General features: G+C 45.4%; 3 protein-coding genes and 2 pseudogenes across 3 annotated transcripts; 3 read left to right on the top strand and 2 right to left on the bottom strand.

Annotated features, from left to right (window-relative positions):
* Positions 1 to 5,753: 5,753 nt before the first annotated feature.
* Positions 5,754 to 6,772, top strand: LOC132583299 (olfactory receptor 5V1-like). The gene has a single exon (XM_060254962.1). The coding sequence runs from the start codon at positions 5,762 to 5,764 to the stop codon at positions 6,770 to 6,772; it is 1,011 nt and encodes a 336-aa protein (XP_060110945.1). The 5' UTR covers positions 5,754 to 5,761.
* Positions 6,773 to 11,050: 4,278 nt separating this feature from the next.
* On the top strand, positions 11,051 to 11,984 carry LOC132583298 (olfactory receptor 5V1-like; annotated as a pseudogene).
* An 18,177-nt stretch (positions 11,985 to 30,161) lies between these two features.
* Positions 30,162 to 31,180, top strand: LOC132583297 (olfactory receptor 5V1-like). Its single transcript, XM_060254960.1, has one exon. The coding sequence runs from the start codon at positions 30,170 to 30,172 to the stop codon at positions 31,178 to 31,180; it is 1,011 nt and encodes a 336-aa protein (XP_060110943.1). The 5' UTR covers positions 30,162 to 30,169.
* A 13,345-nt stretch (positions 31,181 to 44,525) lies between these two features.
* On the bottom strand, positions 44,526 to 45,467 carry LOC132583296 (olfactory receptor 10P1-like). Its single transcript, XM_060254959.1, has one exon. The coding sequence runs from the start codon at positions 45,465 to 45,467 to the stop codon at positions 44,526 to 44,528; it is 942 nt and encodes a 313-aa protein (XP_060110942.1).
* A 4,090-nt stretch (positions 45,468 to 49,557) lies between these two features.
* Positions 49,558 to 50,478, bottom strand: LOC132583295 (olfactory receptor 10A3-like; annotated as a pseudogene).
* Positions 50,479 to 60,948: the final 10,470 nt, after the last annotated feature.

The following is a 60,948-nucleotide window of genomic DNA, read 5'->3' as shown; positions in this document are numbered from 1 at the left end:
AAACTGCCCCCAGTTTAGGGTTACTACAGCCTCCCTATGATGAGCCAGAAGCATGAGATAGAGGTGTGTCACCCACATGCTGGTGACAACTCAGCCCAGATGCTTGATTAACCTCAACCATAAGTTTCAAGTAGATGTTGAAGAGTGGAGGGAGCAAGATGGAACCTTGTGGGACCTCACAGGTCAATGGCCAAGGAGCTGAGCAGCAGCATACTTTGAAACCTGTATTGTCTATGCAGACCAGCAGTGGCTCTCTGGGGTCTCAGGCAGAGGTCTTTCACATCACCTTTTCACCTGATCTTCTTAACTGGGGGTACTCTGCCCCTCCCCTTCACTCATATGACCCTGCACTTTCTATCTAACATGGTATGGTTCACATACAAATTGTCAACTAACTCGGCTAAGGACATGATAATCACATAATATAAATGAATTGGATTTATAATATAATATAAATGAATCAGATAATAATATAAATGAACCCGCTTTGATCATGCCCCCCTCCTCCCCCTGCTGTCCTTACCATTTGAAGCTCCAAGGCTCTTTGAAGCTCCCAGGCTGAGAGTCTTTCAGTTTCAGCCTGAAGCTTCAAAGGTTCTTCCAAGCACCCTTTGAAGCTTGCAGACTGAGTCCCAGGCTCTTCCTGCCTTTCTTTGCTGGCTGCTGCAAGGAAAACGTGGGGTGGATTTTAAGATCCATTCCACATTTTCCTTGCAGCTTTATCTGTACTCTGCAATAGTTTCAAATGGAGTGGAGATGGTTACATTTTCAGCTTTCCTATAGCTAGCTGAAACTCATGCTTCCTGGAGTTGTGTCATTGCAAACAAGGGTTGATGCTTTCAGCCAGCTTCTCTCTCCTGAATGGACCTAACCTAATGAGTACTCTAATGTGGGAACCCAAAGCCAAAGGGGGATATTATACTGGAAAGGCTTTGTCAATCTGAGTAGACTGGTGGGGAGAAGTTTAAAATGTCATTTCATTGTTTCCACAGAGTGAGAGCCTTGTGCTTTTTCTTGATTTTTTATTTTAAAAATTGCATTGCCAAATTCCACTAGTCCCCAAGCTTTCCAACTTAAGCCATTGGAAGAGTTTTAAGCATGTTTGTATTTTAAGTTAAAAACAATATCTTTAATTGCGTTTGTCTGTGTCCATTATAATGTTTATATCACCACTACCTGGCATATTTTATGACACTCATAGCCCAGCCCCACAAAGTCCCATTTGTGTCAGATCCGGCCCTCCTAACAAATGAGTTTGACAGCCCTGCAGAGGGTTTGGGGATTTTAGATCCATTGGCTTAAAGATGGCATCATAATTACTTGTTATTGTCCCGAGGACCTTCTCAGAGGTAGCTTCTTGGCACAAGAGGACCTGGAATTGGCACCATCATCTTCATTCTCTTTGGGATTCATTTAGGAGGAAAACAAATGTGTGTGGTCTTCCTTACTATTCTTTTTTGTATCAGCAATTGCTGAGGACTTATTTCATACTGATTCTATAGTCTCTGTGATTTGCATTCTGGTGTTCATGACCTCCATCAGGTATAGACAATTTCATGGAAGGTGTCCCAAGAAGTAGGCAAGGCTTCATTCCAGCCTGGGTGCATCTTGAATTTGTTCTTCATGCAGGGTTGAGCCAATGGTGTGATGCAGTGGAGAAGGAGTGCATATATGTGAGTAAAGGGCTGTCAAGTCACAGCAGAGTTATGATTTTCAAGAGCTTTCAAGGAAAATGATTAGGCAGAGGTGGTTTACCATTGCCTTCCTCTGCAAAGTCTTCCTTAGAGGTCTTCCATCCAAGTACCATCCCTATCAACTCTGCAGAGGAAGGCAATGGCAAACTACCTGGTCTTGAGCATTTGCCTTGCAAGCCCCTTACTGTTTCCTTGGTGGCCAGCTTGTGGGTTTCCTAGAAGCATTTGACTGAGAATTGTTCAGATTATGATGCTCTTCTTATATTCCTTGCAACTATGAAAGGTACAAGAGCCTTCAGTATCCGGACTTTGTAACTTTAGACATTAAGTGGAAGGGATTTTGGGAGGGTATTTTTGTGTGTATGTACATGCATGTGTGAGTGTATGTGTACACCTGGAAGGTATGGCAACCTCTGATGACCAGCCCCTACTGGGGGCCTGGGGATGGGCTGAATAAGCTTGCCCCTGCCCTCCTGCCTCCTGGTATTCCAAAGAGGTCTGCCATCCAGTTGACTGCCAGAGTCAACCCTGCTTATCCTCTGAGATCTGAGGAGATTGGACTTTGCCTAGGCTATCCAGGTTAGGGCAACTGGAAGGGAATTTTTGTCACAGGGAATAACATTGTTTGGGCAAACTGTGTGTATGTTTGTGTTTCACACACAATGGGAAAAGGTGGTTCCAAAATTCTGTGAACATTCTGAAGCTTATGAGATAACTCGTGGTGAAAGTGGGGAAGGGGCAGAAGCATGGTGGTAGGGTGGGTGCCTTGTTATGTAGAAAGTCTCTGGTTCAGTCCTTGAGTGGGTCATCCATGCCTGTATCTTCTTTTCTTTTTAAGTTCCTTTTTTATTTTATTGTTCTGTTTAGTCTGTTACATCAAATATTCTTTTCTTCCTTCTTTCAATATCCAATCTAGGTAGGTCTTCCATCTGGTCTTGATTTCATTAGATTTCCCTTTCCATTTTGCCTCTTTGTTGATTGACGCCACAATGTCTGACTGTATAAATTCAAACAGATAGTTATGCCAGATTTCTACTGTCCATTTACTTTTGTCTTTCCAGCCCAGAGCTATAACCACCTTTCCTGCCAATATCATAGCCTTAGCTAAATTTTGAATACCCCTATCCATTATCGGGCCTCCTATTGTGCTTAACAACATTAGATTAAAATCTATAGTTAATGTTATATTGCATACTTTTCTAATTATTTCGATAATTTCCTTCCAAAAGGTCTTTACTTCTGAACATGCCCACCACATGCGTGCATACCAACCTTTAGAATGTTTACAGTGCCAGCATAATGGGCTTAATCCTGGAATCATGTTAGCTAGCTGTGCTTGTGTCTTATACCATTTTGTAAGGAATTTATATTCAAGTTCTTTAAATTTAGTTACTTTTATTTCTTCTATTCCTTTCATAATTTTATCCGCCATCCTCTCTGTTATCTGACCTTCATGGCTCAACCTCTTTTGTAAGTATTCTGTTATTTTATCCTTATTTGTTATCATCTTTCTATATATTTTCCCTACCAGTCTCTTTTTCTGCTTTGCCATTTCTTTGTATATTACTTCCATTGGTGCATCTATCCAGAGTTCTTCATTTTCGCTAATCATTTTTACTGCCTTATATAGCCCTGCTATTTTTAACCAATATTGTTTGCCTATCTCTTCTGTTACTTCCTGTAAGGATTTAAGAATTCCACTTCTAAACATATCCCCCACTCTGTAATAACCTTTAAGATTTAGCATTTCCCACCATTTAATTTCCTGCACTTCCACATTAACAGTTTCGAGGGGTGCCCATCTCGAAACTTTTCCTAACCAATAGGGTTGCCATTTCTTCCAAACGTCTAATGATGCTCTTCTAGGGCCTATTGTTATTTTTAAGTCTTTATTTGTGACTTTAGAAAAAATGCCTAATCTACCTATATTATTATTAGTTTCATTCTCAAAGTTAACCCACTTCTGTGTCTTTTCCTCGCCTATTTCTAATAATGGTTTTAGTTGAAAAGCTTCATAATAATTGTTTAGGTCTGGGATTCCCCATCCAAATTCTGATTTATAACTATATATTATTCTCTTATGGAACCTGCATTTTTTACTGTCAAATATGCACTCTTTTAATGCTGTGTTCCATTGTTCAATTTTATTTTTCATTGCTCCCAGTGGCAATGTTTGAAATAGGTACGTTAACTTTGGTACTCAAAACATTTTAGCACTCCTTATTCTAGAAGATATCCCCAACGTTTTATTTTTCCATCTTTTTATGCCTCTCTCTATTTTTTCCATATTTTATCATAATTACCCTTTATCATTTTATCATTTTTTTTGCAAAACTATACCTAAATATTTAAATTTCTTAACTCCCAATCCTATGTTTGTACTCCTATTTATCTCCTGCCTTTCTTCTTTATTTGCATTAAGATATAAGTTTTCTGATTTTGCCATGTTAACCCCTAGCCCTGAACACTTTTCAAAGTCTTCTAGAATAATCTTAACCTCTTTAACACCCTCTTTAGGGTTTGTCATGATTACTATAATGTCGTCTGCAAATAGATTGAGCTTAATTTCTTTGATACCTATCCTGTAGCCCTCTATTCTTCCCGAATTTCTAATCCGTTCCGCTAACTGTTCTATTGCTATTATAAATAAGAGCGGAGATAGAGGGCAGCCTTGTCTGACTCCTCCTTGTATGGGAAATGCTTGTGAATGTTCATTATTTACTCTTTTGCATTTCCTCCTATATAAATCTCTTGAGTTGCCTGTAAGAACCCTTTCCCTATCCCTATTTTCTTCAGTATTTGCCATAAATACTCATGAGAAAGAGTGTCAAAGGCTTTATAAACATCCAATTTTAGTAGCCCTATTTTCTTCTGTTGCCCATGGTATAAGACATTAAGAATATTTCTAATGGGGTGTGCTATATTTCTACCTTTAATAAACCCATATTGATCCCCTTTTATAATAGTCGGAATGACTTTCTGGAGTCTATTTGCCAGTATTTTTGCAAAGATCTTATAATCTTGGTTTAAGAGGCTTATAGGTCTATATGAGCCTACTTCTTCCGGCTCTTTCTGAGGTTTTAGGATTAATATTATTTCTGTTTCCCTCCACGTATCCAGGGCATTCTTCCCTCTCAAAACTTTGTTAAAGACTACCTGCATTTCGGGTGCAACAATCTCCATCATTTCCTTATAAAATTCGCCTGTGAAACCGTCTAGCCCTGGCGATTTGCCTTTTTAAAATTCTTTTTATTACTTCCCTTATTTCCTGAACTGTAATGTCACCCTCTAGTATTTCTTTCCCTTCCTTCTCCAAAACTAGACTGGTTGTCTCCTGAAACTCTATTGTGGTCTTTTTCTTATATAGATTTTTATAAAAGTTCTCAAAAGCCTTAATGATCTCTTTGGAGCTTTGTGTTGTGTTGTTATTGATTCCTTCTGTTTTGCTTTTTTAATCTTCAAGTAGTTCACCAATATTTTTGATGTGTTAATGCTATTCCTCTGAAAGTCGTTCCTTACCATAATTTCCTTTTTCCATATTGTAGCTATATCTAGTGCCTCCAACTGTTTTTGAATCTCTTTAATTTTGCTCTGTAATGTAGGGCAATATTTTACCATTTGTTCCCTTTGTAACTTCTCTAGTTCTTGGAATTTGTTTTGTCTTTTTTTGTACCATTCTCTTTTTATACTCTTTTCTTTCTTTATACAATGACCCCTTATTACCGCTTTGGCAGCATCCCATAATATATTAGTGGGTACCGTTCCTCTATTTTCCTTAAAATATAAGTTTATCTGTGTTTTCATAAAATTTCTGTTTTCTTCTTTCGCCATTATTGAATTCTTATATCTCCAGGGTCTAATTGTTGTGGGTAGTTTTAACTCCAATTCAATACTTATGGGAGCATGGTCAGATATCCAAATTGGAAAGATTGTAATCTCTTTTATAAACATTTTTTTTCCAGGATTATGTAATCTATGCATGACGCCATCCATGCCTGTATCTTACCTTTGAAAGTAAATCTATGACTGTACACTTCTTGCAGGAAAGTTCTGATCTGAACCAGAAAATGGGGAACAGCACAACAGTGACAGAATTCATCTTGATGGGACTCTCCGATCTCCCAGCTGTCCGCTTCTCCCTGTTTGCTGCCTTTTTGCTCATTTACTTGATCACCCTTGTGGGAAATGGTACCATCCTCCTTGCCATAGAAGTTGAGTCTCACTTGCACAACCCCATGTATTTCTTCCTAACCAACCTCTCCTTGGTGGACATCTTCTGTCCCACAGCCACGGTGCCTAAGATGCTGGAGAACCTCCTGTCGGAGAACAATGTTATTTCCTTTGTCGGCTGCATTCTGCAACTCTTCTTCCTAGTAGCCTTGGCAGGGACTGAAGGCATACTCTTGGCTGTCATGGGATATGATCGCTATGTGGCGATCTGTAACCCATTGCGATATACAGTCATCATGAGCAAGAAGCTCTGTCTTCAGATGGTTGCAGGCACCTGGATCACTGGGTTCCTCAACTCCTTGCTCCATACCGTGATGACCTTCAGCCTACCTTATTGCAAATCCAATAGAGTTAATCAGTATTATTGTGACATCCCACCCGTCCTTGCTCTCTCCTGTGCTTCGACCTACTTGGCTGAGATGGTTGTTTTTGTGGTTGGGGGAATTTTTGGAGTGGGGTCTTTCCTGGTCACATTGGTCTCCTATGCCTACATCATCCCTACCATCCTTAGGATTCGTTCTGCTGAGGGGAAGCGCAAAGCCTTCTCAACCTGCGCCTCTCACCTCATGGTGGTGAGCCTCTTCTATGGGACCACCATCTTCACTTACATACGTCCTTCTTCCAGCCACCATCCTGACCAGGATAGGCTGGTGAGCATGTTGTATGGGGTAATTACTCCCATGTTGAACCCCTTGATCTACAGCCTTAGGAACAAAGAAGTGAAGGGGGCCTTGAAAAGGGTCACAGGGGTTTTGAATCCTTTGCATTGTGGGACCAGTTTCTTTCAGAGCCCATTTTTAAGCTTTAAAGCCATACATAACCTGGGCTTGTTGAAGAGAAGGCCTTGACTTGCATGAGCCTCTCCCAGAACTTAAATATTTGCACACTAAGGGGTGGGGCATCCGGGCATGAGAGAGGTTTAAAAAATTATGTATTAGGTGGAGACAGTTAACAAAGAGGATGTTCTCTCCCTTTCTCTCAGTTTACATAGCCAGTTTAGTGTAGTGGTTAAGAGTGGCGGACTCTATTGTGGAGAATCTGGTTTGATTCCCCACTCCGCCACATACATCTGCTGATGTTACCTTGGGTCAGCCACAAGTTCTCTCTGAGCCGTTCTGCTCAAGAGTAATTCTGGGAGAACTCTCTGAGTGCTGCCTATTTCATGGGGTTTCTGTTGTGAGGAGGGGAAGGGAAAGGAGATTGTAAGCCACTCTGAGACTCCTCCAGGTAGTGAGAAATACAAAGGAGAAATACAAAGAAAGCACCTTCAAGACGAATGAGTGCTAATGTTTTAAGTATGTTTTATTTTAAGGGTTTTTTTTGTCTGTGCCCTTATAAAATTTACATCTCAAATAGGTACACACATGGCCCGGCCCAACATGGCCTGGCCCTACAAGGTCTCATTTATGTCAGATCTGGCCCTCAAAACAAATGAGTTTGACACCTCTGATCTAAATCAACTAGGCTAATGTTATGATCCTGGGCCTAGTTAGGCCTATAGGTTCCAGAGAAGCCTGCCTAGGAGTAGCTACAGAGGACCTACATTTCTCAGGATCCTTTCTGTCCCTCTGATTGGGTGGCAAGGTTTGGAGAGAAACTAGACCAGAGAGGGGTGGGACCTGGGAGAAAAGCATAAAAGAGCCAAGCACAGACAGGGTGTGTTCTCTCTCTGGAAGGCTGAGCTGGAGAAGGCAGCAGGAGAGATCCTTTACCCTAGGGGTGAGTTTGGTTTTAGAGGAAGGAAATATCTAACTTAAACGCATCAGGGCTTCTGTTTTATTTGCACCAATCTTTACTGTTTTTTACTATTACACTGAATGTTTATCACCTACTTATTGATTTGGAGCACTAATAATAAACTTATTTTTGTTGTTACACTGCCTGGGTCCTCGCATCTCCTTGGTCACAGTCAAGAACTATTTACCAATAAGGAAGACAGGGTGGTTGGGTGCTCTGGGCCCTCCCATGCAGACCCTTACCAGAGACCCTTACCAGCAGACCCAGCAGTGTGACAGATAAGGACATGATCTTGGAATAATATAAATGAATTCTAGAGAGTGGGGACTTTTAGATCCATTGACTTGAATATAAGGTTGCCAAGTCCAATTCAAGAAATATCTGGGGACTTTGGGGGTGCAGCCAGGAGACTTTGGGGGTGGAGCCAGAAGACATTAGGGGTGGAGCCAAGATCAAGGCTGTGACAAGCATAATTGAACTCCAAAGGGAGTTCTGGTAGGCTTCCCAACCCTCCCGCCCTGGCGGGGGACCCCAGGAATTCCAGCCTCTTCCCCCGCTCCCCAACAAAACGGAAGCGGGGGGAGGGGGGAAACGATGACAAGGAGTGTGGCCCGGCGTGAAGTGGCAGGGGCGGCGGGACCGCGGCGATTGTCCCGGGCTGGCCGCCCTTTGGCCGCTTTTGGCCTTGCTCCCCGCCTTTGGCGGCTCCCGTGGGGAGGAGGGGGCATCTGGGCCAGGCTGGCTCCTCAGCCTCGTCCTGCCCGCCTTCCTCCCTCAGGCCCAGCAGGCTGCCTGCCTGCCTCCCGGCCCCTCTTCCCTCCAGCGCCGCCTCTCGCGGGCAGGCCCGCACCGCCGCCTCATCCTGCCCACCTTCCTCCCTCAGCCCCGCAGGCCCAGCAGGCTGCCTGCCTGCCTCCCGGCCCCTCTTCCCTCCAGCGCCGCCTCTCGCGGGCAGGCCCGCACCGCCGCCTCGTCCTGCCCGCCTTCCTCCCTCAGCCTCGCAGGCCCAGCAGGCCGCCTGCCTGCCTCCCGGCCCCTCCTCCCTCCAGCGCCGCCTCTCGCGGGCAGGCCCGCACCGCCACCTCGTCCTGCCCGCCTTCCTCCCTCAGCCCTGCAGGCCCAGCAGGCTGCCTGCCTGCCTCCCGGCCCCTCTTGCCTCCAGCGCCGCTTCGCAGCTCTCCTCGCCACGGCCCCTTCGCTTTTTGACGGGGAGCCTCCGCACCGGAGAGGGAGGACTCGGCGCCCTCAGGCATGACAAGGAGGCCCCGCCACCGGCTGCCACCAGCCACCGCCAGGCCCAGAGAGGGCCCCGCTCTGCCTTCCGTCCATGGGGCGCTGGTGGTCGGAGCCGGCGCTGACGCTGGCCTTGGCTTGGGCCCTGGCCAGCGCTGAGGGTGAGCCGGGCGCCGCGGGGAAGGTGGTCGGGTGGGCCGCTTGGGAAGCGGGGAGAGGAGGGGAATGCCTGTTGCTGAGCACGCCGTCGGGGAGAGAGAACAGCTCCTGTAGGGAATAATGGAGGGTGGATCTGGGACTGTGGCCTTGGCGTTTGAGACAGAGGGACCAGATTTTCACAACCTTGCTCCTGGCTCCACCCCCAAAGTCTCCTGGCTCCACCCCCAAAGTCCCCAGATATTTCTTGCATTGGACTTGGCAACCCTAAGTTCTGGCCATCACGTTTAAAGGGACGGCACACCTTTTCAATGCCTTCCTTAGGAATTAATGAAGGATAGGGGCACCTTCTTTTGGGGCTTATAGAATTGGACCCCCTGGTCCAATCTTTTTGAAACTTGGGGGGTATTTTGGGGAGAGGCACTAGATGCTATACTGACAATTTGGTGTTTCTACCTCAAAAAACAGCTCCCCCAGATACCCACGGATCAATTCTCCATGATTTTCTATGGGAATAAATCTCCATAGGGAATAATAGAGTTCTCAGCAGACATTTCCCTCCCCTCCCCCCGCTTTCTGATGACCCTGAAGCGGGGGGAGGGTCTCCAAACTGGGGGATCCCCTGCCCCCACCTGGGGATTGGCAACCCTACTTGAATAATTACTCATCATTGTGCTGAGGACCTTCTCAGAGGTAGCTTCCTGGCACAAGAGGACCTGGAATTGGCACCATCATCTTTATTCTTTTTAAGAAGGCCCTTTGGGACTCATTTAGGAGGACAACAAATATGTGTGGTCTTTCTCACTAGTCTTTTTATATCAGCAATTGCCCAGGACTGATCTCATACTGCTTTATAGTCTGTATGGTTTTCATTCTGGGATTTAAGAGCTCCATCAGGTACAGACAATTTTATGGAAGGTGTCCAAAGAAGTAGACCAAGCTTCATTCCAGCCTAGCTATACCCTCAAGTTTGTTCTTAACACAGGGTTGAACCAATAATGTGATTGCCTTCCTCTGCAAAGTCTTCCTTGGCGGTTTCGCATCCAAGTACCGACCTTGCTTAGAATCATAGAATAGAATCATAGAATTTGAAGGGACTTCCAGGATAATCTAGTCCAATTTGATTTCAACTGTCTGGTTTTGGTCTGATCTTCTGGTGCCATAGAAAACAATTCCGCATCATCCTCTATATAACAGCCCTTCAAGTATTTGAAGATGGTTATCATATCATCTCTCAGTCATCTCCTCTCCAGGCTAAACATTCCCAAATCCTTCAGCCTTTCCTCGTAAGACTTGGTCTCCAGACCCCTAACCATCTTCATTGCCGTCCTCTGGACGCATTCCAGCTTGGCCATGTCCTTCTTAAATTGTGGTGCCCAAAGCCGAACACAATACTCTAGGCGAGGTCTAACCAGAGCACAGTAAAATGATACCATCACTTCATGTCCATCCAAGTATCAGCCCTACCAACTCTGCAGAGGAAGATAATGGCAGACCATCTCTGCTGAATCACTTGCCTTAAAAGCCCCTTGCTATTGCCTTGGTGGTCAGCTGGTGGGTTTCCTAAAAATGTCTGGTTGGATATTGTTCAAATCATGATGGTCTTATGTTCCTTGCAGCTACGAAAGGTACAGGAACCTTCCATATCTGTAGCTGTAGACATTAACTGGAGGGTTTTTTTTTTGTATTTTGGTATTTTATGTCTCTCTGTTTATGTCTGTACATTTAGAAGGCTTGGTGACCTCTGGTGATGGACTCCTTCTGGGGACCTGGAGGATATTCAGGGAGGGGGCTGAATAAAGCCTGCCCCTGTCCTCCCAGTTTATGAGATAATCTGTGGTAAAAGCGGCAAAAGGGCAGAAGTATGGTGGTAGAGTGGGTGCCCTGTTATGTGGAAAGTCTCTGGACTTATCTTTGAGCTGGTCTTCCATGCCTGTGGGGCATCCATTTGATAGCAGACCGTATGCTTCTTGCAGAAAAGTTCTGATCTGAACCAGGAAATGGAGAACAGCACAATGGTGACAGAGTTCATTTTGATAGGGCTCTCTGATCTCCCAGCTGTCCACTTCTCCCTGTTTGCTGCCGTTTTGCTCATTTACTTGATCACCCTTGTGGGAAATGGTACCATCCTCCTTGCCATAGGAGTTGACCCACACTTGCACAATCCCATGTATTTCTTCCTCACCAACCTTTCCTTGCTGGACATTTTCTATCCCACAGCCACAGTGCCTAAGATGCTGGAGAACATCTTGTCTGAGAATAATGTCATTTCCTTTGTCGACTGCATTCTGCAACTCTACATCTTAATTGCACTGGTAGTAACTGAGGTCCTTCTCTTGGCTGTCATGGGATACAATTGCTACATGGCCATTTGCAACCCCTTGTGATACACAATCATTATTAGCAAGACACTCTGTCTACAGATGGTTACTGGCACTTGGATCGCTGGGTTCCTCAACTCCTTGATCCATACTAAGCTGACCTTCATCCTACCTTATTGCAATTCCAACAGAGTCAATCAATATTATTGTGACATCCCGCCTGTTGTTGCTCTCTCTTGTACTTTGACCTACACGACTGAGATGGTTGTTCTTGTGGTTGGGGGCATTTTTGGAGTGGGGGCTTTCCTGGTCACGTTGGTCTCCTACGTCTACATCATCTCCACCATCTTTAGGATTCGCTCTGCTGAGGGGAAGCACAAAGCCTTCTCAACCTGCGCCTCTCACCTCATGGTGGTGAATCTCTTCTATGGGACTGCCATCTTTACTTACATACGTCCTTCTTCCAGCCACCATCCGGCCAGGATAGGTTGGTGAGCATGCTGTATGGGGTAATTATCCCATGTTGAACCCCTTGATCTACAGCCTTAGGAACAAAGAAGTGAAGGAGGCCTTGAAAAGGAAACCAGTTCATCTGTGGCACTCATGTTGTTAGAGGGAAAGACTGGCTTTGGCAGAGTTAAACGTCCTTTGCCATGGACAAGTACTTACTAATATATTGTATCAAGGGCAGCACAACACAGAAGGCATAGCAGTAATCCAATCTAGATGTCCAGAGCTTTTTTGGTAGCTTCATATTCAGATGCAATCAGCCTGTAAATCCCATTACCACGAGACCTCATCCTGTACGCCCTGTTGCTGGACCTCCAGAGGGACTAGTTGGGCAGTATGTGAAACAGGATGCTGCACTAGATGGAGCACTGGTCTGATCCAGCAGAACTCTTTTGTTGCCATCACCTGAAGCTTTAAATGTAAAATGTCCTTATGTGTGGAGCAGTCTCTCATTGGTTGTGGGTCATAGCTGGGGGGATATGATTCCCTGGAAGGCACTTCTGTACTTTAATTTCCTTTTGTCGCAGGGGCAAGTGAATGCATTTTGATTCCTCCTATCATTTGGGTTGAACCAAACACATGCTTTTGTGCTTCCTTTGCATTTCTGTTATTTTATGAAAGCCTTCTATTGTTGTGTGTTATATTTTAAAATCGTTTTATTGCCTGTCTTGGAGAATAAGTCAATGCAGAAATATAAAAAATAAAATAAAACTGCAACTTTTTGCAAAGCCTAAAGTGCTTAAGCCCTCAGCCCTCTCTGCAGACTGAAATGAAGCCTAGAGAGATGCTGGTATTCTTGCTTACACAAGCTGCTGGTAAGCTCCCATGCTTGTATTTTTCTGTAAAACCTTGTAAAGAACCATGTATCATAGCAGTTATAAAAAAATATGAGGATATATCCTTGCTTTACAAAACCACTGTGACAGAAAGGTCAGAATGTGAATCATGGGTGACACTGTGGGTAAGAGACCCCTAATTTCAGTTATATACAGACATTGTAATCACCCATTTGGTTGCCAGGGTGCCTGGAGATTCAACTCACACACATCTGCTATGAAACGTGGGTTTTATCTACCATTTTATAAGAGACTTATGTGAATACTAACAGCCTCAACATTACAACAGCACTCTATATCTCTGGAAGAGTGCTAGCCAGAAGTACAGATGGGTTTCCAGCCACTCCATACGTGCATCATCTCGGCCGTTGCAGTGGAAGAAGTTTCGGCACCAGGAACTGTCCGAGCAAGCGGTTTCCAGGCTTGACCATGAAAGTCATGTTGGTAGGCTAACACCATCAGCAACCATCTTCCTGCAGTGCCAGACTCCATGACAGTGAAGCGAGATGCTCACCTAGTCATCAGCTGTTACTTTTTCATAAGGCAATCAAGCTTATCTTAAGCATAGACCCTGCCAGACTGCTTAAGCTTTTGTCCAACGGAACCCAAGACAATAGATGGTGCCAGTATAGAAGTAAAGAAGAGGAAGAACATCTTCACCTAGAGCCAAACTTCTTTGTATAGATCGGGTGACACCTTAGGTAGCAATCTGGCCCCCTATTGTCACCTTTAGATAAGTTTGATAGCTTGTTAATCACTTCCACCCCAATACCCTCACCCATTCCCTGCCCTAATGGTCACCCTGGAGCCTCCCCTTTTCCCCATGGTTACCTGGAGACCCAATCAGGTAACCAGGGCCAGGTCTGCTCATTGGCCAGGTATGGACATCCAATCAGGTACCCCAAATAAATTGGCCATTGGCCACCGCACAAGTCCAGCCCTTATGGTCATTGCGGAGCCTCCCCTTTCTCTGAGGTCATGTACCAGCTGACCACCTGTCATCCGCCCCTGCACCTCCTACCCCCTAAGGGCTCAAGGTAGTCCTTATAACCTCTGACCCAACTCCCCACACGTGTGCATCTGACAGTACTACATACCCCACTGTTAGATACGCCCCCAGTACCTGATCAGTTGAGGGTCCATCCCCCATCTCCTTTTTGTCACCATTGGAGCCTTCCTTGAAGACTATGATAGGTAATTATTACCCTGTTTGTCAATCCTTGCGTTTACACCTGTCTATTTCTATCTTATTTTTATTAGGACTGTGTATGTGCGTTGTGTGACTTTATACTCTTGTATGTTTGTCTTTATTTAATAATAAACCTTTTTCTATTATATTATATTGTCTCATAATTGGCTAACTTCCAAAGCAGACACCTTTTGTATACATAGGTTTTTGATCTCGCTAAATGGCAGATTGCCCTCCACTCTAAATTCCTCAAAATCCTATTTTTAGGGCAGTTTGCTTAACAACACATTCTTAAATGTATGATGAAACGCTAGATAAGAAAGGTGGGGCAGGAGGGGTGTAGTTTGTTAACGACCATAGAGTAATGACAAACTGAACTTAAACCATTGCTTAGCTGTGACACTCATTCTTTGGCTTGTACCAGTCATTCTGTATCAGGACTCTGAAACATGTCTACCTAGAACATAATATAGCAATTCTTGTGGAACTTTCATATAAAAGATAATGCGTAATAATGCACCCAGGTGGTATGCCAGATGGTATGCACCCAAGAGTGCACAAAGAACTTTCTGGAGAGATTGCAGAGCCTTTTCCCATCATCTTCCAGACCTCTTGGAGAATGGGAGATGTGTCACAAGACTGGAGGAGGGCAGATAATTATCTCAGTTTTCAAAAAAGGGAGGTGAGATGACCCAAGAAACTACAGGCTAGTCAGTCTGATCTGTGTCCCAGGGAAGACACTGGGGCAGATTTTAGTGAGATCAGTCTGCATGCTCCTAAAGACAACTTGGTGTGACCCGGGAAGTCAGCATAGCTTTGTCCCCAACAGATCCTGCCAGACCAACCGCATTTCCTTCTTTGATCGAGTGATGAGCTTACTGGATGGAAGGAATGCTGTTGATATTGTTTACCTGGATTTCAGTCAAGCTTTTAACAGGTTCCCCATGATGTTCCGATGCATAAACTTGAGGACTGGACTGGACTCTAGGATACTTAGGTGGATAGGGAAGTGGTTGGAAAACCATTTGATGGAACTCTCTGTCTGGGACAGTGATGCTCTGTATTCTTGGTGCTTGGGGGGGGGGCAACATTGGTAGGGCTTCTAGTGTCCGGGCCCCACTGATGGACCTCCTGATGGCACCTGGGTTTTTTGGCCACAGTGTGACACAGAGTGTTGGACTGGATGGGCCATTGGCCTGATCCAACATGGCTTCTCTTATGTCCTTAGCCACACTCGAAGAGTAGTTGTCAGTTACATCTCATTTGAATGGAGGAAGGTGTCCTGTGGGGTGCTACAGGTCTCGCTCTGGGGCAAGTATTCAAAAATATTTTTATCAGTGATCTGGATGAGGGTGTGGAGAGGCTACTCAGTAAATCTGCAGATGACTATACATTGGAAGGAGCAGTGAACACACCAGAAGTTAGAGCTATAATTTAATGAGCTCTGAACACACTGGAAAAGTGGGTGGACCTGAACAAGGTAAAATTTAACAAGAATAACTGCCAAGTTCTACATCTGGGTAACAAAAGATGTGGAACATGTGTACTGGGCAGGGGATATACTTTTGGGGAGCAGTCTGTGTGAACACGATCTTGGGGTATAGGTGGACCGAATATTAAATATGAGCAGCCAGTGTGATGCAGCAACAAAAAAAAAGCTAATGCAGTCTGGGGGTGTAGCAACAGAAGCATAACATCCAAATCGTAAGATGTCATAGTCCAGTTGTACACTGCATTGGTCAGGCCGTACCTAATGTGCTGGACACAGTTCTGGAGGCTGCACTTCAAAAAGGATATGGACGGAATGGAGCGCATGCAGAGGAGAGCAACAAGGAAGATCAGGGGCCCGGAGACCAAGCCCTATGGAGAAAGGCTGAGGGACTTGGGAATGTTGAGTCTGGAAAGGAAGGGTTTGAGGGGGGACATGATTTTTCTCTTGAAAAGGACTTTCTCTGAAAGTCTGTCACTTAGAGGAGGGCAGGGAGCTGTTCCTGTTGGCAGCAGAGGAGGGGACCTGCAAGAATGGGTTTAAATTAAGGGTGGGACGGTACCGGCTGGATATCTGGAGATATTTTTTAACAGTAAGAGTTGCTCAACAGCTACTAAAGGAGGTGATGAGCTTCCCCCACTTGGCAGTCTTAGGGTGGCCATAATATCTGCAGGCCAGCCAGGGACACCTTGAGGGGGGAATGAATGTGTGTGTGCGCGCAAAGTGACGGCATGCCACCGCCGGAAACAGGAAGTGACATCACTTCCTGTGACATCGTTTTTCCTGCGCCACCTGCCAGAAGCAGGAAGTGGCATCACTTCCTGTGACATCATTTCCTCCAAATGCTACTGCCGGAAACAGGAAGTAAAATGAGTACCCAGCTTGCTGGGGGGAAAGTGTAGATGACCGGGGAAGGCAATGACAAACCACCACCTAAAAAGGTCTGCCGTGAAAACGTGAAAGCAGCGTCACCCCAGGATCAAAAACGACTGGTGCTTGCACAGGGGACCTTTCCTTTCCATTGGTAATAACGGCTAGGAGCACCTTCATTGGAGGCTCATAGAATAAGACCCCCTGGTCCAATCTTTTTGAAACTTGAAGGGTGTTTTGAGGAGAGACACCAGATGGTATGCTGAAAATATGGTGCCTCTATCTCAAAAAACAGCCCCCCAGAGCCCCAGACACCCGAGAATTCTCCATTATACCCTATGGGAATCAGTCTCCATAGGGAATCATGGAGAGCCCAGCAGACATTTCCCTCTTCCCCTCTGCTTTCTGATGTCCCTGAAGTGGGGAGAGGGCCTCCAAACTGGGGGATCCCTTGCCCCCAACCTGGGGATTGGCAACCCTATCCCCTCAGGCTGCTTTCACGGCCAGCAGCTGGCCAATCTCGACTCTTGTCCGGCTTTCCTCCCTGCCGCGCTCCCCCCACAGGCGCTCCTCTGATCCTGGGGAAAGAGCAAAAGCAGCCCTCCCTCCCAGCAGAGAGACCTGCTTTGCAATCCATAGGGTGCTCCCAGATTCGCATTTCGGGGAGCGGGGGTGGAACACCGTTTAGGGGTGCTCCCATCCTCCTCCAGCTGCCGGACTTCTGCCAGGTCCCCGCCCCAGAGAGCTTCCAAACACGCAAGCTGAAGGAAGCGGAGTCCGCAAAGATCGCCAGATGCAGTGTAATGGATAAGCTGTGTGTGTGTACTGTGCCGTCAACTGATGGCAACCCCGGCAAGGGACTTTCAAGGAAAGTGAAAAGCAGAGGTGGTTTGCCATTGTCTTCCTCAGCAGCCTTCCTGGAAGTCTCCCATCCAAAGACTTAACTAAGACTGACAAGATCTAGCTATACCATGCCACCTTCCCTTCCAACGGATGAGTCATATGCCAGTTTCATTTTTCTTCTCCCAAAGTGGAAAACAGTACACCCAGTGTCCAAAGGGGATATAAAGAATTCCTTAAAGGTCCCATATCCCAGCAGAATGTTTGTTCAACTGTGTGTGTGCATGTGTGTAAAGTGCAGTCAAGTTGCAGATGACTTATGGCGAAACCAGCAAGAGCTTTCAAGGCAAGTGAGAAACAGAGGTGGTTTGCTATTACCTTTCTCTGCACAGTTGTCCTTGGTGGTCTTCCAAATGCCAATCCTGCTTAGCCAAAACCTAAAAAGACATTTCTACCTACTGGCAGAAGAGCTCAACCTGAAGCCTCATTTTAAGAAACAAAATTTAGAAGATTTTGATACTCAGACCACTTCAATTTAGTTAAAAGTTTATTCTTCTATTTAAAAATAGACACATTGTCAACTATGCCATAAACTGACTGTATTTTCTCACAACGTGCTTGCTTAACTATTCTTGGAATCACACCATAGACCCTTTAAGTTAATAATTTCAAAAATGCTGCTGACATGCAATCTGATGCAAAGAAGGGCCTTGCTTGCTCTCTCAAAAAAGAAAGAAAACTGAATAAAGTTGCACAGTCTTCTCTTGGTTAACCACAACTCTGGGAGCAAGAATTAAGATACTGCAGCACATACACTGGTTAGAATGAGCAACAGATTTCCACTGTAGGATTATTATTCACTATAATAATAATGCACAATCCTTTAAATGTGATCACATGGTCTCTATGCATGCACGGGGCAAGTGCAGAATCAAGACAGTGAAACTTGATCATAATATTTAAGAGAATACTGGCACATTCAGAGTTTCTGTAGTAATTCATTCTGCCCGCATTCTATTACATCCTATGAATGCAACAACTCCTAGTCATTGATCCCAGTACTAATATTATTGGTCATTTCAAGAACGTTATTTGTGGGCAGTGTAAAACTTTTACTCACTTTATCTTCCACCCTCAAATAACTATTACAAAAACAACCTAGATTCTCCTTTCCTAAAACTAAGAAGTATTTCCTGATGCCACCCTGCCACCCCAGATCTCAGGACTCTCACATGCCTCTATTAAAAGATGCTCAGAAGTACTTTCCACAACTTCCAATGGCAAACAGAAAAGGATTTCACACACACACACAAAAAGACTGCCTTTAAAACACTATAACTCTTTTTTGGGTTTTGCTGTAAGTTCTATGGAACTAGACCCTCTTTTTTGTAAGCTCTTGGAGGATTGGCTACATCGGGGGTGAGGCCTAATATGCAAAGGAGCTCAGACTAGAATTCCACCTCTGAATAATACCTATCCTGATAGACCAAAGGTCAGTATAAGACAGCTAGAAAGCAGTATAAGCAGCTAGAAAGCGGCTTTGGCTTGGCATGCAGAAGGTCCCAGGTTCAACCCTGGCATCTCTAGTTAAAAGGATCATGTCATGTGAAGACCTCCACTTGAAACCCTGGAGAGCCAATGCTAGCTTGAGCAGACAATACCCATCTCTCTAGACAAAAGGTCAGTCTATAGCAGACTGGAAGGGTCTGTGGCTAAGTGGCAGAGCACCTGCTTAGAATCAAAGAATCACAGAGTTGGAAGGGACCTCCAGGGATCCCTACAAACAAAAAAAAAGAATGAAAGAAAGAAGAGAGAGAAGGAGGGGAAAAAAAGACAACAGGGGGTTGGTCTTTTCCACAACAAGCATCTTGTTGGAGAGGAGACAGATATTATTTCTCTTTTTTAAAAAAATATACACCACCACCATAACAACATCCAGAGAGCCAACAAGCAACCTTTACATCAAGCAGCCTAAGCACCCTGTGATAGACAATTTTACATGGCAAAGTGGGAGAGGAAACCCCAGTTTTAAAAAGCAAGCTGGCCTAAGGATAGGGTTGCCAAGTCCAAATCAAGAAATATCTGGGGACTTTGGGGGTGGAGCCAGGAGACTTTGGGGGTGAAGCCAGCCAGGAGACATTGGGGCGGAGCCAGGAACAAGGGTGTGACAAGCATAATTGAACTCCAAGAGAGTTCTGGCCATCACATTTAAAGGGACAGCACACCTTTTTAAAAGGTCTTCCTTTCATAGGAAATGAAGATGTTTCCCTCTCTCCGCCCCCCCCCCCCTCTTTCTGGCTAGTCGGCTCTGAAGAGGGGATTGGCCTCCCTACTCACGAGTTGCTGCTACAGGAGGTGCAAAAGCACATGGTCCTGGGGCTTCCCCTCCTCCCCGTTCCTGGCTAGTTGCCTCTGAAGGGGGGATTGGCCTTCCTACTCACGAGTTGCCGCTACAGGAGGTGCAAAAGCACATGGTCCTGGGGCTTCCCCTCCTCCCCGTTCCTGGCTAGTTGCCTCTGAAGGGGGGATTGGCCTCCCCCTACTCACGAGTTGCTGCTACAGGAGGTGCAAAAGCACATGGTCCTGGGGCTTCCCCTCCTCCCCGTTCCTGGCTAGTTGCCTCTGAAGGGGGGATTGGCCTCCCTTAGGGTTGCCAAGTCCAATTCAAGAAATATCTGGGGACTTTGGGGGTGGAGCCAGGAGACTTTGGGGGTGGAGCCAGGAGACTTTGGGGCGGAGCCAGGAACAAGAGTGTGACAAGCATAATTGAACTCCAAGAGAGTTCTGGCCATCACATTTAAAGGGACAGCACACCTTTTTAAATGTCTTCCTTCCATAGGAAATAATGAAGGATAAGGGCACCTTCTTTTGGGGCTCATAGAATTGGACCCCCTGGTCCAATCGTTTTGAAATTTGGGGGATACTTTGGGGAGAGGCACTAGATACTATATTGAAAATTTGGTGCCTCTACCTCAAAAAACAGCTCCCCCAGAGCCCCCGCAACCTCCAGATCAATTCCCCATTATACCCTATGAGAAGACGTTTCCCTCTCCACCCCCCTCCCCCCCGCCCTCCCCTTTCTGGGAAATCTGATGCAGCAGACAGAACTCACTCACCTCCGGAGGTGCAAAGGCACATGGTCCTTTGGGGGCGTGGCTGGGCTCCCCTCCCTTCACCGGCCAGCTGACTGGGGGCGGGAAGCAGCCTGAGAAAACGGAAGAGCTCTGGCTGCTGCGATCGGGGCTGGGTGCGAAGGGCTGCCGTTCTCCTCCTCCCCTCCCCCCCCGCTTTCCCTTTTATGGCCAGCGGGGGGAGGAGGCTCCAAATCGGGAGTCTCCAGGCCTACCGGGGGATTTGGGACCCCTAGCCTCCCTACACACGAGTTGCTGCTACAGGAGGTGCAAAAGCACATGGTCCTGGGGCTTCCCCTCCTCCCCGTTCCTGGCTAGTTGCCTCTGAAGGGGGGATTGGCCTCCCCCTACTCACGAGTTGCTGCCACAGGAGGTGCAAAAGCACATGGTCCTGGGGCTTTCCCTCCTCCCCGTTCCTAGCTAGTTGGCTCTGAAGGGGGGAATTGGCCTCCCTACTCACGAGTTGCTGCTACAGGAGGTGCAAAAGCACATGGTCCTGGGGCTTCCCCTCCTCCCCGTTCCTGGCTAGTTGCCTCTGAAGGGGGGATTGGCCTTCCTACTCACGAGTTGCTGCTACAGGAGGTGCAAAAGCACATGGTCCTGGGGCTTCCCCTCCTCCCCGTTCCTGGCTAGTTGCCTCTGAAGGGGAGATTGGCCTCCCCCTACTCACGAGTTGCTGCTACAGGAGGTGCAAAAGCACATGGTCCTGGGGCTTCCCCTCCTCCCCGTTCCTGGCTACTTGCCTCTGAAGGGGGGATTGGCCTCCCTACACACGAGTTGCTGCTACAGGAGGTGCAAAAGCACATGGTCCTGGGGCTTCCCCTCCTCCCCGTTCCTGGCTAGTTGCCTCTGAAGGGGGGATTGGCCTCCCCCTACTCACGAGTTGCTGCCACAGGAGGTGCAAAAGCACATGGTCCTGGGGCTTCCCCTCCTCCCCGTTCCTAGCTAGTTGGCTCTGAAGGGGGGAATTGGCCTCCCTACTCACGAGTTGCTGCTACAGGAGGTGCAAAAGCACATGGTCCTGGGGCTTCCCCTCCTCCCCGTTCCTGGCTAGTTGCCTCTGAAGGGGGGATTGGCCTTCCTACTCACGAGTTGCTGCTACAGGAGGTGCAAAAGCACATGGTCCTGGGGCTTCCCCTCCTCCCCGTTCCTGGCTAGTTGCCTCTGAAGGGGAGATTGGCCTCCCCCTACTCACGAGTTGCTGCTACAGGAGGTGCAAAAGCACATGGTCCTGGGGCTTCCCCTCCTCCCCGTTCCTGGCTACTTGCCTCTGAAGGGGGGATTGGCCTCCCTACACACGAGTTGCTGCTACAGGAGGTGCAAAAGCACATGGTCCTGGGGCTTCCCCTCCTCCCCGTTCCTGGCTAGTTGCCTCTGAAGGGGGGATTGGCCTCCCCCTACTCACGAGTTGCTGCCACAGGAGGTGCAAAAGCACATGGTCCTGGGGCTTCCCCTCCTCCCCGTTCCTGGCTAGTTGCCTCTGAAGGGGGGATTGGCCTCCCTACTCACGAGTTGCTGCTACAGGAGGTGCAAAAGCACATGGTCCTGGGGCTTCCCCTCCTCCCTGTTCCTGGCTAGTTGCCTCTGAAGGGGGGATTGGCCTCCCTACTCACGAGTTGCTGCCACAGGAGGTGCAAAAGCACATGGTCCTGGGGCTTCCCCTCCTCCCAGTTCCTGGCTAGTTGGCTCTGAAGGGGGGATTGGCCTCCCTACTCACGAGTTGCTGCCACAGGAGGTGCAAAAGTACATGGTCCTGGGGCTTCCCCTCCTCCTCGTTCCTGGCTAGTTGCCTCTGAAGGGGGGATTGGCCTCCCTACTCACGAGTTGCTGCCACAGGAGGTGCAAAAGCACATGGTCCTGGGGCTTCCCCTCCTCCCCGTTCCTGGCTAGTTGCCTCTGAAGGGGGGATTGGCCTCCCTACTCACGAGTTGCTGCCACAGGAGGTGCAAAAGTACATGGTCCTGGGGCTTCCCCTCCTCCTCGTTCCTGGCTAGTTGCCTCTGAAGGGGGGATTGGCCTCCCTACTCACGAGTTGCTGCTACAGGAGGTGCAAAAGCACATGGTCCTGGGGCTTCCCCTCCTCCCCGTTCCTGGCTAGTTGCCTCTGAAGGGGGGATTGGCCTCCCTACTCACGAGTTGCTGCCACAGGAGGTGCAAAAGCACATGGTCCTGGGGCTTCCCCTCCTCCCCCAAACACCCCAGTTTTCCCTCCCCCTCCCCTCCCCATCGTACCTTCTTCTCTCTCCTCTCTTCTTTCTCTGGTTAACAGCAGTCGGGCGGGAAGCCTGGAGGCGGAGCCTCCAGGGCAGGCAGCAGGGCCCAATCTGGTGAGAGCCCTGGTGCCTGGCATGCCCCCCCTCGCCTTCCAGGTGCCCCTGTGATTGGCTGGGGGAGGCAGGCTACCTTGTAATTGGCTTCATCATTAAAAAAATAATGGAGAAAAAATGACGGACAGGGGCACTGGCCAATCCGGGACTCTGAATGAGTCAATCGGGACGTGGGATTCAGGAGGCGGGGGCGGGACTTTCCCAGGAGGGCGGGACGTTCTGGCCACCCTACTTCAGGCAGTGACTGGATGATCACTTGTCAGGGATGCTGTAGACCAGGGGTATCAAACACGTGGCCCATGGGCTGAATCAGGCCCCTAGAGGGCTCTGATCAGACCCCCAAGCAACTGGCTGTCTCTTGCTTCCTTCTGCATAACCGCTTGCTTTGCAAGGCTACAAAGCCACAGAACAAAACCTCTGTTTTCTCCATTGGCTGAGGCTCTTCCTTTGGGAAGGAAGGAGGGAAGGTGGAGCTTGTTCTTCCATGCTCTCTCAATCACAAAGCAGAGCCACTGAGCCAAGCCTCTCTTCCTTCTATTGGCTGATATTCCCCCCATCCCTTGGGGAAGGAAGGAAAGAGCCACAGCTTTTTCCCATGTGAGAAATACAAAGAAAGCACCTTTAAGACCTTTATAAAGTTTATATCTCTGCTACCTAATCTTAAATAGGTACACATATGGCCTGGCCTGATATGGCCCGGCCCAACCCAACATGGCCCGGCCCGACAAGGTCTCATTTGTGTCAGATTTGGCCCTCATAACAAATGAGTTTGATACCCCTGCTCTAGGCTGATCCTGCATTGAGCAGGGGGTTGGACTAGAAGGCCTGTATGGCCCCTCCCGACTGTGATTCTAGGATTCTATAACCCTGATAGTAGGAAGTGCTGTTAAGCTGCAGCTTACTTATGGTAGCTCTGTAAGGTTTTCAAGGCAAGAGACATTCAGAGGTGGTTTGCCATTGCCTGCCTCTGCATCGCTTCCTTGGTGGTCTCCCATCCCAGTACTAACTAAGACTGACCTGCTTAGCTTCTGAGATCTGATGAGATGGATCTATCCTGAGTTATCCAAGGCAGGGCTGCAGATGTTTATTTTCCTGCTGCATCTATATTCAAAGGCAAGACATGACAAACAAGGGAGAACCATGTATGCTTCTCTGAGCTGTTTGAAGGACCGTACTCCCAATACCTTTTTGCCACAATCCCTATCCAAGGTTTTTGTATGTGGTTATTCCTACACGAGTCTCAAAGTACTCAAAAGACCCTGTCGCTAAGGCTCAAGGGTTTGAGTGACTTCAGGTTCTCCCACTGGAAATTTTAGTGAAAGGTGGACGTGACTGTTTAGTATAGAATCTTTGAGAAGATTAGGAAGCCTGTAGGGAATTGTGTGTTTATATGGAAGAGAGAGTAAGAGAGAGTCTGCATCTTTGGATACTGTGCATGCACTCTGCTATATCAGAGTTTTGCAACTGGTCTGGCTTCTCCATACAGGAAAAAGCCAGCTGTGAATGATTGCTATAGTCTCTCTCTCTCTCGGCTTGGCTTCGCGAACGAAGATTTAAGAAGGGTGCAATAGTCCACGTTTGCTGCAGGCTCGCTGGTGGCTGACAAGACCGATGTGGGACAGGCAGGTCCGGCCACAGCGGCTGCAGGGAAAAGTCTGATTTAGGGTTGGTCCTGTAGCAGTGTGATTCTTCCTCAATCTCCTTTTGTCCTCAAGACCAGCTATGCGTGCGTTCTCAAAGGAAGAGACAGCCTGGTGGATGGTGTGCCTCCATGCTTTGCGATCTGAGGCTAGGTCAGACCACTGGTGATGGTTGATGTGACAGGTGCTAAGGGATTTCTTCAAGGAGTCCTTGTACCTCTTCTTTGGTGCCCCTCTATTTCGATGGCCGGTGGAGAGTTCGCCATACAGGGCAATCTTGGGAAGGCGGTGGTTTTCCATCCTAGAAATATGCCCTGCCCAGCGCAGCTGCGTCTTCAACAGCAGTGCCTCGATGCTGGTAACCTCCGCCCTCTTGAGGACTTCAGTGTTGGTCACAAAGTCACTCCAGTGGATGTTGAGGATGGTGCGAAGGCAGCGCTGATGAAAGCGCTCAAGGAGTCGCAGGTGATGACGGTATAAAACCCACGATTCGGAGCCATAGATGAGGGTTGTCATCACAACCACTTTGTAAACATTGATCTTTGTGCCTTTTTTCAGATGCTTGTTGCTCCACACTCTTTTGTGCAGTCGGCCAAATGCACGGTTTGCCTTTGCCAGTCTGTTGTCAATCTCCTTGTCGATCTTGGCATCTGAGGAGATGATGCACCCCAGGTAGCTGAACTGCTGGACTGTCTTCAGAACTGATTCACCCACAGTGATGCAGGGAGGGTGATAATCTTCCTGGGGTGCAGGCTGGTGGAGAACTTCTGTCTTCTTCAGACTAACTTCTAGGCCGAATAGCTTGGCAGCCTCTGCAAAGCAGGACGTCATATGCTGCAGAGCTGATACCGAGTGGGAGACGAGTGCAGCATCATCAGCAAACAGTAGCTCTCGGATGAGTTTTTCCATTGTCTTGGAGTGTGCCTTTAGTCGCCTCAGGTTGAACAGGCTGCCATCGGTGCGATAGCGGATGTAGACACCATCGTCCTCATCTAGATCTACTGCGGCTCTTTGAAGCATCATGCTAAAGAAGATCGTAAAGAGAGTTGGCGCGAGAACGCAGCCTTGCTTTACACCTGTGCCTATTGGGAAGGGCTCCGAGAGGTCATTGCAGTGTCTGACTTGGCCTCACTGGTCTTCGTGTAGCTGGATGATCATGCTGAGGAACCTTGGGGGACATCCTAAACGTTCCAAGATTTGCCACAGGCCTTTCCTGCTAACGGTATCGAAAGCTTTGGTAAGGTCGACAAAAGTCACATACAGAGCCTTGTTCTGTTCCCTGCATTTCTCTTGGAGCTGCCTGAGAACAAATACCATGTCGGTGGTGCTCCTGTTAGCTCTGAAGCCGCACTGGCTCTCTGGGAGGAGTTCTTCTGCAATGGTGGGCACCAGTCTGTTCAGGAGTATTCTGGCAAGGATTTTGCCTGCGATGGAGAGCAGGGTTATCCCCCGGTAGTTGGAGCAGTCTGACTTTTCCCCTTTGTTCTTGTATAGGGTGATGATGATTGCATCGCGAAAGTCCTGTGGTAATTTGCCTTGTTCCCAGCAGGTGACAAGTACTTTGTGAAGTGAGCTATGTAGTACTGTGCCCCCATGCTTCCAGATCTCTGGTGGAATTCCATCAACTCCTGCTGCCTTGCCACTTTTCAGTTGCTTGATGGCTTTAACAGTCTCTTCTAGTGTGGGGATCTCATCCAACTCTGTTTTCACCGGTTGAAGTGGGGTGAGGTGGATTGCTGAATCTTGAACTACGCGGTTGGCACTGAAGAGAACCTGAAAATACTCCGACCACCGGTTCAATATGGATGCCTTGTCTGTGAGGAGCACTTGGCCGTCTGCACTATGCAAGGGACTCTGAGCCTGATATGATGGACCATATACTGCCTTCAGGGCTTCGTAGAACCCTCTTAAATCACCAGTGTCTGCACACAGCTGGGTTCTCTCTGCAAGCTTGGTCCACCACTCGTTCTGAATGTCTCGAAGCTTGCGCTGGAGGTTGCTACATGCAGCGCGAAAGGTTGCTTTTTTCCCAGGACAGGAGGGCTGAGCAAGATGTGCTTGGTAGGCAGATCTCTTTTTGGCCAGTAATTCTTGGATCTCTTGATTGTTCTCATCAAACCAGTCCTTGTTCTTCCTTGTGGAGAACCCGAGGACTTCTTCAGAGATCTGCAGGACGGTAGTTTTTAGGTGTTCCCAGAGAGCTTCTGGAGAAGGGTCTGTGGGGCAACTGAGGTCCTCAATTCTTGACTGGAGTTTTGCCTGGAAGGCAGCTTTAACTTCGGCTGACTGGAGGCTGCCAACCTGAAACTTCCTCCGAGGGATACCTCCTCTCCTGGGTGTGGGTTTAAAGTGAAGACGGAGATTGCAGCGTACAAGACGATGATCCGTATGACATTCTGCGCTGGGCATTACTCGGGTGTGTAAGACATCTCGAAGGTCTCTCTGGCGCACCAGAATGTAGTCGATAAGGTGCCAATGCTTGGACCGTGGGTGCATCCAGGTTGTCTTCAGACTGTTCTTCTGCTGGAAGATAGTATTGGTGATGGTGAGCTGGTGCTCCATGCAGAATTCTAGCAGGAGGCGCCCGTTGTCATTGCAGTTGCCAATGCCGTGTTTGCCAAGTACTCCTTTCCAGGCTTCCGAGTCTTTACCTACTCTGGCATTGAAGTCGCCAAGGATGATCACCTTGTCCTCTATAGGGGTCTTCCGTACGAGGTTGCGTAGATCAGCATAGAACTTGTTCTTTTCTGCAGGATCTGCTTGGAGGGTTGGGGCATACACACTGAAGAGTGTTGCATGCTGCTTGTTTTGAAGTGGGAGGCGCATGGACATGATGCGATCTGAGTGACCTGTTGGAAGGTTTTCGAGTTTGGAGGCAATGGAGTTCCTGACCATGAAGCCAACGCCAGAAAGGCGGCTCTCAGCCTTTGACTTACCCGACCAGTAGAGGGTATAGCCAGCACCGTGTTCTTGAAGACTACCTTCCTCGGGGAAACGGACCTCACTGAGAGCTGCTATGTCGATATTCAACCTGAGAAGTTCGTGGGCAACTAGAGCAGAGCGTCGTTCAGGGCGACCACTGCCTACTGTGTCAAGCATGGTTCTGATGTTCCAACACGCAAGCTTTAGTCTTTGCACACTTTGTGAGGCAGGTGCATGCCTTTTCTTTGTTGTTATTTTTCGACCGCAAGTAAGGATGCCCGTTGACCGCGGCTAGCCAACTGGGGTGGGGGAGACGAGCTTTGTTTAGGCCACCTTTTCTAGGCCCCTCTCCGTGTGGAGCAAGCAGTGCTGTCCCTAGATAAGGCTGCTTGGTCATTCAGGGTGCTGCCGAAAGATGCTTTCGTCTCCAGGTTAGCATCAGGCGACCAATATCCTGAACCGCCTACATGCAGGATCGGGACTGCGGCTTCCAGTGGCACCTTCCACCTGCCGTTTCGCCCCTTGCCTATCGCTGCAGGACTTGATGCGTTGTGGGTTGTGTGTGTGGATATGCCCTTCAGGCCTGCGCAGAGGAATTTTTTAGGTGAAGCGCAGTGTGCGCGGTACTGGCTCCACCCTTTCACCTGGGGGTCATCTGCCATGGCCCAGTAAGCCGGGACGCCGGCAGCGAGTCCTCCAGGTGGTAGGTGTTACATTAACGAGCTCTATCTGCCCGGGTTTGATGTTAGAGTTTTCCTTCTCTTAGGCTGACGAGGTTGGTGGGCCCAGCCTGCCCATCCGGTTATACCGCCGGACACTTCGGTCGCACCATGACGTAGCAAACTCTGTGAAAACGGGGGGGACCAGCGAGAAGGTGTTGCTACGGATGCAGTAATGCAGGAGAGGCCATTGCAGTGACCATCTGCCAGGCATAGCCAGACAGTGACCACGCGGCGTTCACTACATCGGGAGAGGAGAGGCTATGTATTGCGCATGCACTTTCCCTGGGGGGGTAGGTTTCCCAGAGGGAGCCCACCCCACCCCCCCTATAGTATAGTACAAATGCTATAGTACAAAGATAGTAAAATATCCAACAATATCCAGCAGGAAGCCTAGGCCCAAGAGTATCTCTAGACTACAGACCTGTTCCTTCAGTGGGAGCATAAGTGCATCACCAACAGGCGACATCTTAAATCCCAGGTTAGATGTTCTGCTGACAAGTAGCACTGCCACCTTGTTGGGATAAAGCTCCAGTTTATTAGCCTGCATCCACTCCAAAACTGCCCCCAGTTCAGGGTTACTACAGCCTCCCTATGATGAGCCAGAACCATGAGATAGAGGTGTATCACCCACATGCTGGTGACAACTCAGCCCAGATCCTTGATTAACCTCAACTATAAGTTTCAAGTAGATGTTGAAGAGTGAAGGGAGCAAGATGGAACCTTGTGGGACCTCACAGGTCAATGACCAAGGAGCTGAGCAACAGCATACTTTGAAACCTGGGGTCTCAGGCAGAGGTCTTTCACATCACCTCCTCACCTGATCCTTTTAACTGGAGGTACTCTGCCCCTCCCCTTCACTCATATGACCCTGCACCTGCTATCTAACGTGATACAAATTGATCATCTAAGTCAACTAGGCAAAGGACATGATAATCACATAATATAAATTAATCATTTAGAGAGTTTGGGGATTTTAGATCCATTGGCTTAAAGATGGCATCATAATTACTTGTGAAAACTTTCTCAGAGGTAGCTTCCTGAGGACCTTCTCAGAGGTAGCTTCCTGGCACAAAAGGACCTGGAATTGGCAACATCATCTTCATTCTTTTTAATAATGCTCTTTGGGATTCATTTAGGAGGAAAACAAATATGTGTGGTCTTCCTTACTATTCTTTTTGTATCAGCGATTGCTGAGGACTGATTTCATACTGATTCTATAGTCTCTGTGGTTTGCATTCTGGGATTCATGACCTCCATCAGGTACAGACAATTTCATGGAAGGTGTCCCAAGAAGTAGACCAGGCTTCATTCCAGCCTGAGTGCATCTTGAATTTGTTCTTCATGCAGGGTTGAGCCAATGGTGTGATGTGGTGGAGGAGGAGTGCATGTATGTGAGTAAAGGGCTGTCAAGTCACAGCAGAGTTATGATTTTCAAGAGCTTTCAAGGAAAATGATTAGGCAGAGGTGGTTTACCATTGCCTTCCTCTGCAAAGTCTTCCTTAGAGGTCTTCCATCCAAGTACCATCCCTATCAACTCTGCAGAGGAAGGTAATGGCAAACTACCTGGTCTTAAGCATTTGCCTTGCAAGCCCCTTACTGTTTCCTTGGTGGCCAGCTTGTGGGTTTCCGAGAAGCAACTGGCTGAGAATTGTTCAGGTTATGATGCTCTTCTTACATTCCTTGCAACTATGAAAGGTACAGGAGCCTTCAGTATCCGGACTTTGTAACTTTAGACATTAACTGGAAGGGATTTTTTTTTTTGGGGGGGGGTATTTTTGTATTTATAATTGTGTGTGTATGTACATGCATGTGTGAGTGTATGTGTACACCTGGAAGGTATGGCAACCTCTGATGACCAGCCCCTATTGGGGGCCTGGGGATGGGCTGAATAAATCTGCCCCTGCCCTCCTGCCTTTTGGTATTCCAAAGAGGTCTGCCATTCAAATACTTGCCGGAGTCAACTCTGCTTATCTTCTGATATCTGATGAGATTGGACTTTGCCTAGGCTATCCAGGTCAGGGCAACTGGAAGGGAATTTTTGTCACAGGGAATAACATTGTTTGGGCAAACTCTGTGTATGTTTGTGTTTCACACACAATGGGAAAAGGTGGTTTCAAAATTCTGTAAACATTCTGAAGCTTATGAGATAACTCGTGGTGAAAGTGGGGAAGGGGCAGAAGTATGGTGGTAGGGTGGGTGCCTTGCTATATAGAAAGTCTCTGGTCCAGTCCTTGAGTGGGTCATCCATGCCTGTATCTTACCTTTGAAAACAAATCTATGACTGTACACGTCTTGCAGGAAAGTTCTGATCTAAACCAGGAAATGGAGAACAGCACAACAGTGACAGAATTCATCTTGATGGGACTCTCCGATCTCCCAGCTGTCCGCTTCTCTCTGTTTGCTGCCTTTTTGCTCATTTACTTGATCACCCTTGTGGGAAATGGTACCATCCTCCTTGCCATAGGAGTTGATTCTCACTTGCACAACCCCATGTATTTCTTCCTAACCAACCTCTCCTTGCTGGACATCTTCTGTCCCACAGCCACGGTGCCTAAGATGCTGGAGAACCTGCTGTCAGAGAACAATGTCATTTCCTTTGTCGGCTGCATTCTGCAACTCTACTTCCTAGTAGCCTTGGCAGGGACTGAAGTCTTTCTCTTGGCTGTCATGGCATATGATCGCTATGTGGCGATCTGTAACCCCTTGCGATACACAGTCATCATGAGCAAGAAGCTCTGTCTTCAGATGGTTGCGGGCACCTGGATCACTGGGTTCCTCAACTCCTTGCTCCATACTGTGCTGACCTTCATCCTACCTTATTGCAAATCCAATAGAGTCAATCAGTATTATTGTGACATCCCACCCGTCCTTGCTCTCTCCTGTGCTTCGACCTACTTGGCTGAGATGGTTGTTCTTGTGGTTGGGGGTATTTTTGGAGTGGGGTCTTTCCTGGTCACATTGGTCTCCTATGTCTACATCATCTCTACCATCCTTAGGATTCGTTCTGCTGAGGGGAAGCGCAAAGCCTTCTCGACCTGCGCCTCTCACCTCATGGTGGTGAGCCTCTTCTATGGGACCACCATCTTCACTTACATACGTCCTTCTTCCAGCCACCATCCGGACCAGGATAGGCTGGTGAGCATGTTGTATGGGGTAATTACTCCCATGTTGAACCCCTTGATCTACAGCCTTAGGAACAAAGAAGTGAAGGGAGCCTTGAAAAGGGTCACAGGGGTTTTGAATCCTTTGCATTGTGGGACCAGTTTCTTTCAGAGCCCAGTTTTTACCTTTAAAGCCATACATAACCTGGGCTTGTTGAAGAGAAGGCCTTGACTTGCATGAGCCTCTCCCAGAACTTAAATATTTGCACACTAAGGGGTGGGGCATCTGGGCATGAGAGAGGTTTAAAAAATTATGTATTAGGTGGAGACAGTTGACAAAGAGGACTTTCTCTCCCTTTCTCTCCCTTTCTCTCAGTCTACATAGCCAGTTTAGTGTAGTGGTTAAGAGTGGCGGACTCTATTGTGGAGAATCTGGTTTGATTCCCCACTCCTCCACATAAAGCCAATTGAATAATTTTGGCTCAGTCACAGTTTTCTCAGAATTCTCTCAGAGCCTCACCTACCTCACAGGTGCTGCAATTGCACATACTAAATAATGCACTTTCAATCCACTTCCACTGCCCTTTTAAACTGGATTTTACTGTGTGAATTGGCAAAATCCAATTAGAAATGCATTGACAGTGGATTGAAAGTGCATTATTTAGTGTGTGCGATAGCATCCAGGATGTCCGTTGTGGGGTGAGGAAAGGAAGGAAACAGCAAGCTGCTCTGAGACTCTGAGTGAAGGGCAGGGTATAAATCCAACTCTTCTTCTTCTTGCTTCCTCCTCCCCCTCCCCCCCAAATTACTAGATCTTCAGGGTATCCACTGAAGCTGATGGGGTGACACTAGATTCAGGGTGACAAAAGGAAGCACTCCTTTACACAGTAAGTGATTAAAATATGAAATTCTTTGCCAGAGGATGTAGTGATGGCCACTAGCATAGATGGCTTCTAAAGGGATTGGACAGGCTTAAAGGGGATTGGGCAGGTCTATCAGTGGCTACTAGCCATGGTGACTAAAGGGAACCTCCATTTTCAGAGGCAATCAGCCTCTGAATCCCAGTGCCAGGAGACCTCAACCTGTATACCCTGTTGTTGGACCTCTGGAGAGACTAGTTGGCCACTGTGTGAGACAGGATGCTACACTAGATAGACCACTGGTCTGATCCAGAAGAGCTCTTGAGAGCCAGTTTGGTCTATTGGTTAAGTGTGCAGACTCTTATCTGGGGGAACCAGGTTTGATTCCCCACTTCTCCACTTGCACCTGCTGGAATGGCCTTGGGTCAACCATAGCTCTGGCAGAGGTTGTCCTTGAAAGGGCAGCTGCTGTGAGAGCCCTCTCAGCCCCACCCACCTCACAGGGTGTCTGTTGTGGGGGGAGAAGATATAGGAGATTGTAAGCCGCTCTGATTCAGAGAGAAGGGCGAGGTATAAACCTGCAGTCTTCTTCTTTTCTTGTGTTGCCATTGTCCGAGGCCGAAAGTGTGAAATGTGCTTCTGTGTTCAGCAGTGTCTGTTTGTTGTGGGTCATAGCTGAAGGATATGATTCCCTTCAGGGAACTTCTGTACTTTAGTTTGATTTTGTTGCCAGGGGAAAGTGAATGTGTTTTGATTCCTCCTGACAACTGGTTTGAGCTAAACATGTGCTTTTGTACTGTTTTTGCATTAATGTCATTTTATGAAGCCCTTCTATTATTGTGTGTTATATTTTAAAATGGTTTTATTGCATGTCTCAGGGGATAAAGCAATACAGAAATGTAAAAAAAAAATGAAATAAAACCATGACTTTTTGCAAAGCTCAATGTGCTTAATCCTTCAACCTTTTTTGCAAACTGAACTGAAGCCTAGAGAGATGTTGGCACCCTTCCTGACACTGTCCTCTGGTCAGCTCCCATGCCTGTATTTCCTTGCCAAACTCTGTAAAGAACCACATATGATAGAAATTGGGGAAATGGAATATGGGGAAATGAATACAAGGCAATCCTTCCCAGAGGGCAACACCTGGTTATTTGCTTTATAAATTGCAGCTAGTGCAGCTAGTGCAGAATGCTGCTGCCTGGCTGCTATTAGGGCTTCGTAGATGGGAGCACATCCAGCCGGGGCTCCGGGGACTGCACTGGCTGCCAATAATATACCAAGATTGGTACAAGGTGCTGGATATTACCTTTAAAGCTCTATATGGCCTAGGACCTGCCTACCTTAGGGACCGTCTCTCCCCACATCTTCCCCAGAGAGTGCTGAGATCGAGTTCTCAAAACCTGCTTGCAATCCCCGGGCCAAAGGAGGCCCGACTTAAGTCGACCAGAGACAGGACCTTTTCAATCACAGCCCCTTGCTGGTGGAACCAGCTACCGGAAGAGGTGAGGGCCCTGCGGGACCTTGGGCAGTTCCGCAGGGCCTGTAAGACAGTCCTCTTCCGGTTGGCATACAACTGATCGGTACTTGAAAATTTTGAATAGAAGGCTGTAGTATGGTACTTTGGTAAATGGCTTTGTTTTACTGTTTTTACTGGTTTATTGTTTAAATGTTTTAAATTGATGTATTTTAAAACTTAATCCTATGTTAGAACTTTTGTGTTGTGAGTCGCCCTGAGCCGCTTTGGTAGGAAGGGCGGGATATAAACTAAATAAAATGAAAATGAAATGAAAAATGAAAATAAAACCACTGTGACAGGAAGGTCAGAATGGGAATCATAAGGGACTCATCCTGAAATGAATGATGAAAAGCTGGAGAAGAAAGATGGGGCAGGAGGGGTGTGGTTTGTTGGTGACCGTAGAGTAACGGTGAACCAGTCTCAAATTATTGCTCAGCCGTGACACCCATTCTTTGGCTTGTACTCTGAAGCAGGTCTACCTAGAACATAAGATAGTAATTCTTGTGGAACTCTTGCTGTAACCAGCCCTGAGCCCATTCATGGGAGGGCAGGATAGAAATCAATCAACCAGTTGATAGATCAATCAATCAAATGAATAAAAGTTAATACATAATGACCATGCTGATGGAAAGTGCTGTCAAGCTGCAGCTGACTCATGGTAACCCCATAGGGTTTTCAAGGCAAGAGACATTCAGAGGTGGTTTGCCATTGCCTGCCTCTTCCACCCTGGGCTTCCTTGGTGGTCTCCCATCCCAGTAACTAACCAGGGCTGACCCTGCTGTACTTCCCAGATCTGATGAGACTGAGATAGCCCTGGCTATCCATGTCAGGTCTACATGTGTTTATTTTCCCGCTGCATCTAAATGCAAAGGCAAGACATGGCAAACAAGGGAAGAAGAAGAAGATACGCTGCCCTTCTCTCTGTATCAGAGACTCAGAGCGCCTTACAATCTTCTATATCTTCTCCCCCCACAACAGACACCCTGGGAGGTGGGTAGGGCTGAGAGAGCTCTCCCAGAAGCTGCCCTTTCAAGGACAACTCCTATGAGAGCTATGGCTGACCCAAGGCCATTCCAGCAGCTGCAAGTGGAGGAGTGGGGAATCAAACCCAGTTCTCCCAGATAAGAGTCCACACACTTAACCACTACACCAAACCATATATGCTCCTCTGAGCTGTTTGAAAGACTGTACTTCCAATATGCCAGAACCTCAATCCAGGGTTCCTATGCATGGCTTCTCTTACTTAAGTCAGAGTACTCTGAAGACCCTGTTTGTCTAGGCTCAACTTCTAAGGTTCCCCCACTGGAAACTCTAGTAGTAAGTGGACATGTCTGTTTAGTATAGATTCTTTGGGCAGCATAAAAATTAGGAGATGATAGCCTGTAGGGAATTCTGTGTTTGTGTGTGTGTGTGTGGGGGGGGGAGGGATCTTCATTCCTGTGTCTTTGGATATTGTGCATGCACTCTGCTATATCAGTATTTTGCAACTGGTATGGCTTCTCTGTACAAGAAACCGCAGTTGTAAATGACTGCTATAGTCCAAAGGTAGTGAAATATCCAGCAATGCATGGATGCAGCCCAAAATGTATGCTGGAAGGAAGATACCTTTAAAAGATAGATAATCTGAAGCCTAGAGGACAGTGTAGGGCAGGGTTGCCCAGCATGGTGGTTGTGGGTGCCATGGTGCTTGCCCATGCTTCCCTTAGCACTCACCAAGCTTTTCAGAAAGCGGTTGGGACCATTGCAAGGCAGGCCTTGTTTTTGACTGCTCTCATTCAAATGCAAGAGGTTTCCACTGGAGGATGAGGAGGGATGATAAGCATCTGGGATTTCCTTAGTCAGTAGGTGGTTCCCTTCCCCTTCAAGATTCCAGTGTGATGGTCATGGCTATCTTGACCATAATTGGCAGTCATGTGACACCATTTCACAATTCTGGAGTGAGGTTTATTACTGAAATTTGGGAAAAACATTTCAGGTTGATAACCTGCTGCTCCAGCCTTAATTTTATTTGTGGCAAGGATCCGAAATCCCTAATATCCATAGAGACCTTCATAGAATCATAGAGTTGGAAGGGACCTCTAGGGTCATCTAGTCCAACCCCCTGCACAATGCAGGAAACTCACAAACACCTCCCCCTAAATTCACAGAATCTTCATTGCTGTCAGATGGCCATCTAACCTCTGTTTAAAAACATCCAAGGAAGGAGAGCCCACCACCTCCCGAGAAAGCCTGTTCCACTGCAGAATCGCTCTAACTGTCAGGAAGTTCTTCCTAATGTTGAGCTGGAAACTCTTTTGATTTAATTTCAACCCATTAGTTCTGGTCCTACCTTCTGGGGCCACAGAAAACAATTCCACACTATCCTCTATAGGACAGCCCTTCAGGTACTTGAAGATGGTGATCATATCACCTCTCAGCCGCCTCCTCTCGAGGCTAAACATTATTTTAAGTCTCCTGATGGTAGTGAAAAATTTTGATTGCCACAAAATGGAAGGACAACCTCCCCCCTTCCCTTCTAGATAAATTTTTTGACCACTTATTTCATAAGGATGACAATTCAGATACCGTCAGCTTAGTGGAGAGCTGTTTCCCATGGCTAGATAACTCCCTGAATGACTTAAAATCCAGTGGCTGTATGAAGCCAAAAAGCCTTTATGCCACCTTCCCACGTCACTTACACCTTTAAATTTAAATTTATTTTAATTATTGTTATTTAATACCTATAGATATTGGAAGTATAATATATAATATGTCCTATTGTACTCCTCATTAACTTTTCTATTTTTTAAAGTCAAGGTTGCCTTTCCTATCGGTTTGATTTGTTAAAGTGAAAAACTCAAATATTGTAGTATTGACAACTTATTTTGCTTACATGCTTTGCTTCCATGTATTGTCAGATCTTTGCTTCATAAATAGAGTTTAATAAGGGGGGGGGAAGATTCCCTTCTTCCTAGGCAGTATGAGGAGGAAAGTATTTTCTTTGGGTCCGCCTTCTGTGCCAGCCATTTTGGGGTGATGCTCACTGCTTCCTCTCAAAATACTTCAAAAGGTTGAATACCTTGATGTACAGTATGCATGTATGAAAGACAGGAAAATAAGCTTGAGAACTTGCTCCTCAGGTTCCAAGATTGTCCCAAGGTTGAAAGACTCATTGCAAGTCAGAACCCAACAGCTGCTTTAGGAACATAATCAGGGCTTTTTTAATAGCAGGAACTCCTTTGCATATTAGGCCACACACCCTTGATGTAGCCAAGGGCTCCTCTCAGATACCGTAAGCTCCAGGGTGATTGGCTACATCAGGGGTGTGTGGCCTAATATGTCAAGGAGTTCCTGCTGCAAGAAAAGCCCTGAACTTAACACTGAGTCCACTAAGTCAGATCAAAGACTTGTTTAGCCTGGTACTCGCTAACATCAGACAACGAGATGGCTTTGAGAAATGTATGATTCAGTCATGAAGGAGGTACAACCCATCCTGAGGTCCCTGGGGTACACAGAGCTTCCACTCAACCCTTATGGCTACTGATATGTTTTCCATTCATTTAGTATTTGAAATCTAGCCCAGATCTGCATTGTTTGATGTGCTTAATATGTGTCTCATGTGTTCAGGTGTGGTGTAGCAGAGAGTCTGCCTAGGACACGGGAGGTCCAAGTTCAAATCCTCACTCTGCCATAGAAGTCTGCTAGGTGACCTTGATCCAGTTGCACACACTTGATCCAGTTGCAACCTACTTCAGAGGGTTGTAGTGAGGATAAAATAAAAAAGAGAAGGAGGATAGAAACCATGTTGGTCTCCATTAAGTGAAGAGAAGAAGAGACTGGATTTATACCCCATCCTACACTTGGAATCTCAGAGTTGTTTACAATCTCCTTTCCCTTTCCCTCTCCTCCCCACGACAGACACCCTGTGGGATAGTGGGACTGAGAGAGCTCTGAGAGAACTGCTCTTGCGAGGACAGCTCTGAGAGAACTTGTGACTGAACCATGGTAACCCAGCTGGCTGCATGGTGAAAGAGGAGTGGGGAATCATAAGAACATAAGAGAAGCCATGTTAGATCAGGCCAATGGCCCATCCAGTCCAACATTCTGTGTCACACAGCGGCCAAATATATATATATATATATATATATATATATATATATATATATATATATATATATATATATATATATATATATATATATATATATATATATATATATATATATATATATATATATATACATACACACACATACACACTGTGGCTAATAGCCACTGATGGACCTCTGCTCCATATTTTTATCTAACCCCCTCTTGAAGGTGGCCATGCTTGTGGCCGCCACCACCTCCTGTGGCAATGAATTCCACATGTTAATCACCCTTTGGGTGAAGAAGTACTTCCTTTTATCCGTTTTAACCTGTCTGCTCAGCAATTTCATCGAATGCCCACAAGTTCTCGTATTGTGAGAAAGGGAGAAAAGTACTTCTTTCTCTACTTTCTCCATCCCATGCATTATCTTGTAAACCTCTATCATGTCACCCCTCAGTCGACGTTTCTCCAAGCTAAAGAGCCCTAAGCGTTTCAACCTTTCTTCATAAGGAAGGTGTTCCAGCCCTTTAATCATTCTAGTTGCCCTTTTCTGAACTTTCTCCAATGCTATAATATCCTTTTTGAGGTGCGGCGACCAGAACTGCACACAGTACTCCAAATGAGACCGCACCATCGATTTATACAGGGGCATTATGATACTGGCTGATTTGTTTTCAATTCCCTTCCTAATAATTCCCAGCATGGCGTTGGCCTTTTTTATTGCAAACGCACACTGCCTTGACATTTTCAGTGAATTATCTACCACGACCCCAAGATCTCTCTCTTGGTCAGTCCCTGCCAGTTCACACCCCATCAACTTGTATTTGTAGCTGGGATTCTTGGCCCCAATGTGCATTACTTTGCACTTGGCCACATTGAACCGCATCTGCCACGTTGACGCCCACTCACCCAGCCTCAACAGATCCCTTTGGAGTTTCTCACAATCCTCTCTGGTTCTCACCACCCTGAACAATTTAGTGTCATCCGCAAATTTGGCCACTTCACTGCTCACTCCCAACTCTAAATCATTTATGAACAAGTTAAAGAGCATGGGACCCAGTACCGAGCCCTGCGGCACCCCACTGCTTACCGTCCTCCACTGCGAAGACTGCCCATTTATACTCACTCTCTGCTTCCTATTACTCAGCCAGTTTTTGATCCACAAGAGGACCTGTCCTTTTACTCCATGACTCTCAAGCTTTCTAAGGAGCCTTTGATGAGGAACTTTATCAAAAGCTTTCTGGAAGTCAAGGTAAACAACATCTATCGGGTCTCCTTTGTCCACAAGTTTGTTTACCCCCTCAAAGAAATGTAACAGGTTAGTGAGGCAAGATCTTCCCTTACAGAACCCATGCTGAGTCTTCCTCAATAACCTGTGTTCATCAATGTGCCTACTCATTCTGTCCTTGATAATGGTTTCTACCAACTTTCCCGGTATTGAAGTCAGACTGACTGGCCTGTAATTTCCTGGATCTCCTCTGGAACCCTTTTTAAAGATGGGGGTGACATTTGCTACCTTCCAGTCCTCAGGAACAGAGGCAGATTTCAATGAAAGATTACAGATTTTTGTTAGAAGATCCACAAGTTCAACTTTGAGTTCTTTCAGAACTCTCGGATGTATGCCAGATTAGAGTCCGTGCTCTTAACCACTACACCAAACTGGTTTATGGAGAAAGGTTGCGTATAAATGAAATAAATAAAAATGAAATGAAATGAAATAAACCTTTTGCAAGAAAGCACCTCTCTTAGCAAAAAAAGAAGAACCACTCCATAGATGTAGAGTTCATTGAAAAAGCAGGGCTTTTTTGGTAGAAAAAGTCCAGTAGGAACTCATTTGCATATTAGGCCATACCCCTGAAGCCAAGCCAGCTGGAACTGCATTCCTGTGCATTCGTGCTCAAAAAAAGCCCTGTGAAACGGGTTTTCCTGTCTCCCAGATGTTCAGACCTGCCAGCTGTTTGTTGCTAATATCAGGTCAACCTTGCTGGAAAACTGTACCATCCTTCTTCCTGCCATAGAAGCCAGCTCTCCCTTGCACAACCCCATTCACTGGCTCCTCACTGACCTCTCCCTGATGGATGCCATCTCTCTCAAGGCTAGAAGGTGGGTGATGCCTTAGTTTTGCTTTGCGACACACTTAATTGTTCATTAATAATATTCAATCTAAATATTCCATTAGACTATAAACCTAATTACCCCTTTCAATGGCATGCCTGTACTAGAGCTGAATCATGATGAAATGTGGAGGCTGGCATGGATCGCTTTGGTGTTACAGCCAAACTTGTGAATGATCCAATGAATCACTCCCCGGAGGGCTGTAAACTTGAGCCAGCTGATTAGTGCAGGCAGGTAGCTTAGATGTTACATTGACCCTCCCAATCAGTCATCAGCAGGGCCTTTTCTTTCTGGAAAAAAGAGGTGCCAGAACTCTCAAGAAGGAAAGGAAGGAGAAACACATGGGTGCCCCTCATGAACTCTTAAGTATTGTTTGAGAATTTTGTTTCCACAAAGAGAGGAAGAAGACTGGAGATTTATACCCCGCCTTTCTCTCTGAATCAGAGTCTCAGAGCAGCTTACGATTCTCTTTATCTTCTTCCCCCACAACAGACACCCTGTGAGGTAGGTGGGGCTGAAAGAGATCCCACAGAAGCTGCCCTTTCAAGGACAACTCCTATGAGAGCTATGGCTGACTCAAGGCCATTCCAGCAGCTGCAAGTGGAGAAGTGAGGAATCAAACCCAGTTCTCCCAGATAAGAGCCCTCACACTTAACCACTACATTGGACTGTTCCACCATGTTCCTCCAGAAAAAAAGCCCTGGTCATTGGCAGCAACAGTAAGTGATGATCTCAGGACAAAAAAAAAAATAATCAATTTCATGGCAGGTAGAGCTATCAGTGGGGGATGCTAAAGAAACGGAACCTCGGTGTTCAGAAGACAAAGAGTTGGGTTTTATACCCTGCTTTTCTGTACTTTAAGGAGTCCCAAAGTGGCATACAATCACCTTCCCCTTCCTCTCCCCACAACAGGCACCTTGTGCGGTAGGTGGGTGGGGCTGAGAGAGTTCTGAGGGAACCGTGGGCCCAAGGTCACCCAGCAGGTTTCATGTGAAGGAACAGGGAATGAAGCCATGTTTTCCAGATTAGAATCTGCTGCTCTTAAACACTACACCACACTGGCTCTCAGAAGCAGCGTAGCTTTTAATATCAGGTTCTGGGAGCAAAGAGTAGGGACCGGCCTTTTTGTGGTGCTTCATGTCCTTTTTGGGTGCATTTCAGAGGGAGGCTGTCACAATCATGAAGGCCCTCTCTCTAGTGGAAGAAAGTTGTGCTCCCCTAGGATCTGGGCCTGATCCACCATGGCTTCTCATATGTTCTCATGTGGCTATATGCAGCCCCTTGTGATACACACTTATCATGATCAAAAAGGTCTGCCTTCAGATGCTGACCAATGAAAAAACAGGGATGGGGAGCAAGACTAAACAACCAAAAAACACCAAATATCTCCCCTGTATAATGAAAACAATGTACTAAATATCTCCAAGCTACTGGCCCAGCATAAAGTATGTACCACTGAGTTGTGAATATTACAGAGGCTGTAAGGCTCCAGAGATAAGCAATATTACAATAAATATTTTTGAAGCTGACATGTGGTTTAGAGAGCCTCAGAGTAAGGCTTTTAGTTATTCATATGTAAATCTCTTGATAAAGATATTAATCGAAATGGGAAACATAACGATTGAAATTCCATCGAGAACAAACTTTATGCACAGTTGGAGAATATATTTATATCATCTTTGAGTGTTGTATAAGTCTTTACATATTCCTTGGAAGCCTGGAACTGTAATGGTGGTTTGGCTTATGTTATTCTGAATTGAATTTATTGGCAACAGTGTGTGTATTTTGAATTTTTCTCATAAGTAATACTACTGTTTTATATATTATTTATGTGTAGGAGATATTTAGCACATTGTTATTTATGTGTTGGAGATATTTAGTGTAGGAATGATCACTTGATACGTGTACTGGGAGAGGGAAAAAGCTCACCTTCTCTGCAAGCTTCCTTTATTTATACATGTTCTTGTTATTCCAAAAATACTCCAGTTTACAGCATAGTAGAGGACAAAGCATAACAGGAAACATCTGCTCCATACAAGGAGATGGCGTTTACATAGTCTACCAAGATTAATACCAGCTAGCAGCGCCTAGAAATACATTTGTCAAAAGGGGAACAAGAATGTGGTTGATTGTGAAAAGCCTGTGCTTTTTGTGTCCCCGGACATAACGGAGTCTGGGTGGCTGGGCATCATGCCATACGCATGATCCTCCCACACTCTTGCTTTCAGACCTTGTGGGGTGCAAATGATTAGGTAACATGACAAGACTTTGTGGGGTGCAGATGACCAGGTAACATTACAACTGTGTGGTCCTCACAATTTAGTACATTGTTTTCATTATACAAGGGAGATATTTGGTGTGTTCTGGTTGTTCAGATGCTGACCAGCATAGTCACTGGGTTCCTCAATTCTTTGGAATTGACCTTCCTATTTAGAAGAAGAAGATTGCAGATTTATACCCCCTTCTCTCTGAATCAAAGACTCAGAGCAGCTTACAATTTCCTATATCTTCTCCCCCCACAACATACACCCTGTGAGGTGGGTGGGGCTGAGAGGGCTCTCACAGCAGCTGCCTTTTCAAAGACAACTTCTGCCAGAGCTATGACTAACCCAAGACCATTCCAGCAGCTGCAAGTGGAGGAGTGAAGAATCAAACCCAGTTCTCCCAGATAAGAGTCCGTGCACTTAAACACTACACCAAACTTGATCTGCAAATCCAACAGTCAATCAATTATACTCCAACGTCCTGCCTGTGCAGGCTCTATCTTGTGGTCCAATCTACTTGGCTGATGAAAGATCAGTTATTTATTCCACGGAACATTAAACAAGTAATAAAGAGATGTAGAACATTACAAAATGTGGTCAAAGGGTAAATTGCAAAATTAAAAAAAACAGAATTAACAAAAATGTTAACAAAAATATTGACTATAGTAGGAAAATATTTATAGTAATAGGAAAAAAATTGCAATAGTGGAAATAGGGTTGCCAAGTCCAATTCAAGAAATATCTGGTGACTTTGGGGGTGGAGCCAGGAGAATGGGGTGGAGCCAGGAACAAGGGTGTGACAAACATAATTGAACTCCAAGGGAGTTCTGGCCATCACATTTAAAGGGACAGCACACCTTTTAAAATGCCTTCCTTCTATAGAAAATAATGAAGGATAGGGGCACCTTCTTTTGAGGCTCATAGAATTGGACCCCCTGGTCCAATCCTTTTGAAACTTGGGAGGTATTTTGGGGAGAGGCTCTAGATGCTATACTGAAAATTTGGTGCATCTACCTCAAAATACAGCCCCCCCAGAGTCCCCGATACCCGTGGATCAATTCCCCATAATTCCCTATGGGAATTGTTAATGGAGGTGCATAATGGCTGTGGGGGCGGGGCTTCCCCCACCGGCCAGCTGGCTGGGGGAGGGGGGAAGCCTGTAAAACCGGGGGATCCCCCGCTGGGACCTGGGGATTGGGAAGCCTAAGTGGAAACAGGAATCTGGATGTAATTTTGTTCGACAGTATTCATCAGGTGAAGCGTGAGTATATCCATTAACATTCATTACAACCAATTGAATAAATTGTATCACAGCTGAGTGGAACAGAACATGTTATGCTTTCCTCTCCAAAGTCCTATTGTTATATGTATTATATAAATTTTAGCTCAGAACACATAGCCCAAAACACTTTCCAGCTCTTTTTCTGAGGTAACCAAAATGGCTGCTCAGCTCCACCCTGATTCTCCTAAGCTGTGTTGTTTTTCCGCCAAAGACTTCAACAGTCAAAGTTCATTTGCTGTGAAATATTCAGGGGCTTCAATCAAAATAACACAACAGACACCATTTATTATATAGCAGTTTCTACAGCGCACCAAATTAACCTCTAAAATTATCTACAGTGGAGTTTGCGTAATATCTATATGCATACACACAAATACATATTTCAATTCAAAACCCTTATGGTTTATTTAAAGATTTAGAAGCTCTTATTTCAACTTTTAAAAAAATTATCTCCAAAGCAACATACAACAAACAAATCATAGCCAAGCACCAAAAAGAGACCAAACAGTTGACAAAAACAAGAAAGAAAAAAATGACTGAGAATAAAACAGATGTTTAAAATGGTGGCTATACCATTAATTCAACAACAACAAAGGTTTTAACCTGGCACAAATAACAATGTAAATACCTCACAGATCTGCACTGTGAGCATTCTTTATAAATGGGGATGCACTTTCAAGAGGAATCTCTAATTAATCCTCACCACACCAATATGTAAAGGTAGAGGGACCAGGAAAAGTTCTTTTAATGCTGATCTGGAAGAACTAATCAGTCCATATACCCTTCCTTATGTTGCTGGCAGTGGTGACCTGTGCTTTTGGGTATGTGGGGAATTGTCTCATGTTCAAAAAATACTTTAGCTCATGTTTAAGCCATTGGGAGGCAGATCCCCCCCTCCCCAATATCTATATGCGGCTTTTTATCATAGGAGTGAATACCAGAGGTCCGCTTGAAGACATCATTGAGTTGGAGACTAACCTGTCCTAGGATACTGGTGATTCTAGTGTCTAGGATCAGGTTCCCCTCCTCCTGACACCTTCCAAGTTGTAACTTTGCTCCACAGAACTCAGAGAAAGCCAAACTTCTCTCTATTGGTACAATCATGTACCCTGCAAATGGTTGTCTCTTTTCTGATGAAAAGATCTATCTATCTATCTATCTATCTATCTATCTATCTATCTATCTATCTATCTATCTATCTATCTATCTATCTATCTATCTATCTATCTATCTATCTATCTATCTATCTATCTATCTATCTATCTATCTATCCATCCATCCATCTAGAAGCTGTGGAGCTCAGTGAAATATGGCCCCACATTCAATCCCTGCTATCCACAGTTAAAAGAATCAGGCAATACAGGATGTGAAAGATCTCAGCCTGGGACCCTGGAGAGCAGAGAATATGAACCTTGATCTGATTCAGTATAAGGCAACTTCATGTGTTTGTATTTATTAATCTGTCTCATTGTTATCTAAGCAAAGCTTTTCTCCTTCCTATTGCTTTCATGAAAGCAGCTTTTATCTCTTTATTCCTCAGGCTGTAAATGATTGGATTAAAAGCTGGTATCACCACTGTGTAGAGGAGGGAAAGGATCCTGTCACTATCCAGGGAGTACATTGACTTAGGTCGAATGTAGGTAAATGTGGTAGTTCCGTAAAAAAGAGAAACCACAATGAGATGTGAGGAGCAGGTAGAGAAGGCTTTGCGCCTGTTCTCAGCTGCAGGCATCATGAGGATAGTGACTATGATGAGGACATAGGACAACAGGATGAGCACAAATGGTACTGTGATAAAGATAACCGTGACTGTGGCAATGGCCACTTCATTCTTAAAGGTGTCCGCAGTGGCCAATCTCAGAACAGGCAGGATATCACAAAAGAAATGGTTGATTCTGTTAGGCCCACAGAAAGGAAGAGTGAATATCGAAATGGACTGTCCAAAAGCCACTACAATACCAATGCCCCATGGGATGGAGGCTAGTAGAACACATTCCCTGAAGTTCATTATACCGGAGTATTGTAGGGGCTTGCATATGGCAATGTAGCGGTCATATGCCATGACAGAGAGAAGGCAACACTCGGTGATACCAAAAAGAATGAAAAAGTACATCTGGATCCCACAACCCACAAAGGATATAGTTCGACCCTCTGAAAATAAATGCCCTAGTGTCTTAGGGATGATGGTACAGGTGTAGCCTATTTCTAAAACGGACAAGATACGGAGGAAGAAATACATTGGTGAGTGAAGGGTAGGATCAGTAGATGAAAGAATCAATATCAGGCTATTCCCAATCAATGCAATCAAATAGAATATCAGTATTAGTAAAAAGAGGAGGTCTTGCATAGCCTGGAAATCCGAGAACCCCAAGAATATGATCTCAGTCACACAGGACTGGTTGTCCTTCTTCATTGTATCATCCGGGTGGATTCCCAGAGAGGTAGTTGGGGCTGTAAGCAGGAGGATGAAGATCAGTTATTAGTTCCTTTTTCACTTGGCCTGAGGATGTTTTTTTTTTTTTTGCTGGATTCTATTATGTGTAAGCTGCACTCTGTAGAGTGGGACATATCCACATATAATTGCAAACTTAATATTGATGAATTATGCAATTTGTGCGACTGTGTAGCAGTCTGGGTGAACAAGGGATCCAACCTTGAAACCGTTCTCATTTGTCAGAGCTTAGATGCTTAAAGGTGTATCTTGATGCAAAATCTGGACAGATGTTGAATTTGAAGTGGCATCCATTGATAAATGTGTACAGATTATTAGAATTTCAAGAATGCTATCCAGAGTAAGTAAAAATGCCACAATAAACAGGCAGTACTCATTCTAAAATACCCACAATCCTCACCCCGCATCCAAAGGTCTCTTTGCACATAAACCTGCAGTGTTGTTGTGCTTCTAAGTCCATTTCACTTTGTTGTTAAGCAAGGAGCGCCTAATTGCTCATTAGTAGCCATTGTCTCTCATCAATTAACAGACTACTTTCTGGAGTGGAAATAGTAGAGGTGGAGGAGATGAAAGATGCCGTGACTCAGTTGTAGAGCATCTACCTATCATGCAGAATGTCTCAATTTCAATCCTGTGAAAATACAATTAAAGGGACAGCATGCTAAAAATGTACACGGTACTTTTGCTGTTTTGCTTTTGTTAGTAGTTTCAATCCTGGCATCTCGAGCTGAAAGGATCCGGGAATAGTCTGATTCAGGAGAAAGCAGCTTCACGCGTACATGAACACATGTATGTTCTGTGTTGCTGAGCACAACAATACAAACTTCCTCAGCATGCAGATGTTTTCAGGTACTATTGGCACCTCCCCTGCAATCAAAATATATCAAAATCCCCTCCAAAAGCAGAAACAAAAGGCCCAATTTGTTTCAAGGTATGCTAACTTCAAAATAGGCTAACCAATTATCCCTTCATTTTGCAATCAAGCAAGGAAGCAACCACATCCTTCGGTAATTTATGATAAACTGGTATCTTATTAGCCTAATAACTTTTAAATAGAATGGAGCTGTCCACTGAATAAATATGGGAACTTTTCCAATGCAGATTTGAAAATCTGATCACTTAAGATGTTTCTGGGAGGGATATAGCAATACATTGATTCCTACCTGTGGAACAGGTCCTTTTCCTGACAATTTGTTGTCTGCTAATACTAAACACAGACTGGAGAAGAGCTTTTAAAAATCACTGTAAGTCCACAGGATCAGGAATCCCAAAGAGACAGGGTGGTTGTTTTCGCTTCCAACGTCATATGACAGAATAATTAATAATTGTAATGGGGTTTGGTAAATGAATGGCTGGGGAGAGCAACTAGACAGATTTCTGAGAGAAAGAATGCACATTGTTGCTACCTCTAGAGAAATCTTCCTGACAGGCTGTTGTTTACACATGTGAAAAAGCTGAATTCTGTTTGTACAATCTATTTTCCTTACCCAGAACATCCAGAGAAATCTGTTTCCTTTTAGAATTTTGGCTAACTGTATTTGTATTGCTGTTTCTTCAGTAATGTCAGTTGCTCACTCTTTCAATTGCAACTGAGCACTGCATCATAGCTCTTGTAGTCTTAAGGGTGTACAGAGAGGTGTTTCAATAATTCTGTATTGCAGTGAAATGCATTCTGGGGCTGTTACCATCCCTAGCAGAACATGGAGTAAGGACTGTATGAAGGGAAGTCGGCAGGATGTTAGCAGTGGCTGAATTTTAGTTGCACTAATAAATTGTAAGAGTTTTCTGTATTCCTGGCATACATATATTCTGGTATATAAATCATACATAGAAGCAGCATGGCTTTTCACTGACAGGCTCCAAGTGTGGAGCTGATGCGCACTAATGAAGTATCCTTCAATAGTTCATGATGTGTAGGCCACACAGATATAGTTCTGATTTAGCAAATGGGCTAAGCCCATGGGCTTAGATTTAAAATTTGTGTTTTTTCACACTTTCCTAAGGGCTCATTCCTTATCCAAGGCAGACTGGCCTTTCTGTGACAACATTGCAACCAAGCTAATAGGAGGGAAAGGGACCATGATGCTTTTGCATCCTTTGGATCATTTTGATATTAGAACAGCCATTAATGTCAGATGTCTTTTGTCCCTTATTAGCTCAGAACATACAAATGAGTTTATTCTTTATGAATGACTTAAGATAAATCCATGCTCAAAAAGTTTAATCACTTTTCTTCATAATGTGCTCATTAGCAATACAGAACTTTCTTTTATGTTTAAAACAATTTTTATTGGTAACATATGGTAATAAATCTATATCCTGCATCTTTTTTAAAAAAGCTTCTTTTATCTACCCCATATATTACTTTCTACCCACCCCTCCCTCTGTTACTTGACCCCGCTGTTGTTATTTACTTAAAATGCAAATATTTAAAGGTACCCTTAACTATTAAAACAAAAATTTATATTCTTCTTCTTTTTAAAACTTAATCATTATCAAAGATTGTCCAATGTCTTTTTATTTTCCACTCTTTTTCTACATATCTTCTAAATTTTTTCCATTCCGTCTTAAAAACTTCTAAGAACATAAGAGAAGCCATGTTAGATCAGGCCAATGGCCCATCCAGTCCAACATTCTGTGTCACACAGCGGCCAAATATATATTGGCAAGGCGCAGCTTAAAATGCAAAGAGGTTGGAGCAGACCACTCCTAAGCAATCATCAACAATCACTCTCAATCACTTTCACCTTTAGCCCACTCACCCAAACATACAGCAGTTCCCCAGCTATCACAACTCAGCCTTTTCAGCAGACACACAAGCCTCAGAATGAAGTCTTTCAAAACTCAGAAATTCTCAGCAACTTCTCCAGCTGTCTCAGCTTATCAGAGCTGCTCTGCTCTGTCTTGCTCCTCTCAGGCCTCTCTGAGATGTGCTCAGCTTTTGGCAAGGCGCAGCTTAAAATGCAAAGAGGGTGGAGCAGACCACTCCTAAGCAATCATCAACAATCACTCTCAATCACTTTCACCTTTAGCCCACTCACCCAAACATACAGCAGTTCCCCAGCTAGCACAACTCAGCCTTTTCAGCAGACACACAAGCCTCAGAAGGAAGTCTTTCAAAACTCAGAAATTCTCAGCAACTTCTCCAGCTGTCTCAGCTTATCAGAGCTGCTCTGCTCTGTCTTGCTCCTCTCAGGCCTCTCTGAGATAGTCTCTTAATATTCTTGTTAATTTGTCCATTTCACTCCATGTCATAACTTTTGTAAGCCAATCCCATTTCTCTGGTATTTTTTCTTGCTTCCACAACTGCGCATACAATGTCCTAGCGGCTGAGAGCAAGTACCAGATTATCTATCTTCTTTTGGAAATTTTTCCATTTGTAGTCCCAACAGAAAAGTCTCTGCAACTTTGTTAAACTCATATCCCAACAATACAGAACTTTCAAAAAACAAGTTTTGTTTTGTATTTTTTACAATTAGTGACTACGAGGGGTGGTGTCTAAAGTTAATGACATTTTCAAGGACAACTACTATGAGAGCTATGGCTGACCCAAGGCCATTCCAGCAGCTGCAAGTGGAGGAGTGGGGATTCAGTGGGGAACATGAAATCAGCTTTATACATTTTGTATCTCTGGCAGCTTGTCTTACATTTCATGGCTCGCATGACCCACCTGATAAAGTGACATTTATATCAGATCTGACTCTCATAACAAATGAGTTTAACACATCTATCTATCTATCTATCTATCTATCTATCTATCTATCTATCTATCTATCTATCTATCTATCTATCTATCTATCTATCTATCTATCTATCTATCTATCTATCTATCTATCGCTGTGGAGCTCAGTGAAAGATGGCCCCACATTCAATTCCTGCTATCCACAGTTAGAAGAATCAGGCAATACAGGATGTGAAAGATCTCAGCCTGAGACCCTGGAGAGCTGCTGCCAGTCTGAGCAGAGAATATGGACCTTGATGAACCGGTGATCTGATTCAGTATAAGGCAACTTCATGTGTCTGTATTTATTAATCTGTCTCTGTCTCATTATTATCTAAGCAAAGCTTTCCTCCTTCCTATTGCTTTCATGAAAGCAGCTTTTATCTCTTTATTCCTCAGGCTGTAAATGATTGGATTAAAAGCTGGTGTCACCACTGTGTAGACGAGGGAAAGGTCCTGTCGCTGTTCAGGGAGTAGATTGATTTAGGTCGAATGTAGGTTTGGTAGTTCCGTAAAAAAGAGAAACCACAATGAGATGTGAGGACCAGGTGGAGAAGGCTTTGCACCTGTTTTTGGCTGCAGGCATCATGAGGACAGTAGCTATGATGAGGACATAGGACAACATGATGAGCAAAAACAGTACGGTGATAATGATCACCATGACTGCGGCAATGGCCACTTCATTCTTGAAGATGTCCGCAGTGGCTAATCTCAGAACAGACAACGTATCGCAAAAGAAATGGTTGATTCTGTTAGGCCCACAGAAAGGAAGTGTGAATATTGAAATAGACTGTCCAATAGCCACTACAATACCAACAGCCCATGAGATGGAGGCCAGTAGAACACATTCCATGAAGTTCATTATGCCAGAGTATTGTAGGGGCTTGCAAACAGCGATCGTATGCCATGACAGAGAGAAGGCAACATTCCGTGACACCGAAAAGCCTGAAAAAGTACAACACAACCCACAAAGGATATAGTTTGATTCTCTGACAATAAATGCTCTAGTGTCTTAGGGATGATGGTACAGGTGTAGCCTATTTCTAGAATGGACAAAATATAGAGGAAGAAGTACACAGGTGTGCAAAGGGTAGGATCAATAGATGTAAGAATCAATATCAGGCTGTTCCCAATCAATGCAATCAAGTAGAGTATCAGTATTAGCAAGAAAAGCAGCACTTGCATAGCCTGGAAATCCGAGAACCCCAAGAAGATGATCTCAGTCACACAGGACTGGTTGTCCTTCTTCATTGTATCATCCAGGTGGATTCCCAGAGAGATAGTTGGGGCTGTAAGCAGGAGGACAAAAATCAGTTATTAGTTCCTTATTCATACGGCCAGAGCATATTTTTATTGTCGGATTCTGTTATGAGTAAACTCCACTGTGTAGAGTGGGACTTGGCCACCTCTAATGAAGCATATAATTGCAACCTTAATCTTGATGAATCATACAGTTTGTGCAACTATGTAGCAGTCTGGGTGAACAAGGAATCCAACCTTGATTCTGTTCTCTTTTGTCAGAGTCTCTCTCCCCACCTTAGATGATTAAAAGTGATGTAAGATCTGGACAGATGTTAAAGTGCCATCCACTGATTATTTTTATAATTAGAATTTCAAGATTGCTTTCCATAAGAACTTTTAAAAATCCATGATAAATAGGCATTACTCATTCCAACAAACTTTCAGTCCTCCCCCCGCCCCCATCAAACCTCTCTTTGGACCCAAACCTGCAGTTGTGTTGTGTTTCTAAGTCCATTTCACTTTGGTGGTAAGCAAAGTTGCTCATTAGTAGCCATTATCTCTCATCCATTATCAGACTATTTTTTGGAGTGGAGATGGTAGAGGAGGAGGAGGATAAACCTGTAGCTCAGTTATAGAGCATCTATGTAGCATGCAGAAAGTCCCAATTTCAATCCCGCAAGAATACAATTAAAGGGACAGTGTGCTAAAAATTGCCATGGTGCTTTTATTGTTTTGCTTTTGGCAGTTTCAGTCCTGGCATCTCAAGCTGAAAGGATCTGGGAATAGTCTGATTCAGGACAAAGCAGAACATGAACATATGTATGTTCTGTGTTGTTTAGCACAATACAAATTTCCTCAGCATGCAGACAATTTCAGGTACTATTGGCACCTCCCCTACAATCAAAATATATCAAAGTCCCCTCCAAAAGCAGGAACAAAAAGCCTAATTTCTGCTTCAGGATAAGGTAACTTCAAGATAAGCTAACCAATTGCCCCCTTGTTTTGCAATCAAGAAGTAACCAACCTCATCCTTGGCTAATTTGGGATGAACTGGGATCTTATTAGCCTGATAATTTTAAATTTTAAATAAAGTGCAACTGTCCATGTAATAAACATGGGGACTTCTCCAATACTCATTTGAAAATCTGATGACTGACAATGCCTCTGGGAGGGATATAGCAATTCATTGACTCCTACCTGTGGAATATGTCTTCTTCCTGACAATTTATTGTCTGCTAATATCAGGTTACTAAGCATGGACAGGAAAAGAGCTTTTTAAAAATCACAGGACCAGGAATTCCAAAGAGACAGGGTGGTTGCTTTCTCTTCTAAAGTCATATGACAGTCATTAATAATTGTAATGGGGCTTGATAAATGAATGGTTGGGGAGAGTAACTAGATAGATTCCTGAGAGAAAGAATTCACACTGTTCCTGCCTCCTGAGCAATCTTCCTGACAGGCTGTTGATTACACATGCGCAGCAGCAATTCTGTTTTCACAATCTATTTTCTTCAGTAATGTTAGTTGCTCACTGTTCCAACTGCAACTGCGCACTACATCATAGCTCTAGTCTTAAGGGTGTATAAAGAGTTCTTCCAATAATTCTGTATTGCAGCGGAACATGTTCTGGGGCTATTACAATCCCTAGTGAGAACCATATGAAGGGAAGAGGAAGTTGGCAGGATGTTAGCAGTGGCTGAATTATAGCCACATTAATACATTTTAAGCCTTTTCTGGCATACATATATTCTGGTATATAAATCACACATAGAAGCAGCTTGGCTGTGCATGGCTTTTTGCTGATGATGATGACCAAGAGACACAATGAACTTTGTTGTAACACTTATCCCCAGCTTGGGCCACTCAGTCTGAGTATGTGCACAACACAAAGGCAGAGGAGTGGGAGAAGGAGAGCCTTTTAAATTAACAAACAGAGGGAGGCAGGCAAGGCAAGGCAGGAGGGTGATATCACCATTTGAAAGCTCTGCCTTGCTGCCCTAGTCTCTTCTCGCTGCAGTTTTTGCACTGTGCCAACTGAACGGGCATTCAGCTGAAGTGTGCCAAAGAAGGAGAAAGTGTGGGTGGCTAGTCTTTTGTCCCTCTATGTCACTGCGGAATGGCAGAGATTGCGGCACGCGAGTGCGTCCACTCCTCTCTCCCCTCCTGGTGTCTGAGCTTGTGCTCTTCCCCTGCCCTTCCCACAGGAACAAAAGGCACCTACAACAGCAGTCTGCTTTTTATCACCCTCCAGTGTTTTTTCAGCCCTGCTTTGTCCTAACACTAACAAACACAGATCCCTATTTGCGATTCTTTTAATCTGCTAAAAACATTCCCATGATTCTACACTGCCCACTTATATTAAGAATTGCTGCTTCCATTCCCATTTTGTCTGATGAAGTCTGCTTACGAAAGCTTACATTCTGAATAAAACTTAGTTGGTCTTAAAGGTGAACTTGTCTACTGCTTTGTTCTATTGCTTCAGACCAACACGGCTGCCTACTGGGATCTATCTAAAAGGCAGAGGTGTGAGTCAAACTCTACCACCTCTGTTGTATTAAAGCAGTGTACTGTTCACCGGTGGCAATTCACATCATTTTCAGGCTGCGTTCCTTAACTGATGAGGTGGCTCGTTTTGCATTCCCTTCACTCACTTTTGAGCCAAACATCTGATAGTAACAAGCCAGCAAGTGTCCTTTGCACTGTACTTGTAAATTACGAGATGTTCTCCACATGCCTGTGAGCATTCAAGTCACATTAATAAAATCTTTTGGAATTTAAAGTGCATGTCCTTACAACCAGGTTTCTAGCAGATATTGTTTCTGCTGGAGGGGAAGGGGGAGTTAAAATACCATAATAATAATTATTAGAATAATGCAGAGGTGTCAAACTCATTTGTTATGAGGGCCGAATCTGACATAAATGAGACCTTGTCAGGCCGGGCCATGTGTGTCATAAAATGCAATGCCAGGTAGGGGTGATAAAAACTTTATAAAGGAGACAGACAAATACTCAGCCTAATCCACCTCATTGGCTTGTTGAGCTTCAGCCAACAGAAGGAAGAGAGGCTTGGCGCAGTAGCTCTGCTGTGCGACTGAGAGAGCCTGGCAAAGCCAGCTCTCCTTCCCCCACTTCCTCAAGGTAGGAGCTTTGCTCTCTAGCTTGTGTGTGACTGAGCAAGCCTGGCAAACAAGTTGTGATGGAGAAGGAAGCAAGGGAGGGAGAAGGAAGCAGGCAACAGTGAGTTCCTCATGGGCCTGATAGGAGCCCTTGGGGGGGCCTGATTCAGCCCACAGGCCACATGTTTGACATCCCTGAAATAATACATAGTTTCGATCACTGAATGTTAGCTCAGGGCTTCAGAATGTTTTAGGTGGTCTTCTTGAAAGGATTACTCACTTCAGAATTACACCACTGTGATGTAGTGTTTAGCCGTATTGGATTGGTATCTAGTGGTTCATTTTAAAATTGACAGTGTTTACTATTTCTGGAAAACAGAGAAAGGAAGAAGAGATGTTAAATTATTTATTTCATTATTTTATTAGTTAGATTGATGTTAGGATGATGTTTGTTAATTAGATTGATGTTACCCAGGCTCAGGGCAGGCAACATCAAAAATAAACAAAAGAAGAAGAAGAGGAGCAGAAAGAGGAGGAGGAGCAGATTGGATTTATATCTTGCTGTCAACTTGGAGTCTCAGAGTGGTTTACAATCTCCTTTCTCTTCCCCTCCCCACAATGGACATCTTGTGAGGTAGGTGGGGCTGAGAAAGCTCTTACATGAACTGCTCTTGAGCAGAACACCTCTGAGAGTTATGACTGACCCAAGGGCATTCTAGCAGCTGCATATGGGGGAGTGGGGGAATCAAACCTGGTTCTCCCAGATTAGAGTCTCCCACTTAACCACTACACCAAATAGGCTTAAAAACCCATTAATACAATAAAGTCTTAAAACAGCTAAAACAATTTAATTTAATTGAACAAGTAAACAAATTAAAACATTTTCTGAAATGAAATTTGACTCGATTCTGTTTTCACTTATAATGTTTAAATCATTCTTAAAATATAGTTTAAAAGAATTCATTCTGAGATTTCTACAAGGCTATGGTAATATAAAAAAACTCATTTACACACTAGTCAAATGTAGGCTCACTCGCAACTTAAATGTTAGTAGCTCTTTGAGCTCATTAAGTGGAATTTTTGCTCATAACACTCCATAGTTTAGGGAGAACACTGTTAGACGCTACTCAGATTATTAACAGAAAACACTGCTAATGTACCAACTTTGCCCCCCCAGACGGAAGGAAGAGTCAGACACAAGGGTTTGGGTAACTAAAGGGCCACTTTCTTTCTTTATTACATTAACACAAGGGCTATAATATAACAGGCAGCACGGCAGGGCCAGGGAACGAAATACCCCTCCCCTGCCTCATGACAGGCAAGCCACCCTGCCCCTAGGTCTGGCCAAAATACACGGCTCGTACCCAGGTGGCCTAGCAAAGGTTATGCCCTGAAGTTCCAACCCCCAGGCGCACGGCTAATGGGCGAATCAATCCATGCAAACCCAAGGCAGTCCGCTTCATCACTCAACTGTCCCGCACGGTACAGGAATGATTTAGTGAGACCCCGTACCCCAAAACTGGGGTGCCACAGGTGCTCACCAAGCTGCATAACGGAAGTTTAGGCCAAAACCCAGCCACTGCGAGGCCAAGCCTCTGCTTAGGCAGCTGCACCCACTAAACGCCTAACACTTTTTGAAGCCCAAGTTTCAAATCCTCTAAAAAGACGTCATTACCCTTGTCCAACAGATGTATGCCATTGCTCCTGTATAAATCCGTGCAATCAGCTCGAATCCAAGGGTGAGGAAGAAAGTGGCCCAACCCCCCCCTCGAGGGCTCTTTTAAGTTCTAAATTGGCTTTGTGGTGAGCTTTCTCAATTGCTCGTGGGTCCCAAGCCGCATGCCATACCTGGCGTGGGATCATGGCTGACCACACAATCAACGCCTCTTGATAACTCTAAAGTCATCTTTGGCTTGCAACACAAGGGCTTTTCCCTTGAGCAGGCCGAAATCATTACCACCCAGATGTATCACCACAACATGTGGCGGCCACACGTGCACATCTTCAAGCAAGAGGGGCAACAGGCCCGACCAATGGAGACCCCACCATCCACGCCATTCAATGGTGGCCCACTTGCTAAGCCCCGGCTGTGACTTGGCCAAAGTCCTCCTGGCCCGATGGGCAGCCCAAAACATGAAGCTGTGTCCGCATATGAGGACGCGTCATCTCTCTCCACGGACCACATTACCTGAGAAAAGAAGAAACGATGAATAACATGGCCCTTAATAACATGGTGCCAATTACTGCAGTGCAAGAGGGGGAACATAGCCCTTATATTTATTTTATTTATTTATTTAGAATTTATATCCCGCCCTTCCCACGAGTGGCTCAGGGCGGCTTCCAACAATAGATCCCACATAAAATTAACAATATTTAAACATATAAGGGAATGACGATTTAAAACAGATAAAACAGATAAAACCATAAATATTAATAAATATTCAGAATATATAAAAAGAAATCTGGCAAGTTGTGTTAAATTCTCAAGCTAGGTATGGGCTAGCTGGAAGAGGGTCGTCTTACAGGCCCTGCGGAACTGAACAAGGTCCCGCAGGGCGCTCACCTCTTCCGGCAACTGATTCCACCATGTAGGGGCCATAACAGAGAAAGCCCTTTCTCTGGTGGATTTCAAGCGGGCTTCTTTCGGCCCAGGGACAGTAAGGAGATTTTGTGTTCCCGACCTCAGTACTCTCTGGGGTACATGCAGGGAAAGACGGTCCTTCAGGTAGACAGGTCCCAAGCCATATAGGGCTTTAAAGGTGATAACCAGCACCTTGTACCGGACTCGGTATATCACTGGAAGCCAGTGCAGGGTCCGGAGACCCGGCTGAATGTGTCCCCACTTTGGGAGACCCAGTAACAGCCGGGCCGCTGCGTTCTGCACCAGCTGCAATTTCCGAGTTCGTGACAGGGGCAGCCCCATGTAGAGGGCATTACAGTAGTCCAACCTCGAGGTGACCGTAGCATGGATCACTGCTGCTAGGTCGTCGCGCTCCAGGAAGGGGCCAACTGCCTTATAGGCCAAGGAATGCCATCTACCCAGCTTCTGAATGGAAGGCGTGTAATACCCTGGGGCAGCCACAGTAGATGCTGCTCCTATACGGAAGGAATGGGTGCCGAACTTATCCCCTGACAAGCCTAGCATAGCAAGGGCCTTGCACGTCACAGTCCAAAACTGATGCTTCGTCAAGGGACTGTAGCGCGTTAAAGCTGCTACAGGACAGATCTCGACATCAGAACAGGAACCCAAACTAATAGTATCCCCCCGTTGCGGCTGATCGGTCTTGGAACAACGAACTGTAACATATACAGATCCACCAGCCAGACAAATGTCATGGGCCATCAAGGCCCTCCCCAACATGTCCCTTTTGGACTGAACCACCCACTCACTCACCCAAAGAGCCCAGAAAAATGCCATGAGACAGGCAGTGTGAAAGAGCAGCGTTTCATACTCTGACATGCACACCTGGCCCCAGACTAATTGTAAACCTCTAAAAACTGCAGGAGAAAAACGGTTGCTGAGAATCCCGGCAGGGCCCAACCTCTCTAGACTAACCTTCCAATCTTTTCTTAATGTGGAAGTCACCGGTATTCTCCTGGAAACCCAAAGCCGCACTAGCAAAGGCCAATGCAGACAGCCGGCCCCGAATAGACCGTACTGCTAACCCCCTGCGCCTTAAAAATACACTATAGTGGAGTAATTGCTCCATCGGAAGGGGCCACCCCTTTCATAACCAACTTTGCTCCCAAAACTTTGTTGTACGATTCTCTGGTACTAGGAGCAATGGCGAGACTTATTGCTCTGCCGGCTTCGACCCGCCAATCATCCATATCCCGGGGAGCATCATTGTCAGGAGAAGAACTGCATCTAGGGCCAGCTGGCGAAACCTCTGCATCTGTTTGTGAAAGAGAATGTTAGCCTCCCCATTAGCCACCCCAGGCACATGCCTGGCAAAAAATAAAATATTAAACCTCAGGTAACGGAAAGTGAAGGCCCGCACCAGCCTCATCACCCTGTGGGATTTGGAAGTGAGGAAATTGATAACATGCACCATGGCTAAGTTGTCACACCAAAAGTCGACTGTGTGGTTTGCCAACTCGTTCCCCCACAACCAAACAGCTACCAAGATCGGGAAGAACTCCAAGAAAGTCAAATCTCTGTTCCACCACTCATCTACTCATTCCTGGAGCCATACCTCTGCGCACCAGTGTCCGCTGCGTCTGATGCTATTTGCGGCTCAGCCTCCAGCTGTAACTCCACCTTCCAAAAGGAGACACCATTAAAGGAGGTTAAAAAACTCCCTCCATAGTACAAGGTCCTCCCGCATGCTACGTCAAAAGATGTGTACCGCACAGTACACACATTCTCTGGTATGGCATCATTCACCGATTCTCCATGGGGATAAGATAAATGGTGAATCAATCTGAACTCTCCTGGGGCTTTCTTAGGCACAATGCCCAATGTGGAAACCCTCAAGGTACTCCCAAAGGGTGTGGAAAATGGGCCAATCACCCTACCCTCTACTAATTCCTTCCCAATCTTCTGACGAACTATGTGCTCCATCCCTATAACTGACATCTATCTATCTATCTATCTATCTATCTATCTATCTATCTATCTATCTATCTATCTATCTATCTATCTATCTATCTATCTATCTATCTATCTATCTATGTCTGTATTTAGTTGTAGATTTTCTGGGCTGTATGGCCATGGTCTTGGCATTCGAGAACCTGATGTTTCGCCAGGAGCTGGCATCCTCAGAGGTATAACACAGAAGGCTGGAGTTCTCTCTGTGTCTGTCTGTCGAATCAGAGGCTGTGGGACTCAGTAGTAGGTGGTCCCAGGATCAATCCCCATCATCCATAGTACAAGAATCAGGTAGTATGTGCTGAGAAAGACCTCATCCTGAGACCCTGGAGAGCTGCTGCTAGACTGAGCAGAGAATATGGACCCTGATGGAGCAGAAGACTGATTCAATATAAGGCAGCTTCATGTCTGTGTATTTATTAATCCATCTATCTGCCACTCATTATTATCTAAGGAAAGCTTTTCTCCTTCCTACTGCTTTCATGAAAGCAACTTTTATCTCTTTATTCCTTAGGCTGTAAACAATTGGATTAAAAGCTGTTGTCACAACTGTGTAGAGGAGGGAAAGGATCCTGTCACCATTCAGGGAGTAGATTGACTTAGGTCTAATGTAGGTGAACATGGTAGTTCCATAAAAAAGAAAAACCACAATGAGATGTGAGGAGCAGGTGGAGAAGGCTTTGCGCCTGTTTTCAGCAGCAGGCAGCATGAGGACATATCGAAATGGACTGTCCAATAGCCACCACAGTAACAATGATCCTTGGGATGGGGGCTAGTAGAACACATTCCCTGAAGTTCATTAATTCAGAGTATTGCAGGGGCTTGCAAATAACAATGTAGTGGTCATATGCCATGACAGAGAGAAGGCAACACTCCGTGACGCCGAAAAGAATGAAAAAGTACATCTGAATCCCACAACCCACAAAGGATATAGTTTGATTCTCTGACAATAAATGCTCTAGTGTCTTAGGGATGATGGTACAGGTGTAGCCTATTTCTAAAACAAGAGAAGGTATGGAGGAAGAAATACATTGGTGACCGAAGGGTAGGGTCAGTAGATGTAAGGATCAATATCAGGCTGTTCCCAATCAATGCAATCCAGTAGAATGTCAGTATTAGCAAGAAAAGCAGGACTTGCATAGCCAGGAAATCCGAGAACCCCAAGAAGATGATCTCAGTCACATAGGACTGGTTGTCCTTCATTGTATCATCCAGGTGGATTCCCAGAGAGGTAGTTGGGGCTGTAAGCAGGAGGACAAAGAGCAATTATTAGTTCCTTTTTCACTTGGCATGAGCATGTTTTTATTGCTGGATTCTATTATGTGTAAACGCCACTGTGTTGAGTGGGATTTATCCACCCGATACATAAGCATATAGCTGCAACCTTAATCTTGATGAATTATACAGTTTGTGCAACTGTGTACAGTCTGGATCAACAAGGAATCCAACCTTGAATCTGTTCTCATTTGTCAGAGCTTAGATGCTTAAAGGTATATGTTGATGTAAGATCTGGATAGATAATAAATTTGAAGTGGTATCCAGTGATAATTTGTATGGATTATTAATATTTCAAGAATGCTTTCTAGAATATGTAAATAATAAATAGGCAATACTCATTCATAATACTACATAAAACAAACATTTATAATAATTTATCATAGTACATAGGCACTACTCATTAATGTTAATAAATAATAAATAGGCAATACTCATTTCAACATACCTTCAATGCTCACCCCCCCTCCAAACCTCTCTTTGAACACAAACCTGCAGTTGTGATGTGCTTCTAAATCCATTCCACTTGGGTGTTAGGCAAGGAGTGTCTAATTGCTCATTAGTAGCCTTTGGGCATTTTCGCACTCACCTTAATCAGCAGTGACGCCCCTCTTCACCGCGCAGGATCTGCGCGGATTTCGCACTAATTGCTGCGGAGCACCCGGAAAAGCCGGAAAGTCCCGGCGCTTTCGCGGCGCAAACGGAAACTGGTTTTTGGCGGTTTCCATATGCGCCGCAAAAGTGCCGGGACTTTCCGGCTCTTCCGGGTGCTCTGCGGCAATTAGTGCGAAATCCGCACAGATCCTGTGCGGTGAAGAGGGGGTGGCTGCCCATTGTCTCTCATCAAGTTCCAGCATATTTTCTGGAGTGGAGATGGTAGAGGAGGAGGAGATGGAAGAACCAGGGTCTGTGCCTCAGTTTTAAAACATCTACATGACCTGCAGAAAGTCCCAATTTCAATCCTGCAAAAAAAAAAAACAATTAAAGGGACACTGTGCTAAGAATTTACTTTGCTTTTGTTATTTTGCTTTTGGCCAGTTTCAGTTCTGGCATTTCCAGTTGAAAGGATCAAGGAATAGTGTGATTCAGGACAAAGCAGCTTCATGTGTACATGAACAGATGTATGTTCTTCGTTGCTTCGTGCAACCATACAAACTTCCTCAGCAGGCAGACATTGTCAGGTACTATTGACTCTTCCCCTACAATCAAAATGAGCCAAAGTCCCTTCCAAAAGCAGAAAGATTTTGGATCCCTGCTTCAAAATAAGCTAACTTCAAAATTAGGTAACCAGTTACCCCCTCATTTTTCAAGCAAGCAAGCAAGCAATCACATCTTTAACTACTTTATGATAAACTAGGATCTTACTAGCCTGATAATTTTTAAATAGAGTGCAGATGTCCACTGAATAAACATGGGAACTTCTCCAATACTAACTTGAGAATCCCAGTACTGAGGATGCTATATAGCAATACATTGACTCCTGCTTGTGGAACAGGT

Source organism: Heteronotia binoei, chromosome 15 (genome assembly GCF_032191835.1).
Source record: "Heteronotia binoei isolate CCM8104 ecotype False Entrance Well chromosome 15, APGP_CSIRO_Hbin_v1, whole genome shotgun sequence".
NCBI classification, from domain to species: domain Eukaryota; kingdom Metazoa; phylum Chordata; class Lepidosauria; order Squamata; family Gekkonidae; genus Heteronotia; species Heteronotia binoei.
Note: the sequence above shows the minus strand (reverse complement) of the source record. Positions and strands in the feature narration are given on the sequence as shown.

Coding starts and splice junctions, on each gene's coding strand:
- LOC132583299 (XM_060254962.1), top strand. CDS start 5,762: ATGGGGAACAGCACAACAGTGACAGAATTCATCTTGATGGGACTCTCC.
- LOC132583297 (XM_060254960.1), top strand. CDS start 30,170: ATGGAGAACAGCACAACAGTGACAGAATTCATCTTGATGGGACTCTCC.
- LOC132583296 (XM_060254959.1), bottom strand. CDS start 45,467: ATGAAGAAGGACAACCAGTCCTGTGTGACTGAGATCATATTCTTGGGG.